Consider the following 71,133-nt stretch of genomic DNA (forward strand, 5'->3'; position numbering starts at 1 on the left):
GCCATCGTTGCCCAAACTGAAGATTTCATTTTCAATCCAATCCCTCAACAAAATTTCATCCCACCTTCCGGGTCCTCTTCCTGGAGGTTTTGTCACCTCCAGGTGACAAAAAGGAGGAGTAGCACATCGGACTTGTTTACTAAATCTGATATCTCCCATTTTTCTCATCTCTGCAAATGGTCTGCCATCCACCCAAATGCCCGAGCCAAAGATGTAGGAGTCGTCCTCACCGTTTCTCAGATTCTCTCCTTCCACACCCAATCCATCCATCCCCTGCAGACTTCTCAGTATTAAATTCCTTGCAAATTTTACTAATTTAACCTCACTGACAACACTGTGATCCAGAAAATGTTGTCTCTCACCTGGATTCCTTAACCAGCTTCCAGTTTGCTACCTGCCCCCACCCACAAACCACTCCGGAGCTTAAAACCCATCAGTGTTTCTCATTAACTTAGCTAAAGTCTCGAGTTTGTGGTACTTCACATGCCTCCCAACACCCTCCAAGATGCAGTCTTTGCACCTGTCTACCTTCCTAACGGGAGTGTCCTCTTTCCTTCAGTTACCACAACTGCTTTCCATTCTAGCAGACAGAGTCCACCTCCCTCAGGTCCCCAAATATAATCTACAATGACGCACTCCTGGGTCTTCACCAATGATGTTTACTCTCCCTAGAGCACTCTTCCTCTCCCTCTCTAGCCGGATCCCTAACTGATGATTTCTCCGCATACCAATTCAGAAGTCACTTCCTCCACGAAGATTTCCTCGAACCCCTGACTGGGATAGTTCTTCTGCTATGTGCTCTTAAGACAGCCTGAGCTTCTGTCCTCAGGGACACTTGATTGTTTGCTATTTAAAATTTATGTGAATAAATGTTGAAGTTAATGAGAGCAGGGACCGTGCCTATACTGGTTACTTTTTTTAATCTCCATATTTACCAGAGTGCTTGAAGAGAGTCGTGTTAAGTGAATGAAGGAATCAGTCTTCTCTTAGATCAGCTTCACAATACCCCTCCTACTAGTGCAGGGTCTAAGCTCCCTGCAAAGTCCTCTCCCACACATACTCTGGGGGGATGCCAGGGGTTTTCACATGGGTATGTAAACAAGATAAATCATGTACTCTAGCAGAGTTTTATTCTTCCTCTACTCCAGCCCCTGTTTACTCTGTGCTATATGTCCTCCTGACAAGGATGTCGCCTCTCTCAGGTACCACTGTATCCATGGGATTCTTTTCTTTTTCTGCTGGGCCCTAAAATACCTGCCAGCCATGGCAGAAGCTTCTACTCTGTACCATTCCAGCTGCCAAGCTATGCAATGCAGCAGACCCTCTTATTGCTCCCAGTGTGTCCCGTCATCACTCCCAGGTATAGTTCCCTGCAGAGTGGCGCCTCTATCGATGAAGTACAAGAGGAAGGCTCAACCTTTTCCTTGCTGGTGTTAGAGGGGCAAGACTGCAGGTCTGTGTCTTGACCCCCAATGACTTACTGAGATTTTAGCGTAAAGGTTCATTCAATTACATACATTCCTTACCAACCGCTAATATAGTAATTATAACCTGGAACAAGGGAATGCAGAGGACCTCATCCAAGACACAAATTCTGGCAATAAAAACCCAGCTGAGCTTAGAATCTGCTCATCTTTCCAAGAACTACGGTTGTATGACTGGGTCAGTCTACCCTGCCACGCCCCCATCCCCACCCTTACTTCAAGGTGAGCTCTCTCCTGGGAGCATCGCATGCTGTCATACACAGAGACTTCCAGGGGACCATCCTCTCCTTTTTGAAATACTTACCCAGACATTTCTGAACTACAAAAGTTGCTGCTCCTTAGGTCCAAGCTGGGTTTCCATTATACCTTTTATCATATTCTCAATATAAATAGAATTATACTAATTCAATCAAATATGTCAGTGGAGGTTATAAGACCAAGACTGTTCCCTGTGAAACAGAGTCTACATCCAATAACTTATTCTTAGTTCCTGGAAGTCATCACAGGTGACTCCCATCCCATGAAAGCCTCTGAGACGATGATGCCGACAGACTCCTTCATACTTATGAAGAATCCACAAACCTAGTTCCCTCCGTTATTTCAGAGCTTAGAGCTGGGATGCCCTTTTTCTTGACTTAGACCTGCCCTAGGCACCAGGTTACTCTGCTCTTTGTTTCCTAGGACCAGGAGAGTTCTGGTTTTAAATTGCTCTCTATAAGAGGAATCCAGTCTCAGTCTACTTTATGGAATCTTTTTCCAGTGCCTAACTTCTACCTCAGTCAATTTCACACATGCTAAAGAAATATCTACAAAATTTGGTGAATTTTTAGAGTTAAAACATGCTATGGCCTGGATATTTATGCCCCCCACCACCAACAAATTTATGCTGAAATTCTAATTGCAGATGTGATGATATTAGGAGGTTGGGCCTTTGGGTGATGATTAGGTTATAAGGGTGGAGCTCTCATGAATGGAATTAGTGCCCTTATAAAAGAGACCCCAGTGAGCTCCATAGCCCCTTCCACCACGTGAGGTTACAACAAGAAGTCTACAACCAGAAAAGAGCCCCCACCAATAATGCAGGCACCCTGATCTCAGACTTCCAACATCCAGAACTGTGGGAAATAGTTTCTGTTGTTTATAAGCTACCCAGTCTGTAGTATTTTGTTATAGCAGCCAAACAGACTAAGAACACTATTCATGATTTGTTTCCATCTTAATTTTTGGTTCACTCATTGTCAATGTCCTTGGTAGACAACCATTTCTATATTCTTCCATTAAAAATGGTTTTCTCCAGTATTCCATCCTTTTCCCTCTTCTTATTACTTTATACACTTTCCCTGAGCAACATCATTCAAGTTCATCACTTTAATGAAACTCTCTGTTCTAATAACATCAAATTCAGTATTCTAGTCAGATATCTAATCTGAGCTTCAGCCCAATTTATGCAACTTTCTACATGGTAATGTCACTTGAAATCTCCACTGGTACTTCACACTCAATTCACCACATTCTACAAATTTAATCCCTGTGCCAGTCTTGATGAAAACCAATTCATCCAGTTTTTCATGTGACTAACCAAGGAGTTTTGAAGAACAGTCAGGGAGCACAGTTTCACAGCAATCCTTAAAAACTGGTTCCTGTATATAACTGAGTTTTAATGTACTTCATATTTGAGAAAAAAAGCAAAATGATTAAAACTAAATATACCCAAATTGCATGCAAAAATAAAAAATAAATTAAAAAGAGGAATATACGCATACATAGAATGACACACAGTTACATGGACACACACACACATATGAAATGTTAGGTTTTCCCTAGACATCCAGAATCCAGGTCTCTCTACTCTCAGATGGAAAAGCCACAGTTTTCTCCCAGTTTCTTTGTCTGGGATTACCAAAAAGTTCCTCAAGTGCAGGAAATGGACATGAGATATGTTCTTAGAAACATGTAGAAAAAGTGAAAGGAAATTTATAAGAGTAAAAGATGAAAATATTAAACAGAAAGCATATTATAGACCTGGGTTAAGCTGGGGGAACAAAGGCATCTCAGTGTTTGGACTAAATAAAAGGATGGTAAAAAGAGAGCACAAATGGTGCACAGCAAAATGCATGAGCAGAATGGTGGTGTGGATCTGAAGAAAGAAAGAGAAAAGGGGTGTGGACTTTACAGTCATTTCCCTTCTTCTACATCATAGTCCTAATAATTGACCTAATTATCGAACTGCAGAGGGACAGGTACCCCAGTGTGCGCTCAGGGTGAGGGGAACTTTGGCAAGCCCCTCACTAAGGGGAAATCATTGAAGATGGAAATCTTTGTAACAGGAGAGTCAGTGGGATGAAAGTAAACTTGCACATTTGGGTAAATTGGTAAAAGCAATTTTGAGGAGGAGTTTAGGGAGACAGTAGGGATGATGAAGAACCATCCTAAGGATCCAGACTATGGAAATAATTAGAAAATTCAGCCACCATACATTAATGAAAATTTGTGATGCTGAAATAATAATGTGTGTAGAGATTTAAGAAAAGATGAAAGATAAGAATACACCACTATGAACCTGCGCAGACAGAGGCCACCAGCTTCTTTTCAATCCAAGTTGACCAGTTGTACGTGAAAATCTCATTCAGTGTGATGGAGAACATGGGCATGCCTTCTGGTCTTCAGAAGGGGCAACTGGCAGACAAGACATCACCGACTGACTCCCTAGTACCCAGGTCTTTTTTCACTAATGCCAGAGCTAACACGGACACCCCACCATGAACTCCCCTTCCATGAGCACTGGGCCTTCTCTGCAGTGTAGCTCTTTGTCTCCCTGGAATAGGTGGTTCATGGGCACAGGTAGAATGTCCTTGAGCTTGGTTTGCCAGACCCTTACATTAAGCCTGTCTCTGGTGTTGTACATCAGCTCTCTCCTGAGCTCTCTCTCCAGGTACCATCTTTCTTTATCCACAATGTCCATGAATGCTGATGCCAGGAAAATCCCAGCTTATCAGGTTTCAGGGTCAGGAAAGAAGGTGATGGTGGTGTGACACAAATATGTACTGTGACTTATATGTAATGATCCAGATGAGAGCCAGGAATGGGGCTACAACTCATCTATTGCTCACTTGGTGCAAGGAGTACCAACAATGGGAGTCTCTAAGAGATAGGTGTCTTTTAAAATAAGGCTGAGCATTTCTCCCAACCTGAAGACGTCCAGCCCTTCTCAGACACTTCTGCCAGCGGTTAACCCACAACCCTGCACAGCCGCTTCCTCTCTGCACAGAAAGGTTGTCACAGCAGGAAGGTGGCTCGGCTTTCCTGGGCCTTGCCCCTACCAGGGGAAGCTACCGCCTGCAGGAGCTCGCAGAAGCCTTTCTCCACCCCCACCGGGGAGACATTTCGAGCTCCAGGGCCCCAGTCAGTAGGAGTCCATCCGCAAGTTACACAAAGGACAGCACCTGTGGGTGAGCTGTCACCATCCTCTTTTCCTTTCTTCTCTTCTGCTGTTTCAATAGGCTCCCTCCACCCAGGCCCTTTACAGAAGTCACCTGACATCAATCCAGCTCCCCTCACACCACCTGCTGCAGAGCGCATCTTTCTAGCTGACACACTTGGTCTTCAAGAACTCTCCCCAGGGCCGCCCAGGCTGTCCAGCCCATTGCATTTCCCTGTTCCCCTCTCCCCACCCTCTTCCAAAACAGCATTTGAGTGTCCTGTTCTACTCCATTTCCAAACAAACTGCCTTTCCAACTTCAGGTCTTGGCCCTTGGATTTCACTTCTTCAGAACTCAACACCTTATACGGGGTTATTTGATAAGTGCATTTCATCACCTGTCTACCAAGGTAACTTCCAATTGCCCATCACGTTTCCTCCACTAGGTCAACCTGCAAACTCATGCTCTTCTCTGGATCTCATGACCGCTTCCCAGGTTCCCCAGGAGGTCTCTGGTCATTTCCAACACAACACGCCTTTTACGCATCGTAGTTTTGCAATAGTCTTAGTGAAGTAAGTTCTTGTTTGACGTATATCTCCCCATTGTGTGTGATATAAGGGTTGATGAATTGAATGGAAGCTCTGTGAGGCGTGGACCTCTGTGCCTCTGTGGTCCATAGCTGTACTCCCAGTGCCTGGCCTATAGCCAGAGTTCAATAAGTATCGATGCAAGGACTCTATGATGCCTTCCAGAATTCTAATCAGAAGATGTCCTCCTTATCTCTCTTTCCAGCCAAGAGCCCTTTATAGAAGCAGCTTAGATAACAAGGCCGATGAGTAAAGTCTCTAAGAGATAAGCTTTTCATGCTGCCCATTTCTTCTCTAGACTTACCGATTTCAGTGAAAGCCTCACCATCCCAGGCTCAGGCATAGAATTTTCTAGTCTTCGAATCCAGTCATCTCCAGCCCCAGAGAGGAGGCGTGGTGACCAGGGGTAGGAGGGGAGTTCTCCTGGAGAGAGGCCCTTCACATGAGCTGCTGGGGTCACTGGGCTTAGCGCAGGCACGTTGACCCTCTGCCACCAAACTGCTGCCGTGAAGACAAGAAAGAGCTTGTGACAAAGGGACGCTGTGAAGGTAACCTCTTCCTGAGTATCTTTCAGTTTGGAATTTCTCTCCTTCATAACAAGTAAGAGAAAGGCCCAGAATTCTTTCCCTCCTGCCATGGCGTTATCTAGTCTATTTGTCTGCCAGAGCAAATAATATTTTAGCATCACCCTCCCCCCTCCCCTATACGACAATGTTATTTTCATTAACAGTCATGTAATAATCACTAAAAATCAGCATATTCTTGATTTGTTCTTTAGATTTAAAAAAATCAACAATTACAAAATAAGAATGTATTAATGCATTTCAATGTTAAAAATCTTACTCAGATTCAATGAAATAGCCCATGTATGAACCCAAACTTGTATTTATCAAACAAAAATCTTACACTTCACAATAAATATTGTCTCACTGTTTAAAATTTTAAACATAATCTTAAATTGCGCATAGAGTATGATAGAAGTGACAAGTTTGTTTCTTCATCTTGACAAAAATTAGGCATATTTTAATTTAATGTTTAAATAAAAAAATTTAAACATTAAATTTTTTGTTTAAAAAAATTTGTTTAAAACATTTTTTTGTTTGTTTTTTGTTTGTTTAAAAAACAAAACAAAATTTTGTTTTGTTTGTTTAAAAAATTTTTGTTTTAAAAAGTTTTTGTTTAAAAAAATTTTGTTTGTTTCTTCATCTTGACAAAAATTAGGCATATTTTAATTTAATGTTTAAATAGAGAAATATATAGTACTGAGGGGCTGGGGCAGAACCTGTGCCTGAAAGGAGCATGAATGATCCCAAACTTCAAGGACCTTAACTCTTGAAACAGCCAGGGTGTGACTGGGGAAGCTGCGTAACTAGGAATTCTCCAAATCAACTTCTGTGGAGAAACAGTGCTTGTTAAGAGAGAAATTATATGCGTGTGCACACACACATATACATATGTGTGTGTTTATACAAAACATACATATATAAACATGGAAATCGTTTCTCGCTTAGACCAATGAAAGATTTTTATGGAAGGAGTTTTTTTTCTTTTTTAATGAAGAAAAATTCTTATTTTATCTCTATGCGCCAGGGAAGAATTTTAATCTTAGCCTAATGCCTTTCATTTAAACATGTTGATTACATTGCATATTTACAGATTTCACTATCTTGTAAAAAAATAAAAAGGAAAACACATTCTAATAGAAATAAGAATGATGTATTGAGTTGAAACCCTTTGTATAAGTAAATAATGCAGTAAAACATGTTCAAAGGGTTTCTGTGTTGAGTAACTGGGTCAATATTCTTGTTTATAGCAGGGTTTTGGCTGTTGGATTAGGTATCAGATCTTTACAGTAGTGTCAAATGTAAGGAATTTAATCTGAATCTTTATGATTGTATGATTTTATATAATTGCAAAAAACCGTAGAAGTCGGGCTTCCCTGGTGGCACAGTGGTTGAGAGTCCGCCTGCCGTGCCAATGCAGGGGACACGGGTTCGTGCCCCGGTCCGGGAAGATCCCACGTGCCGCGGAGCGGCTGGGCCCGTGAGCCATGGCCGCTGAGCCTGCGCGTCCGGAGCCTGTGCTCCGCGACGGGAGAGGCCACAACAGTGAGAGGCCCGCGTACCGGAAAAAAAAAAAAAATGTAGAAGCCATTGTATGATTATAATTGATTTGTGTTGTACACAGGCAATTTTTCAACAATTTATATGCCATTAGAAAATTTTAATAGATGAGGGAAGAGGAGTAACTACAAATAAAACTTTGGGACATACAATCCTCATAGTGGCGTCCGCATCTGACCCTTTTGTCATGATGAGTGTGTTCTGAACATGCACCAGAATCACCTGGTGAGTTGTTTTTTGTTGTTACTATTATTTGGGTTGGGTTTTTTTTTTGGTTTTTTTTGGTGATGACACTTAACATGAGATCTCTTTTAACAAATTTTTATGTGTACGATTTGGTATTGTTGACTACAGGCACAATGTTGTACAGCAGATTTCTAGCACTTAATTCTCTTGCACAACTGAAAAGGTACACCTGTAGAACAGCACCTCCCCATTCCCTGCTCGCCGCAGCCCCTGTAAAGATTCGTCTTTCTGCTGCTCAGGGTCTGACATACTAAGTGAAAAAAACCAGTCACAGAAGGACAAAGCACGTAAGGGGTCATTTATCACCAAAGTTGTTTAGAATTTCTGGCACATGGTGATAATAAAAGCAGAACAACTTGTAATTGATTATTTCTTTATGTCAGTATGTTTTACTTTATTTATATTTGGCAATTGTCCAAATAATGTCCTTTATAGCAAAAAGGGGGAAAGATTCTGGTCCATGGTCCAATCCAAAATTACGTCTTGTGCTTAGTTTTTATGTCCCTTTACTCTTTAATCTGGAATGCTCCCCAGTCTGTCCTGTCTTTTGTAATCTTGACATTTTGACATTAATATGTTAATGTTGTGGTAAAGCATTGCATAAAAATAATTTGTACTTTCCATGTTTCTCTTGGTATAATATTTTCAAGGTTTTTATTAGGAAAATTTCTATCGCAAAAGCAGAGAGAATAATAAAATGAGTCCTAGTACCCAGATTCAATAATGAACATTTTGCCACCCTTCCTTCTTCCATTCCCGGCATTTTTAGTTGATGTATTTTGGTGCAATTTCCAGACCTCGTAATATTTTACTGCAGATTTTAGTAAGCTCTAAAAAAATGACATTTTCTTATCTTACCATAATATTACCTTACCTAACAAAATTATTTCTAATTCCTTAATACTACCAAAATTATATACACATTTCTCCTATCGTTACTGAGTCCAAGCTCGCACTGCTCACCAAACGACAGGCCAATAAATCAGGAGAAAAAGTGTTGGGGCAAAGAATAGTGACTTTATTTGGAAAGCCAGCAGACCAAGAAGATGGGAGGAACCGTCTTACCCAAGTTAAAACTCAGGCTTCTTTTACTAAACGGGGAGGGGGAGGGGATATTGCTCGTTGTTGCAGACTTCTTGATGCTGGCCAGGCCCCAGCAGGGATGCCATAATCCTTTGCTCTTGCTGTTGTCCAACTCAGTGGGGTCACAGTGTTCCTGTAAACCTCCAACAAGATAAATGTTATTCTCTGTTCTGCGACTTTGTATCTCTATGTGAATGAAAACTGTTATACCTTTAAAGGTCAAGCCTGGGAGGCAGAGCCTTGAGAATGGGCTATCATGTATATTTCAGGTTATAGGCAACATTCTCTACAAAGGTGCAGAGTCAGCGTGACTAAGCACAGGCAACAGAGCACAAAGGCTAGCGCTAAAGGAATAGATCCAATATGGAGTCAGGTTTGTTCTTCTCTGTTACAATACTCTGCAATGCAAGATGCCAACCTGGATGCACAGATGTCCTGCGGATAGCTGGGAGCTATTAGCAGCCTGATAAAAATCCCCTAAATGCTAAAACCAATCATTTCAAAAGCAAAGAGCAGCCTAACAGGAAGATAGAACTTGAATCAGAACACAAAGTCAGACATACTTCTTCTGACCACTTCTGGTTAAGGGATTTCATCAGGAATTCAGGGGAAAGAAATTGATGGTTAGTGTTAGAATTTCCCTGGAGTTTGTAGTTTTTCCTTCCTAGCAGGTAAGCAGAGCCTGATGCATTTGTGTAAGGTGACTGTTACAAAAGTATCATGCAGCTTAGAGAAAAAAAATCAATAGAGATGATGTAGGATATCTGGTAATGAATGAAAGTTTAACATCCATGGAGGCTAAAGAAGGCATATTAAGTGTAGTTTTAGTTTTATAGATTAGATTTCATTGAAAACAATTCCTGCAGAAATATTTTGGAAGGTCAATCTAAACAGACAAAGACTTACATAAGGCTGCTGAGTAAAAGAAATCCTTTATCAGTGAAGAATTTTAATGTAGTGTCTGAGACAAAATTAGTTTTCAGCAGATAATGGTAGTAGGGATAACAGTCAATGCTTTTAATGGCTACATTCATTGAGACATGCATGGTTATAACCAATTTCTATGTATCAACTTGTTGCTTTCTTACCATAACCCTGGGAGGTTGGTATTTTTATTAGTCCCATTTTACATATAAGGATGCCGAGGCCCAGAATTTGCCTGCAGCTACAAATAAGTCAAAGAACCAGGTTTGAAACCCAGGCAGTCTAGGTCCAAAATCTGAAACCAATACACTCCTTATAATAATTACTGTTATTAAATAATATTGTATGAAAAACTAAACGTGCTGTGAAGGAAATATATGTTGAGAGAGAGAAACAGTAAAGTATTCCTAATCAGGAAAAAAAAAAATCCCCACTTTGGAGATTCACCTTCAGAGACTCACAAGAGGACACATGGGACTCAGCATATGGTTGTGCTCATGGCTAAGATTATTACACAGACCTTGTAAGGATACTCAGCTAGAGCATAAGAGGAAGAAGACACAGGCGGGACTTCCCTGGTGGCGCAGTGGTTAAGAATCCGCCTGGCAATGCAGGGGACATGGGTTCGAGCCCTGGTCTAGGAAGATCCCACATGCCACGGAGCGACTAAGCCTGTGCACCACAACTACTGAGCCCACGCGCCTAGAGCCCATGCTCTGCAACAAGAGAAGCCACCACAATGAGAAGCCTGCGCACCGCAAAGAAGAGTAGCCCCCGCTCGCCGCAACTAGAGAAAGCCCGCGCACAGCAATGAAGACCCAAGGCAGCCAAAAATTAACTAATTAATTTAAAGAAAAAAAGAAAAAGAAGACACAGGCAGAGTTTGGAGGAATCCATGTGAGACATCCATATGCCCTCTGCATCCCAGGAAGCTGCACACTTTCATCCCAGCAATGAAAATACAGCAACCCGTGTGCAATGTTTCTGTCCAGAGAAGCCTGTTAGAGACTCAGCATCCCAGATATTTTGGGAGGCTGGTATTATAGACTGAATTGTGTCTCCTGAAAATTCCTATGATGAAGTCCTAGCCCTCAGTACCTCAGAATGTGACTATATTTGGAGATAAGGTCTTTAAAGTGGTAATTCACGTTAAATGAGCTCATTGGGATGGGCCCTTTCCCAATACGACTGGTGTCCTTATAAGAAGAGAAAATTAGGACACAGACACACGCACAGAGGGAAGACAATGTGAAGACAGGGGGGAGAAGACAGTCACCTCTCTCATCCAAAGAGAGAGGCCTCATTAGAAACTAACCCTGCCAACACCTTGAACTTCTAGCTTCTAGAATAATGAGAAAATAAATTTCTGTTGTTTAAGTCACCCATTCTATGGGACATGATTACGGCAGCCCTAGCAAACTAATAACAGCTCATCACATAGGCACTGCCTGCCTGGCGCATACCAAATGCCAGACTCAAAGCAGTGTTCAGCATCAGCTACATTGTTTGTGCAAGCACTCTAGGTGAAATGAACCACACCCACCAGTTACCAAATGGTGCAACACTCCCGAAATCCAAGTTCCCAGATTAAGGCAAGGGCCTACCTTGTAAGCAGGTCCTTCTACAGATCAGACAGACTATGTTAACTTTTTTCTACACACACACACACACACACACACACACACACACACACACACACACACACACACACAAACACTCCCATGAAGAAAAGCGCTGGCTTTCACTTTAACACTTCCAAACTCTCTAGACTCTACAGGGTGGCTGAGGGATCATGAGTGTGGGCGGGACAGTGACATCATAGCCAATCTGCCTATAGCCTGGGCCTGAGAGAGGACCCATTCTTGCTTTGAACCTGCCATGGGAATCAGGCTCCTCCGTGCATTTTGCTTCCTGGGAGTAGCTGAGTCCAGAGAGTTGGTGGCAAACCCCTGTCCTCTTATTTCTAGACCCTGGATATAAGGTTTCCCCCTCATCAGGCTTCCTGGTGGCCTCTTTTTTCACCTCCTCCATCCCTCTTTCACGGGCCTCATGCATGCAAAAGTAACCCAGACTCCAAGCTAGCTGGTCAAAAGAATGGGAGAGAAAGTGGTGATAGAATGGATACAGAATATGGATCACGAGAGAATGTTCTGGTATCGACAAGACCCAGTTCTGGGGCTGCAGCTGCTCCATTTCTCATTTAGTGTTGACAGTGTTGAGAAAGGAGATGTGCCCGATGGGTCGAGTGTCTCCAGGAAAAAGAAGGAGGGTATCCCTCTGACCCTGGAGTCGGCCAGCGCCAGCCAGATGTCTGTGCACCTCTGCGCTAGCAGTGAATCCACAGCACGGCACGGCCACACCCTCTGTGCACAAAAAGGGCAGATGCAAGAGGGGGTGACCCTAAGTCAGGGCACAGCACAGCACGGCCACATCCTCTGTGCACAAAAAGGGCAGATGCAAGAGGGGGTGACCCTAAGTCAGGGCTGAGCTGTGCTGCTCTTACAGCACGTGTGCCCATTAGAAGAAAGGTGGACAGTTAGGAAGAACTGAGCCCATAGCCGCACGTCTTGGCCAGGACAGCACGGGGTATATTTTAAGCCCCACTCACCACTCCTTTCCAAGTCAGGGGCCATTCTGAAGTGAACCTGACCAATCTTACATGTTGTTTCCAACCTAAATTCATGAGACTCCAGCCGGGAGGAGGAGTCCTCTCTCAGAATCACGCTGAGGAAGCCCTGCCCTATTTTTTTTTTTTTTTTTTTTTTGCGGTGTGTGGGCCTCTCACTGTTGCGGCCTCTCCCGTTGCGGAGCGCAGGCTCCGGACGCGCAGCCTCAGCGGCCATGGCTCACGGGCCCAGCCGCTCCGCGGCATGTGGGATCTTCCCGGACCGGGGCACGAACCCGTGTCGCCTGCATCGGCAGGCGGACTCTCCACCACTGCGCCACCAGGGAAGCCCTCCCCTAACATTTTAAAATCAACCTTTCCTTTCCTCTCCTCCCCTCCCCTCCCCTCTCCTCTCCTTTCCTTTCCATCTTTTTCCCTCTTACTATACATTTGCTACTCGCTCAGTATCTTTGCTCTTTTTTAAAAATTAATTTTTATTGGAGTATAGTTGCTTTACAATGTTGTGTTAGTTTCTACTGTACAGCAAAGTGAATCAGCTATACGTATACCTATATCCCCTCTTTTTTGTATTTCCTTCCCATTTAGGTCACCACAGAGCACTGAGTAGAGTTCCCTGTGCTATACAGTAGGTTCTCATTAGTTATCTATTTTATACATAGTATCAATAGTGTATATATATATATCAATCCCAATCTCCCAATTCATCCCACCAGGCCCCTTCCCCCTTGGTATCTATACGTTTGATCTCTACGTCTTTGCTCTTGATTGAGGGCACTCACACATTCTAAACCCTTTGTTGAGGTAAATGTTATTGTCCATGTGCTGATTCCAGAGAAAGTTTGTGGGATTTGAATTCTGTTCATTCAATCTATAAAGAGGAAAACTCTGATAAAAATACATCTTTCTCCAGGTTCTCTGAATGGTCAGTAATGTTTTATTGAAAAATTCTGATCAGGGAAGGAATAAACTGTGATGCAGGAGATGGTAAGAATTAGGCTATATCTGAAGTTGCAGTGGGGCTTCCTTGCTTTCGTCCTCACCTGCAGGGAGAAAAAGGGAGTTACTCCCAAAAGCTGTCTGTCCTGGAAGAATGAGAAAAACTTTCCCCAAAGACCCTGCAACCTCTCATAGCATCTCATTGACCTGAATTATGTCTCATGTTCCTTCCTGAACCAATTACAACCAGGTTAAGATGATTTTGATGGACTTAAGTGCATCCAGGTCTATTCCTAGAACAGGAAATAGAGTCAGATTTGCCTAACTTAATGGGCAGCATGGGAGAGAGATAGATAACTAATCAAAGATATCAGCATCGTCCTAGGAAGAAGACTGAGGAGATGTATATTGTATGAGTGACTTTAATAATCATTAATGCTGTTCACCAAGTATTTCTGGGGCCCACCTTCCTGGCACACGATGGAATTGTACCCCTGGTTCCTGGAGGTTGGGCAGGGGGTGGGGCATGAGACGTTGCAGTGAGTGATTAGTAAGCAGAAGTGACATGTGTCACTGCCAGGCCAGAAACTTTAACAGCCTATGTGAGGCCTCCAGACCTATCTTCAGTTCTGCTTGGGAGGCGAGTGAGTGCTTGAGATGGTGACTTCTGCTTCAGCCTACGTTCCTGAATGAGGAGACCTAGGGCAGAGCCCCCAGACAACCCGTGGTGGAGATGAACAAGAAATAAACCTTTGTTTTTAACTCCCCCCACCAAAAAGAATTAGGTTATATCCCTACTCACAATCAACTGGAGAAAATATCTGTTTATTTTGAAGAATGAAGCATCTACTATCCTTCTCGCAGCAAACATTGTCCAGACTCAGAAAATCAACTGCAAGAGAACAGAACAGGTATGAGCCTGTGAGTCTGTTTCCAGAGCTACCTGGGTCCTTCCCCATTACAGCTGCCATCACCTCAACTGAGCCTCTGGTAGAGAGAGCGCTATTCCCAGACCCAGTTCCTCTCCACATCTGTGCTGATCTGCAGTGCGCCTGCTTCTTCCAACATCTCTCCCTTCACTTGGTTTTGGTTACGAAGCTAAACATACACCTACCTGCAGGTCCACAGCCAGCGCACTGCTGTCTTTGAAGGGAGCTGTATTCAAGGACTCAGACCCCCGGGCTTGTCATTTTTTCATAACATTTGCGTTCCTAGCCCTGAAACTGCATTCCTAGGTCTCTTTATCTGAGGCCTTGGGCTTTGGGTAGAGGGCTTTCTCAGGCCCCTTTGTCACGGCCTCCTCGTGGGAGGAGGTGGGGGAACCCTGGGACACTTCCCCATTCTGACTCAGCGCCCAGTACTTCTCCACTCCTCGCTCCCCCTTCACACCCTTCTCCCACACCCCAGGGTCCGAAAACCTGCTGGCTTTTGTTCAGGGCTCTTTCAACAGTGAGAAGACCGCCCACGTCTGTGCTGATCCCCGGACCCTGAGCAGAATGCCATTACCTCAGGGAAATGGCACAGGGAGTCTGTGCTTTCTTCGGTCTTAGACTCTTGCTTATGCCATCACAGTAAGTAATTAGGCAATTTTCAGAAGCATTTAGGATTGCTAAAATAGAAAAAGATTTGGGTTTATTTTGGAAGAAAGTTTGGTGTATTTGACCAAGAGATTTTAATGTACTTAATGTTTCATGTCAAGAAAAATTGGATTATTCTATACTTTTTACCAGGATACTACTTTGTAAGGTTTATTTTGTTTTTTGGGTTTTTTTTTTTAACAACTTTATTGGAGTATAATTGCTTTACAAGGGTGTGTTAGTTTCTGCTGTATAACAAAGTGAATCAGCTATACGTATGCGTATATCCCCATATCCCCTCCCTCTTGCGTCTCCCTCCCACCCTCCCTATCCCACCCCTCTAGGTGGACACAAAGCACCGAGCTGATCTCCCTGTGCTAGGCAGCAGCTTCCCACTAGTTATCTATTTTACATTTGGTAGCGTATATATGTCCATGCCACTCTCTCACTTGGTCCCAGCTTACCCTTTCCCCTCCCCGTGTCCTCAAGTCCATTCTCTACATCTGCGTCTTTATTCCTATGTAGGGTTTATTTTGAACCACTGTCTCTAGCATCTCCCATAGATGTAGGGGCTATACACACACACCATAGAAAAGGGTTACTGGAATATTGTTATCCCTAATATACCACATTTCCTCTATTATAAGGTAAATTGTTTTTCACAATTTTATTTTTCTAAAATATTGGCAAATCCTATATTCAATGTTCATTGCTAATGCAATAGAATTAACAACCACTTAAAAATAACAATTATGTTTTTAACAGTACATCTTTTAATAGATGGCATCTCAGAATCAAAGAGATAAGTTAGTTTTGCAAACATTTCTTTCTAGAGGTTCCTCGCTTCCTTTAGGGTATTTAGGCCTATGGCTCTCAGTCATCCACCGGCTTCTGCTCTACTAAGGCACAAGCAACGGCAAACGTGAGGCAATCCCTAATAGCACCCTTGTTAGCTTCTGAGCTTTGGTGTCACATAGACATGGATTTGAGTCGGGCCTCTGTCGCTTACTCTCAGATTGTGTGAACTTGTTTAGGTTATATAAAGTCTTCGTGTCTAATCTGTAAACTTTCTTAATCTGTAAAAATGCCTAAGTCGCCTAATTCACAGACTGAAATAACTCCTATAAAGCACGGAGTAAGTGCTCAAAAACATTAGCTCAGTTTTTATGCAAGTGTTAAACTGCTTCAGGAAGCTACGTGACGGAGGAAATCAACTGGATGATGAAAAAGGACCATAGCACTGTTGTCAGATTTTACAGAGGGGTGGTCTGTCCCACAGTCCATAATGAGCTGAATTAGAATAGAAGAAACTGTATTACAAATAACCATTGATGACCAAAATGAGGCGGAGATATGACAGACAAATAGAGATACCACGCATATGAGTTGTGAATTAATTGTGAGAGACCTGAGAACAAAAGAGGCAATAAAGATGAATTTCTGGGGACTTCCCTGGTGGCACAGTGGTGAAGAATCCACCTGCCAGTGCAGGGGGTACGGGTTCGAGCCCTGGTCCGGGAAGATCCCACATGCCGTGGAGCAATGAAACCCATGCTCCACAACTACTGAGCCGGCGCTCTAGAGCCCGCGAACCACAACTACTGAGCCCGCATGCCACAACTACTGAAGCCCGTGTATCTAGAGCCCGTGCTCCGCAACAAGAGAAGCCACTGCAATGAGAAGACCGCGCACCACAACGAAGAGTAGCCCCCGCTCGCCACAACTAGAGAAAGTCTGCGTGCCCTGCAACGAAGACCCAATGCAGCCAAAAATAAATTTAAAATTTAAAAAAAAAGATGAATTTCTGAGCCTAGAAAACAAGATGAGTGGGGATACCATTTATTTTTTAACTAATTTTTATTGGAGTATAGTTGCTTTACAATGTTATGTTAGTTTCTGCTGTGCAGCAAAGCAAATCAGTTATGTGTATAAATATATCCCCTCTTTTTTGGACTCCCATTTAGGTCACCACAGAACATTGAGTAGAGTTCCTCTGTGCTATACAGTAGGTTCTCAGTAGTCATCTATTTTATACATAGTAGTGTGTGTATGTCAGTCCCAGTCTCCCAGTTCATCCCACCCCGCCTCCCCCCCTTGGTGTTTGTTCTCTACATCTGTGTCTCTATTTCTGCTTTGCAAATAAGTTCATCTGTATCATTTTTCTAGATTCCACATATAAGCGATATTATACGATATTTGTTTTTCTCTTTCTGACTTACTTCACTCTGTATGACAGTCTCTAGGTCCATCCATGTCTCTGCAAATGGCACTATTTCGTTCCTTTTTATGACTAATATTCCATGTATATACATGTACCACTTATTAAGAGGAATGTATTCAGCAGTACGAGCCAGTTTACTGGAGTATGTATCAGGGAAGGAAGAATGCGTTCAATTTGGGACAACCAAAATAAAGACTCAGCAGCCAGTCGATATTCTGAATTATGTTTCCCTAATATTCTAAAATTTTACCTTTAGTTATCTAAGGTCCATATTGCATACCTAGTCTTGCTTTACACCCAAGGAGTAGCACATACGTGGTGCTCAGTAGTGATGGATGGGGAGGTGGTGGACGCGTGGTGGATAGACTGCAATTGCAGGCTGAGAGACTTGTGAATGAAGATCCAAACCAAGTGAAGAGCCACACATCTCCACTAGGGGGCAGACAAGTCTCCATATTCTGCAGAAACTCGACTGCCTATGCCAAGAAGGGAAGAGAGAGCCAGTAGGGATGAGCTACACAGTGGTGACAGAAGATGAACTTGAATTTGATGTCTTAGTGCCTTTTCTCTGGGAAGAGGCGAGGCCATCACTTAAAGATGTTGACTCTTCTGCCACTTCTCCTGGGATTAGGTATGACCTTATACTGGGGGGAAGTTTGGGGTAAATGTGGATGTTGGGGAGAGGAGTAGGGTGTCCGAGGCCACCAGTCAGAGGATGCGGGAGATGTTGGATTAGAGGATCCTGACATAATAACAGTTGGCAGAACAAAACCGAAGTGCAGGCAGTGCTACAGGTTTCTTTGGGGGCCAAGGTGGTATTGGAGCAAATAGTAAAAGACCGTCCTGCCTGGGGACAGGCTTGTCAGCCCTCGTGGGTTTTTCTATCTCTGTGGAACTAGGCTCTGTGTTTGGTGCTCTCCTATCTCAAAAGCCAAGCAGGGACACCTGTGAATGCGGGACCTCCGTGATGATCCAGTGTTATAGGTCGATGGCCAGCTCACCTTCAGGTACTGGTACCGTCAAATTTCCAGGACAGAGCTTGGTGCTGATGGCAACTGTGAATCAGGGCTCTGAGGCCACTTATGAGAGTGGGCTCACCAAGGACAAGTTTCCCATTCGCCGCCCAAACCTGCCGTTCTCAACTCTGACTGTGAGCAGTGTGAGCCCCGAGGATAGCAGCTCTTTACTTCTGCAGCGCTGGAGACACGTGCTGGGCACAGGTCAAAGGTCCCAGCAAGAACCCCTGCAACCTCCTACCCGGCTCCATCCAGGTGAGCCTGAGAACCCTGGGAAGCAGGCTGGAGGGGGGAAACCGCAGCTCTTGGGCAGATGCAGCTGCCTGTGTACTGGTGGGTGGGGATGGGTGTGAATGGGTAGGCTGGGATGGGGAGAGAACTGGTAGGATCCGCCGGAGGGCCCCATCCACAGACAGGAAGAGTAGCTACTGGAGGGTGAGGATAAAATTTCTTGCAGAGGAATGTTTAGAAATATTCAGTAAAGACAATCAGATACAATTTGCCTTCAAGTGGCACACTCAGAAGTACCCTTTAAGTATTTTATCTCAAGTCTATATTTAGCCTGTTCTCTAACGATATAGTTTAGAAGGCCCTTAGCCATCTTGATATCCTACTGGTCCAGTACACTGATGGCATTATGCCGATTGTTCTTGGTGAATGGAAATTGTAAAGCATTCTAGATACCTTGGTACGACATGTGCATGCCAGACCAATGTAGATCTGCAAAAATTCAGGGACCTGCCGATTTGGTGAGCTTCTGAGGAGTCCAGAGGTGTGAGATATGTTGGAATGTCCTCCAAAGCGAGGGGTGAGCTGCTGCATCTTACGTCATCTGCCGTGGAGAAAGAGGTGCAATGCTTCATGGGACTTTCTGGATTTCGGAGTTAACATATACTACAGTTGGGTGTGCTACTCTGGTCCATTTACTGTGTCATCTGTAAGGCTGGGCCAGTGCAAGACAGAGTTCTGTAGCAGAATGAGGCGATGATGTAAGCTTCCCAGCCACCCGGGCCATAGACCGAGTAGCTCAGTTATTCTTGAAGTGCCCATGGCAGATGGGCTGCTCTGTAGAGCTCGTGGCATTCCCCAGTAAGAGAATCACAGGCAGATGCAAAGAGTTTTGGTGTAAAGCCATCCTGTCTGTCTTCTACCGGCAACAACTATTCTTCCTTTGAAAAGCTGCTCCTGGCTGTTTGCTAAATGCCTTATCACGGCATTCAGCACTGGGTGTTAGCTGATTTGCAAAACTGTGAAGTTGAACAGCACAGAGTATTCTGTTACTCAGTGGAAAATGTGTAATTAAGACAAGATTCAAGCACAGCTGGAAGGAGGCACAATTTGATTTCAAGAGCAAGTCCCAGTTTCATGGTCCACACTCCTATTCCACACCCACCTTACCCTCAATCCGTACGCAAGGTTTTGTGGGAATTCCCTATCTGCAGCTGAAAAACTATGGGGCTGTTTTCTGGGTAGGGTTGCATTTTATTCTGGAATGATCATTACAGTTTAACATAAGTATGGTTCTGAAAGGTAGTGGTAAAGGAAAATCTTCGCAAGGGCCAGAACCTCAGTCCTGAAGAATAGATCTAGCCTGTGTTCAACTTTCCCAGTATCATCTAGATTCTAGCCATGCATTCACATTTTCCCTCTTTTTGCTTCCCTGTGCTGTGTTAGGGGTAATTCCTTTAGACTCTCTGTCCTATTTACTAATTCACACCTCAACTCCATTAAGCCATTTCACCTTTCAACTGACTTTTTTTTTTTCAATTGACTTTTTAATTTAAAATATATTTTCATTTCCAGGAAATCTACTTGGGTCTTTCTACAAATATAAGCAGTCATTTCTGAAAAATCTTACTCGTCCTGTATTTTTCAGTTATTTTATTTCTTTAAGGCTATCAAACTTATATTTGGAATTACCTGTTCGTGCCAACATCTGATGACTTTATGCACCTGGTTTTCTTGTGGTTTCTGTGCCTCTCACTCAGGGTGACTTATTTCCTTGTGCATTGTGTAATTTGATATTATAAAATATATCTTTGGGAATCCCCTAAATCCTGGCGTAAAGGTGGGCTTTCCAGGAAATATTTATTTTTGCCTCTGTCAAGCAATTGGGGTGCAACAGACCTGATGTTTTCTTTTATAATTCTCAGCGTCCATCTTCTTGGCCATACAGTGTCTGTGCCAAACCCCAAAGGGCTGACCTCTCAGTGACCATGAATATTCAGAGGAAGCTGTTTTTTTTTTTTTTTTTTTTGCGTACGCGGGCCTCTCACTGCTGTGGCCTCTCCCGTTGCAGAGCACAGGCTCTGGACGCGCAGGCTCCGTGGCCATGGCTCACGGGCCCAGCCGCTCCGCGGCATGTGGGATCTTCCCGGACCGGGGCACGAACCCACATCCCCTGCATCGGCAGGCAGACTCTCAACCACTGCACCACCGGGGAAGCCTGAGGAAGCTGTTTTTAATCCTCCACCCAAAGCCAAGACCAAGAAAAATAATAGTCCTTGTCAGCTGCCTGGGGGGTTATTTTCTTTAGTTCGCCCTTTCACTATGTGTAGCTTTTCCAGTAGCCTGGCTTTATGAAGAAGCGATTCCCTTCACGGTCCTGTACAAGTTCCCGTGGGTCTTACCCGGTTTCTACACATGCTGATTCTCCTGGTCACAGGGATCCACATGTGCACCCATTTGATCAGATGGATCAAAAGTGCTGGTTTACCTTCCTGTCCCCTGCTCCCTAGGAAATGGGCAAATTCACCTACAAATAAGCCTTGGGCTGTGAGCATCTTCCTGTACAATGGCAGACTTTTCTCCTAAGGAGCAGTAAAACGCTGTGGTTAGGGGCTTGATTTCTGTTCCCAGGCAGACCTGAGCTTAAAACTTGACTCCACTGCTTTATCACCAGGTGTAACCTTGACAGGTTACACAATTTCATATGCATATATATAATATTGTTATATATAAAATAAGGATAATAATGATGCCAAAAAAGAAAGGCGTGAGGATTTTTATAAGAATGAGATGAAGTCTTCCATGTAAACCACATCACACTGTGCCTGGTAGAGACAAAACACACAATTTAGTTACTAGTTAAATGTATTTCTCACTGTAATACATGAAATTTTACCATTAACAATTCCATCCTCAAGGTCAGGTATTGCCCTCTCTGGGAAAATTTTATTTATTATTATAATGGTTTCTCTTTATTTTAGCTATTTTAATAACAAAATTAATGCATTTTTTTGTGAAATACACAGTTTATTAAACTGAGGAAAATTAAAATCACCCATTTAAATAAAATTAGATCGTATGTATTTGATCATTTATTCTCTTAAGCCAACAATATTTCATGTCAAAAAATATACTTGACATTAACTTATAAGAATATTTCGGTGTATTGATCCTTTAAATTGATCCTTTAAACCATGCTTTAAATGTCAGTTTTTACAATTAAAATTAATAGCAAGGTAACTATCTACATGCTAGATGATAGGGTAATTTAATTTAAAAAGCAGTGGTTGTGTCAATTTATTTCTGTTATAGACTCAGCAGGGAAAGATGAAAGCCCTGCTTACCCCACCTTCACAGGGCTGGCATCTTCTTATTCAGGTTCTATCTATACTATCTATACTATCTCCCCAAAGACAGCATTCCCGACCTTCTTACCTAATATAGCACTTGTGGACCCAGCCACCAGTTACTCACATTTATTATCACTTTATCCTATTTTAATAACATCTAATCACCATAGTCTGATATAAATATACAGTTGATCCTTGAACAAGGTGCGGATTAAGGGCACTAACTCTGCACAGTTGAAAATCCATGTATAACTTTACAGGTGGCCCTCTGTATCCGAAGTTCCACACCTGTGCATTCAACCAACCTCAGATCATGTAATATTATAGTATTTATTGTAAAAAAAATCCATGTATAAGCAGACCAGTGCATTTCAAACCCCATGTTGTTCAAAGGTCAACTGTAGGCGTTATACACACATTTTATATGTATATATACATATATATGTATATATATACATTTTTAATTTACTGTCTGCCTCTCATAGCTATACCTCCTTACATATGTGTGGACACGAACACACATAAATACACATAGATGCCATGAAAGCAAGGACCTTTTGTGTCTTCTTCATTGCTGTTTCCATAACGCTTAAAGAAATTACAGGAACATCACAGGAATTCAGTAAATATTTACTTAGTGTTATGGACTGAACTGTGTTCCTCCAAAATTCATATGCTGCAGTCCTATCCCCCAGTCCCTCAGAATGTAACTGTATTTGGAGATAGTATCTTTAAAGAAATAATTTAAGTGAGGCCATTAGAGTGGACCTTAATCCAATCTGGCTGGTGTCCTTATCAGAAAAGATTAGGTCATAAAAGGAGAGACACCAGGGACGTGCCCACAGAGGGAAGGCTACATGAGAACACAGAAGAAGGTCATCTGCAAGCCAAGGAAAGAGAAGCCTGAGTAGAAAACAACCCTGTTGACACTGTCGATGAAAATAATCCATAAACAATCTGTAATAGGAATAGAAACAAGTTTTATTTGAGCCAAACTGAGAACTATAGCCCAGAAGACAGCCTCTCAAATAACTCTGAGGAACTGCTCCAGAGAAGCATGGTTTTCAACCCAGTTTTATATCTTGTCAGAACAAAGAACATTAAACAAGTCAGGGATACATTCCTTCAAGGTTTAAAACAAAACAGATCAACACGTACAGTGAGTCAGTATGTCCTTGGTCCCTGAGAAGGAGTCTTATCATCGAAGAAGTATCAGCACTGGTGTCCCAGGAAAAGAGGCATTTTATGTTTTAACAGAGACGTTTTTACTTCCAGTCAATGTGCCCTTTTCTTTAATAAGTAAAGCAGATGTACAGTATATGTCTGATGGGCAACAAACAGGCTGTTTTAGTTAGCATAAAATTCAAATTAACTCATGTATAAGCCAGAATGACTTCTCCATACCTCAGTATGTGAAAGTTTCTTTTATGAACACCTTGATCGTGGACTTCTAGCTCCCAGAACTGTGAGAAAATAGATTTCTGTGGTATTTTGTTATGGCAGCCCTAGCAAACTAATACATTGAGTAAATAAATATGATTCAGCAGAAAAGAGAAAAATTTGCCAAGCCATGTGGATTTCCCTGGAGAAACACTGTACAAAAATCATTTGAGTTCAGGCAATGTAAGGCCATTAAAAATGAACTAGATTGTTCTAACAGGGATGGGACAGAGGCTTTTCACCTTTCTGCTTGAGGAGAATAGTGGCCCCAAAACGTGTGCCAGCTCCCTCTGCTCCACCACCCCACCCCGCCCAGGCTGGGAAAGGGAACAGATATGGTGGGTTCTAGAGAGGCAAGCCCAGAACCTGCTCAAACACAGTGGCCCTGAACTTGGACAGTCCTCAGTTTGGAGCTGTGTTGGTTCCTGTGTGGACTGAGCACCCAGTTCTGAGACTTGGGAGCCTTTTGAAGATCCTCCTGGACAGGTCGGCCTATAGGAAGTGGGCTGACCAGTTGGCTGCCTTCCAAATGGACAACAGTCTAGAGTTTTTAAAAGCTAAATGAGTGGAGGGAGCTCAGTTGACTGGGCTTACCACTGAACTTGACTTGTGGGGCTCAGTCTGGATCTAATATGATTTAGAAAAGTAAATACACCTGTCATTTATTAAACTCTGCGTATCATGGTACAAGTCATGGCTGCTACAATAACAGCCACGTGGGTATTCCTCCCAGACTCCTTACTGGCTCTCCTCTGAGTACTCTTCAGTAGACTCTGGAGTCACTTAAGCAGCATTAATAAGACCAGGGATGAGACAAGGAATGACTGCAATGTGGACAAAAAGACCATTATAGTATAGGAACCAATCTATCTTCAGATAAAAAGCTTCAATTGCTAGAGACTCCCCCATTCACCCCTCTGTATCAGCCTGAAAACTAGACAAAATGTGCAAGTAGGCGTACCCATCTTCCTTGCTTCAAGGTGGGAAGCAGGAGAGGGCTGGGGAGGAGAAGCAGACGACTCCATTCAGCCAACCAGCCTATGCCCAGTGTGTGCCTCTAGCCTCTGTCTCACCCTTCAGTGTGTTTGGATCACACAGACCACCCCTTCACTACCCAGATTCAGTGATTCCCAGGCTGCGCCATTCCAGAAGATAGTTCTTAGTGGATAAAGAGAAATTGCACAATGGGCAAAATACGTAGTTTAGAAAAAATAATGGAGGCGGGAAGGAGTTGGGAGTTTGGAGGAAAGACAGCAGAGAATTTGACAATCTGATTGGAGCTGGTAAAGGACCCTGGGGGCCAAGGAGGAGTTGACTAAGAGCTGAGGAGAAATACCTGAGCTGGGGGCTGGGGGAGGGACGTATTTTTTAATGAGAAACTAACGATTTGGAATCTGACAAAAATCTACTTTTCAGACCAATAGGAGATCTGAAAGACTCCACTATGTAGCAACATGGTGGGAATGAACTTAGCTTCCATAGGGAAAGGTTCTGCTGTCATTCATGGATTCCTTAGCTGGGTGACCCTGGAGAAGTCACTTAACCGCTTAGCTTTAGAGTTTTCATTGGTAAAAAGGAGAAAATGGTATCTGTTGCCCAACTCGTGAGGCTGTGTGAGGATCAAATAAAGGGAAGGGGAGCCAAACGTTCTGTGGTACAGTTTACAGGCTCTGGGGTTGGCCTGCCATGCTTAAATCCCATCTCTACAGCTTACTGGCTGTGTGACCTTGAGAAGGTTACTTCACCTCTATAAAGCTCATCTTGTCATCTATAAAATGGCAACCCCATAGGTGGTTGTGACAATAAAGTGAAAAAGGTCCGTGAAAGACTCACACCCATTTGGTATAGTGAAGTGCACAGAAACCATCCAGCATTATCATAATGAAAAGCCAGTGGCTTGATGTGCCAAGAGCTAAAAATCAACCAAGAGAATGTCTTTTTTTTTAATTAATTAATTTATTTATTTTTGGCTGCGTTGGGTCTTCGTTGCTGCGCCCGGGCTTTCTCTGGTTGCGGCGAGCAAGGGCTACTCTTCGTTGCGGTGGGCGGGCTTCTCATTGCGGTGGCTTCTCTTGCTGTGGAGCGTGGGCTCTAGGTGCGTGGGCTTCAGTAGTTGTGGCTCGCGGGCTCTAGAGCGCAGGCTCAGTAGTTGTGGCGCACGGGCTTAGTTGCCCTGAGGCATGTAGGATCTTCCCGGACCAGGGCTCGGACCCGTGTCCCCTGCATTGGCAGGTGGATTCTTAACCACTGCGCCACCAGGTAAGTCCTAGGAGAACGTCTTAGAGAAATAGACAAAGGAATCCAAAATTCAGAATGAAGAGTGCCAAGTGCTGCAGAGTCTTATTCAAATTGAATTTGGGCAAATGTGGACTGGAATCCAACCTATACATCTGAGCCTAGAGTATGAGGTAATGGTTTCCACCTATATCTATTTTCTCTGCCTGTAAGGTGACTCCTGATACTTTGACCAAAACTCACCTCCTACTGCATTGCGGGTGTGATAGTTGATTCTAAGGGGGAGCGCAAAGCATCAGGAGAAGGCTAGTCTTAAGGCTTTAGACACAGAAAAGCCCAAGCAGTTGGGGGTTCCCTTTCAGACAGAGTCAGAGCCACAAAGCACCAAGCAGGACTCCAGGAAAAGGAAAGCTGCAGGTGTGTTTGTACGGGGCTGGGGGGTGGTGACCCTCCACCCTCACCTACACACGCCCTCCCTCTCCTCGGGAGGTATAAAGGCTCTCCGTCAGCCACTCAACTACACTGCTCCACCACGAATCCACTGCTGATCGTTGCCTTTGTGGGAGCTGCTGGTGAGTCCCATGCGTTGCTTTGCGCCCCATCCGCCCCTGTCCTGGCAGAGATACATGCTCCACCATTCCTGCTACCTTTCCTGTTCTACCTGTGCGCTGAGATCCTACCTTCCCTGTCCAGCACCCCTCCTTCCCACGCTGGGGGTCTCTTTAAGCCTCATTCTCTCACCTGCTGCCGGACTCCACTCCCACCCCCCTCATCCACCAGTTTCGGGGCTTTGCTGGGAGAGGCGCGAAAGGGAGACCAGGTGGGGACAGTTTGTGAAATGAGCCAGGACTTGAGGCTCTAGGATAGCTCCACGGCAGCTGTTCCGAACCTCGGACGCACCTGGGGAGGTGGAACGATGACTCATTCCAGTCCTATTAATTGGCCTGGGGTGTGGCCCATGCACTGACCTTTTAAGCCTCCCAGGTAGTTTTCAGATGCCCGGATGTAAAGCCACAGCTGCAAATCACTGTTCTATTGGCCAATAACCGTAACTACCTTTGTCCTGCGCAGTGGGTCCCCGGCCTCACTGCGCAGATGTGAGCTACGGGAGGAGCTGGCTACAGCCAGGGCTTCGCGGTCAGATCTTCCTACTTAGGCCGTCCCATCATGACAAGCCGGGGCTGAAATTGCAGTGGAGAGTAGACTGGTGATGAGTAAGAGAGAGAAAGAAGCATTCGGTGGGTGAGAGGACCCCATTCAGACCCTATCGCACTGAATGCACTGTGAGGGGGGTTTCTTGTCCTTGGCCCCAGGGGAGGTCTGGGCCCAAGCCCCTGCAGGGTCCCTAGCTCTGTGCCCTGCAGGCACACAGAGCAACTCGGGAGAACTACCTCTGTGAGACAAGCCGGGGAAGCTCCCCCGTGGCCTCCCTCTCACCACTGTGCTCCTTCAGGAATCCTAATTAGCAAGGTCCAGCCGCGGGGCTCTGGGCTCCAACCCCAACCCTCCTGTTGAATTGGCTTCTCCCTTCCTGTCTCAAGTTGCTTTTCCCACGGACGATGATGACGAGATCATGGGGGGCTACACCTGTGCAGCGCATTCTATCCCCTACCAGGTGTCCCTGAACTCCGGCTACCACTTCTGCGGGGGCTCCCTCATCAGTGACCAGTGGGTGGTGTCCGCGGCTCACTGCTACAAGTCGTAAGTGCTGGGCCCCTGGCTACAAAGCCCGCCGCCCAGGGCCCTCTGGAGGAGCTGGGGTCTGTGTAGGGGTTGCTGAAGTTGGGAACGATGATGGGGAAGAGAAGAAGTTGACGATGGCAGCTGACTCGCAGGAGCTGCGGGTAAAATGGGGCCCCTGATAGGAAGCCGCTGACACCCCAAATCAATAGCTCAAACAGCAAGGGCTGCGGGTCATAAAAGCAGGGACGGGCCATTTTGCGGTAGGAGTGGCCAGCTTGAAAAGCAGGCAAGGACCTCACACCGAGTAACCTTTGCCAGTTGGCTACAGGTTAAAACCACCTGAGATATGTTAAAAAAAAACAAAAACAATAAAAACAGTTGCCTAGTTCCTATTTGACTCAGAATTTTTAGGAAGAGAGTCTGAGTATTGGTGAGTTTATAACTGCCTCTGGCAGATCTACTCTCTGGGCAGAGCTGAGAATCACTGTCAAGACCAAGGGCTTTCAAACCTGAGTGCGCCCGGAGGGCCTGTTAAAACACAGATTGCTGGCCCCCCCCCCCCAGGGTTTCTGATGCAGTAGGTCTGGGGTGGGAACTGAGAATGAGTTCCCAGCTGAGGCTGATGCTGCAGTCCCGGGGCTGCACTTTGAGAAGCGCTGGATTAGCTCATACGGGACGAGGGTACTTAGCAGAGCGAGAACGGAGGGAGTAGAAGTCACCGCGTGTAGTTCGCAAGGTTGCAGAGGATGAAGGATGCCCGGGGAACTCGAAGTGGCTCGGTGGCACCCACGGCACTGAATGCATGAGAGGCATGGGGGAGGCGGCTGGAAAAGCAAATGGAGGAGCATCCCCACCGGGACACCTTCACGGCCTCCCTGCCCCACTGCCCCTCTACTGCCCTGTGCATTCCCACACCACCACCTGCAAGCAGGGAAAACGCTGGGGGACGCAGGGATGTGGGCAAAAGGCCTCTACTGCGCTTCGCCCGCAATGGCCGCCTCCAGGCGAGGCTGGGAGAGCGCAACATCGACGTCCTGGAGGGCCGTGAGCAGCTCGTCGACGCGGCCAAGATCCTCCGCCACCCCAGCTCCAGCAGCTGGACTCTGAACAGTGACATCTTGCTGATCAAACTCTCCTCGCCTGCGGTCATCGATGCCCGGGTGCCCACCTTAGCTCTGCCCAGCGCCCGTGCGCCCGCTGGCACCCAGTGCCTCATCTCCGGCTGGGGCAACACCCTGAGCTCTGGAGGTGAGTGGGACCCTCACGACTTCACCCTCCAACCTACCCACATTGCCCAGAACTGAGCATCCCCTGAGCTGGGACCACTTTGCTTCCAGTCTGCAAATTCACGTCAAGTGCCTACTACACAAAGGACTCTCTGCTGGGTACCAGAGAGATGCAAAATGTCAAGGAGTTGAACCCGAGAATCAAAAGACAGGACAGATGTAGCCCTTGCTATTAGCACCTCTAGGGAGGGGTCTGCAGTGAGCTTTCTGGGAGTTGAAACCCATCACTCCTTGGAGGCCTCTCCTGGCCGCCCTCAGGGTTCAGCACTGGATTGCCATCCCGTCCTGGCCTGACCCACATTTTCCTTTCCTTGATCTCTTCCTGCCCCTCAAAGTCAACTACCCCGAGCTGCTGCAGTGCCTGGACACCCCACTGCTGAGTCAGGCCGAGTGTGAAGCCTCGTACCCTGGACAGATCACTGACAACATGGTCTGCGCCGGCTTCCTCGAGGGAGGCAATGATTCGTGCCAGGTGACTTGACCCTACCACTCTGAGACCCCTGCCCAGACACACAGGCCCCCTGGGAACGGGATTTGATTGCCCGGGGCTGTGGGGCTGGTAGAGGAGGTCCCTGGGCAGTGGTCCCGTGGAGAAACAAGGGAGGCTAGTGTGCGTGGCATCTCTTCACACTGTGGAGAGATGTGGAACCACAGAGCCGACAGGAACGGGGTCTTGTAAGGTTCAGACTGTGTGTGGCTCTGGGTCCCTTCTTCTCTCTTTATAAACCTTGTCCCACCGCTTCCTCCCCAGGGTGACTCTGGCGGCCCTGTGGCCTGCAACGGAGAGCTCCAGGGCATTGTTTCCTGGGGCTCTGGCTGTGCCCAGAAGGGCAAGCCTGGGGTCTACACCAAGGTCTGCAACTATGTGGACTGGATTCAGCAGACCATCGCTGCCAACAGCTAAAGCCCCCGCCCCTCTGCCATCATTATGCTAATAAAGTGACTCTTCTCTAACTGCCCAGGTCTGTACCTGCTCCCTCCGGCCCCTTCACTCCAGGAAACATCTCCTCCCATCTGAGGTCAGACAGGGCTGTACCCCTTACAGATGAGCAGAGCGCCCCACTTCCCAAACTGTCTTCCATGGCACACTGGTATAGCAGCATGTAAAGAGAAGGAATCCAGAAAATCACAATCAGGGGGAGGTTTTCTAGAGGAAAATCCATTTCGGAAAGGCTGCATCGGCCTTCGTGCTTCTCTGGGTCTTGAGTGCAGTGCTGATATGTGCACACGTAGGCATGGTCTGTAAGATCCCATACTTCGTCTCACCGCTACCCACACCTAGGGAAGCACCTGTGCCAATCACCTTGGCCTCTTCTGAGTCCCCTCCAAGCCCCAGCTTATGTTCTCTCCTGGCAGCAGGTGACCCCATTGGCCCCTATTTCCCAACGACCATCTCATGTGTCTGAGGAAGACAAGAGCTCCCTGGTCTCCATCCCTCAGGCTCCTGAGAAGTCTGCCTTTTGTTCTCCCCATGTGGTGGTACTGACATGCATATGCCATACTGAGTACTTTATGGGCACTTTCAGATTTAGTTCCCTCTCCCCTCTGGGGTGGTTATTATTCCAGCAGTACAGACAAGGAAACAGAGGTTCAGAGAAGGTTATTAATTTACCCACATCCCTCATCCAGCAAGTGGCAGATCTGGAGGGTTTTTTTTTTCTAATTTTAATTATGCTTTAGTATTTGACCTACATGCTATTTATGATTGTATTGATTAATTTTTAATTCTTTTTTTTTAAACCCCACATGTGTTTATTTATTTACTTTTTTGGCTGTGTTAGGTCTTCGTTTCTGTGCGAGGGCTTTCTCTAGTTGTGGCAAGCGGGGGCCACTCTTCATCGCGGTGCGCGGGACTCTCACTGTCGCGGCCTCAACCGTTGCGGAGCACAGGCTCCGGACGCGCAGGCTCAGTACTTGTGGCTCACGGGCCCAGTCACTCCGCGGCATGTGGGATCTTCCCAGACCAGGGCTCGAACCCGTGTCCCCTGCATTAGCAGGCAGATTCTCAACCACTGCACTACCAGGGAAGCCCAGATCTGGAGTTTTGAGTCCCTATTTGCCTGGTCCCAAAGCCCAGCCCCTGCTTCCCCTACCCCATCTCATGGACTCTCCAGCTGCAACTATGGTCCATCAGCTCTGCTGTTCACCGTCTCTCCAGCTCATCCCCTGCCTCACAGCACTTCCTGAGGGATGCTGGTCTCCTGCCCGCCTTCTAACCCTGTGCTTAGAGAGGTCCGGCCCGTTATCTGATTCCTGGTTAATACCTTTCCTGATCTCTCACATTTTCAAAGTAGAAGGCAAGTTCCTCATCGTGGAGATGTAGGGTTCTTCCTGCTCTGCCCCTGCCTATGTTTCCAGCCTTGGTCTCCTCACCCCTCCCCTCCCCTGCTGTGCTCCAATGCTCAGAAGTCCTGGGGGTTTCCTCCAACAAGCATGGACCTCTGACCTCTAGCTCTAGACACTACTGGTCCATCTGGTTTGATGCCCTTCCCACCCACCCCCTCACCCTCTTCAGAAAAGTCTTTGACCCTCTGTGGACCCTCTGGTCTGAGTAAAGATTTTTCCTTCTCTTCCATGCTTTCTTCTATCACAGTTCTTCTCATGCTGCTGAACGTATATGGATATATCTACCTTGGCCTTCAACCATGAGCTTCTTCCGGAAGAAATCTCGCCTTACTCGTCCTGGGAATCCTACTGATTAAACAACAGCTGGACTAAGGTAGGCACCCCACGATCGGATGAATGAATGAACGATGAGCTAGGAGTGGAGGCAAATGTACTGAAGAAAGGAAGAGCCTTCCAGAAGACTGGTTCTCAGAGTGTGCTCCCTCGACCAGCAGCACCAGAATCGCGTGGGCATTTAGGAGAAATGCACATTGTTAGGCCCGACCCCTGACCTACTGAGTCAGAAATTCTAAGATGGAGCCCAGCAGCTTGCTTTTAACAAGACTTCCAAGTCATCCTGAGGGATGCCAGAGCTTGGGAACCAGTATGGTAGAGAGACCCCTAGACCAGTACTCTCTGTGAAAACACCAGTCATGGACGTCTCCACTAACTATAGGCAGGCATCGTGATAAAACTTTACGTGTATTATTTATGTCTCACAAGAGCTCCATAAGGGAGATGTTATTTTATTTATCATCATCATCATTCCCACTTTACAGATAAGGAGACTGGAGTTTAAAAAGCTTCAGTAACTTGCCCAAGGTCCACAGATGTAAGGAGAGGGTGTGGGTGGGAGCCCCGCAGTCTGGCTACAGGAGATGAGCTTGCCGGAGGAGCGGGGCCTCAGCGGCTCAGGTACAGTGCCCAGCGGAGCCCCCGGAACTTAAGTGAGGCAGCCTGGGTGCTGGTCCCAGCCCTGTCTCCTCACATCCCGCACCCTTTAGCCTCTTCAGATTTCAGTTTCATCTGGGGAAATTAGGAGACAAAGTTTGGGTTCAAATGGGTCAATTAACGTACTTGAAAGTTTTCAAAAATTACACATAGGTGTTCTTTGCGTATCTCCTCCCTACATCCCAACACACAGCTTGAGAAAGGCACACAGGTAACTAACCAGCTTCCCCTCGGATCCCCTGATCACTACCCACATTCTTCTCGCCCCCTCAGGTGGCCACGCTGACAGTGCAGCCGCTTGAGTCTAACAAAAAATAAGGAAAGACTTCCCCCTGCTGCCCGAGATGATGAATGACCTCACTTGGCACCTGCCTGACCGGTCTAAACTCCTTTCACCCCACCCCACCCCCCAAATAAAAGCTTCGCGGGCACTTGGGCTACTAACAGTGTGTGACACAGTGGCAAAGATCTGGGACAAACCCCATCAGGATAAAAAGTAGTTGTGAAACCAAGACAGGGTGGTATTCTCTGTAAGTCCAAGTCGGGTTGAGAGTCCCCAGCTAGATGGTCAAAAGGAAACTCTTACTTAGGGGGTAAATTAGTGACAGGCAAAAAGGGTTAATAAGGAAACTACTATATGGAACTAGATCAAAGTAAATCAGTACATTGATGAAAGTTCCTCCATGTGGAAAGGGAACAAGGAAGAGGCCTTGCCACCTTCCGACTGATAAAAGCAATTGATGACCTTGTATTGGGCTACTGTGAGACCTGTCACTATTCCTGAGTTAAATAAACAGGCTGTCTCCCCTTTTTCCCTAAATTCTAAGAGCCCTGCCAGTTGCGGCCAGCTCTCGCACCACCAGACAGCGCTCTGCTGTGCTTCCAGCTGACAGCTGCCCTTCTCAAGGACCAGCAGTGGATCCCAGGACTGGTGCAGAAGTGGAAACACCCAGGGTCATTTTGCGCTTAATTGTTTATTTAAATGCAAATTAATAAACCTAGAGATTTTGAGCTCAGAGTATCCTGGGGACTACTCAGAAATATGTATTTTTCACGAGCCCCCTCGGTGATTGGAGACTCACTGAGCAAATTGAAGACAGTACAACAGCTTCTTGTATAAACTGGTCTTCTTTGGAAGAAACGAGTTTGTAAATAAAACAAGTAGCTTTTTTCTCTAGTGGCAGATTTTAAAATATCGCTTAAAGCAGTATTTTGCTGTTGTTTTTCTTTTTAAATTTTATTAAGTTTTACTTTAAAAGAAAATAGATAATAGCTATGTTATCTATTTAAAATAAAATAGCTATGTATGGCTCAACACAAAGGTGACACTGAGAAATGTTAATTTTCCTTATACTCTGTGTCCTCCACTCATTCTTTTTTTTTTGTCTTAACGTCTTCATTGGAGTATAATTGCTTTACAATGGTGTGTTAGTTTCTGCTTTATAACAAAGTGAATCAGCGATCCACTCATTCTTAACAGGTAATCATTTTATCCATCGCTTTTGTATCCTTCCATTGTTTCTTCACGCAGCATCAAACAAACAGAAGTATAATTCGTATTTTAATAATAAGTATTATTCTTTGTTAGACAAAGGTAGCATACAGGAGCCTTATTCTACAGCTTGTTTTTATCCAGTTAACATTATATCTTAGAACGCTTTCCACGGCAGTATGAAACATTTTCATTCTTTTTTAGCATTGAATAATATTCTGTGTGAATGTTTCACAGTTTATTTACCCAATCCCTTACTAATGGGCACTTGAATTTTTTCCCAGTCTCTTTGCTATTCCAAATAATGCAAATACTTTACACACTTTTTTTTATTTGTATGCAAGAGTAATTACAGGATAAACTGTCAACGGTGGGATTTCTAGGTGAAAAGGTAAGCACATTTGTAATTTTTATAGATATTTCCAAATTGCTCCCATGAAGAGTTGTATTATTTCGCACCCACCGGCAATCAATGTGTAAAAGTGTATATTTCACCAGAAACTAGCCAATAGAATGGTCTTCCATAATTCAACTTGTCAATCATTGGTGAAAAGTGACATTTCAATGCAGTTTTACTTTGTATTTATCATTGCAAGTTTTCTTTTTCCTATGGTTAAGCACCATTTGGATCTTTTTTTTCCGGAACCTCTGTTCTTTGCCATTTTTATTGGGCTCTGGGTTATTTTCTAATTGATTTCTAGGAGTTCATCGTCCTGGGGAGATCAGCCCTCATGACGAGAATCACTAATGCTTTCCCCATACTGTCATTTATCTTTTGATTCTGCGTCTGTTTCGCCCTGTAAGCGTGCTATCATTATGTGATCGAGTGTCCTTTTTTCTTCTAGATGTTGTCATAGTTAAAAAGGCAACGAAAGGAAGCACCATGTAGTGAGATGAGATGCAGACCACTCAGCTGGAGGTTCAATTTCAAGGTCATCTCGTGCAGGGAGAATAAAATATCTACCAAAAACTTAAAATGTTTCTGCCCTTCAGGGGAAAGAGGGAGAAGACCTTGACCGTGATCACTTGGCCGTGTGATTGTATTTGAACGTCCCTGAGGCTGTATTCATTCAGTTCTCCACACCTGGTTCCCCCAGTGCCCTCCACTGAACTCGAATGTCTAAAGTCCACAGTGAGAAGTGCAGCAGCTGATGACACACGTGGTCCCCCCTCACCTCACACTGGTTAGAAATACAGCTCTCAGCTATCACTTTATCTACCCCTGGGAAAGCCCTACCTCTATGTAGCTTGTGGCCAATTCTCCTTCAGACCACCCTGGAGGTTCAGAATTGGGCCAACGGGGCAGAGTCTGGGTACTGAGTGCTGAAAGGTGTGGCCTCCGGTGTGGCCAGCATCGGAGCAGTCCCGAGATAGAAAGGGGCTGCTACTATGACGCCAGCTTGCAGAGGGGCAGATACCAGGGAAAGCAGCCCCTGATGCAAAGACACACGGCTCTGAGGGGCTAAGAAGGTCCTGAAGAAAGGGCATGAGCACAAGGAGGGAGCCCCCTGGCCTGGTCCGTCCTCCCCACCACTTGCACCTGGGGCGGTGATGTCACCGCCTCGCCCTCCAGTGCCCTCACAGGGGCAGCTGCTCTGGTGGTTTCTCCCAGACTCCGACTTGGAGGGGCAGACGCATGGGAGGAGCCGTTTTTGTATAAAGCTGTAACGTTGTGAGGACAGGGGGGCCACAGTGATTCAACTCTACGGGAATCCTTTACAAAAACCTTTCTGCCTGTCCCAATTCCCACCGTCCTTCCATTCTTCTCCCGGGTCACAGGCCCAAGGGTGGTTTGGGTCAGAATGTCTCCACCTTCCTCCCGTCCACCTGTCAAGCCCAGGCCATGGAGAAGCACAGGCCTGGATCAGAGCTGAAGCTTGCAGGCAGAAAGGCCAGACATAAGAAGATGCCTCTGTGGCCTCATGGGTGAAGGCCTCAGAGAGACCCCTTTATCCCACCCTCCTCCTCCCCCCACCCAAGGACAAGGTCAATGGGAAGGTACATGGGAGGTGACCGTTCTATGAAGGAAGAAGCCAGCACTACCCAGCCCTCCGGGGACAGTCACGGGTCTCTGGGACCCTGCCCTCCTCGCCAGGCCCACATCCTTCTGATGGACCCTCAGGAAGAATCAAAAACCAGGGCACAGGGCTCTCTGGATGGACTCTGCCCATGCTCCGTGGCCCCAAGAGTCAAAAGTCGAAAACATTCTTCTGTACGATATCTGTAGAGCACAGGAGGGGATTCCTAGTCCCAGAGTCCACCAGGCACCGACCAAAATCCCCTCCTCTCTGCACTCCTCGCGTTTGTTTTCCTCCTTACTCCGCGTCACTGTGCAAACACTGAAGTCTTCTTCGGAGAAGGCACCAGGCTCACGGTCGTAGGTAAGACATAATCCAGGCCTTTCCTGGCCCCTTGTAGGGGAAGGCGGGTCCTAAGTGTGCATTGTAAGGCGGCTGTATTCTGATGTGCTATGACTATACCTTCGGCCCAGGGACCAAGCTGACTGTTGTAGGTAAGGCCAGGGTGTCCAGGTGGGTACCACGAGGGAGCACTCTCTCGGGGAATGTGGGAAGGAAGGGATGACCCAGCTCCTGGGTCTTGGGGCCCTGGAAAGTTCTGGAATGGTATACAGAGTGTTTGAAGGGGGCTGGTGGCTCTGGGAGGGAAGGGAGCCATGAACACCCTAACCTCTCCCAGAATCCCAGCAGACAAGGAGAGGTTTTGAAGTGAATCTGGGAGGCTGTGCTTTGCAGACACCTACTATTTTGGGGAAGGAAGCCGGCTCACTGTCATAGGTAAGCTAGTCAGGGCTGGAGGGCTGGGAACCTACAGGGAGGGGCAGGGTCCAGGTGGAGCCTCCGATAGGGGTGCCTAGGTTAAAGCGTGTTTTTATCAGAAAAATCTGAATTCTCGTCTTGATGAATTCTTATCTTGATGAGATGGACAGCCTCCATCTCCAATAGTTTCATAGGCTCGCTGTGCCAAGCCTGGGTCTCCCTACCGAGAGGCAAGGAGTCTCAGCTGGAAAGGGGTCTCCGTGTCCATCTTCCGTCTCCTTGGAGGGTGCCCATCATGGCCACGGTAGATGGGAGGGCGTCTGGCCTTGGATCCGTCAGTCCTGCCGTTTCTCTCCCTCGCGTAGAAAGGAGACGGACACAGGAGAGGGGGGTGAGAAGTCTCACAGGGGGCCAAACTGGTCCTCTGACCGCAGCTTTTCGGGTTGTACAGTTGTCACCAGTTCCACCTCCGGGGGTTAAAATTCCGCCAAGGAAGGGGACAGGAGAGCTGCAGGTGGACCGGCAGAGGAGTGGGGAAAGAGTGGGAGGCGCAGGCACCGTTTCCCTACCGGGCTTTCGTGTTCTGTGACTAATGAAAGCCTGTATTTCGGCAGCGGAACGAAGCTTTCTGGGCTGGGTAGGTAAAGGTCTTCCCTGGGAATGATGTATTGTAAGGCTGGAGTTCTAGAAGTTCCCTTTAGAGAAGGCAGGGACTGAGAACACAGCAGAGAAAAGGCGGAGAGTGTGGGTGAGTGGAGAAGGTGCTAGGACCCCCAGAAGTTCTGGGGAGAAGCTCGTTTCTGGAAAGAAGGGCCCCATACCGGCCGCTCTGGGGTTTGCCACGCCCGTGTTATACTGTGGAGCAACCGGGGGCAGCACTTTGGAGGTGGGACTCGACTCCCTGTCCTGGGTAAGACATAAGAGCTGGGAGACGGGGGCCGCTGTCCCTTGGACCCGGGGTGTCTACCTCTCCGTCCAGCCCCGGTGGGACAGGGTTGAGTAAACCCTGGTCCCTGTGGGGCTTCCGGGGAGCTGGGTCTGCCATCGCTTTAGATGACGCTTGGTCGATTCCTGTTTGTCCTCTAAGTCTTCGGCCCATAAACTGCTTCCTTACTCTTCTGTCGGTGGTCCATTCCTCCTTCTTCTGTGCGTGGATCGGCCCCTCCTAAGTCTCTTCCTCTTTCCCCTCTTTCCCCTCTTTCCCCAGAGTGTGCTTAGGCCTTTCTCCTAGTGGCATCCCTTTGGTCCTGAGCCGTGAATCCAGGCAGGGAAAGGTGGCCATCTCTGCCCTCAAGGAGCTAAGACTAGCGCTCTGGCTGGAGACCTCTGGGGGGTTTCCCTACAGCCTCCTGCAGCTGTGTTCCTATAATTCGCCCCTCCACTTTGGGACCGGCACCAGGCTCACCGTGACAGGTATCAGACAGGGAGGGAGGTGGAAGGCGGGGGCCAGAGCTGCCCTTTCCTTCCGGAGCACCTCCAGCTCGCTCCGCCGTGTCGGCCGAGGGCTCAGAGGAGCCGTGCTTCTGTGCTTCGCCTCCTGGCTTTGTGTTTTCTCGTTCTCCTTCTCGTCGTTCTCCAAGACTCCCCTCCTCTCTCCCGATTGAGCGGGCGTGCTGCTTTACCTTCCCCTTCTCATCTGGTCTTCTCCGTTTCCCCCCCTCCTTCTAACTCTCATCCTGCACTGGTGACCCCGTTTTGGGGAACAGCTCCGTCTTCTATGTTAAAATCCACCCCCAACACCTCCCTCCAGCTCAGAGCGCTGTCCCCGCCTTCCTTGAGTCCTTCTCTGTCTCCAAGATCCATGTGTGTCTTCCTGAGGTGGTTTGAGGACTCAGGAGGCCATAGGGGAGCAGCTTGGTGAGACTGAGAGGGCTTGAGGGGGACTCCTGAGCCCTGAAGGCTGAGGTCCGTGTCACGGCATCATGTGAGCTTGCAGGGGTGGCCCTGGGGAACATTGTGCTTGCTGGGGGTCAGAGGAGGTAGGTCAGAATAAGCTGTTACAACTGGAAACTTACACCATCTTAGCAACAGCCAAGGCAGAGAGAAGAGAAGCAGGTTGAGGCCCCGTGCTCTCAAACCTCAGGATCTGTGCTGAGCTCAGCGAGTCAGAGGCCCATCGTGAAACGCTAACACACCATCACCACCCTCTGGAGGAAGCAGGCAGGTGGGAGAAGCAGGGCGAGGGTGAGATGGGCCTGGGCTGGAGTTAGAGACACGGCCAGAGCAGCGGGCCACAGAGGTTCTACCAGACTGGTTGGCTGCGGCAGGCTTTGTCCTGCAGAGGGAAGCACGTGCCAGGGAGTGGCATGGAAATTGGAAAGTACAAATCACGGGGATTCAAAATGCCTGGGTTCTGGGGAAGGAGGGGCTCACGCAATTTGCAAAGTGACCTAAACTGTCTCAGGCCCTCTGAGATGTATAAAACAGAGATGACAATGGTAGTCTCTTGGGGTCCTGAAACTGTAAGGGACTAAATCACGTGGAAATCCTTTGTAAAGGGTTTACCCTCTTGTAGCCATCCTTTTCATTCTTGTTGTTTATCCTCACTGTGTCACAGGGTATGCCTTTTTCCAAACCCGTGTCTCAATTTTGCCATTAGAAACATTTCCCAAACTTGGATAAAGTGGAGACATCTGGGTTTGCCATACTTCTGCTCATTCCTAGAACAGAGCCAAACAGAGGGCACAGTACCTTCTGGCAACAAGGAGGGTGCTTGAAAGGTAGACGTGTTTTTTTCCCATTCCTCCATGTCTTCACGTGAGGGCCTGCCTTCCGACAATTCCAGAGATTCTCTCTCTTCTGTCAGGCATGTCAAAGGGCCTGGGACTTTATCATATGACCCCTCTGACGAACTGGCCCTCGGACTTTGGGATTTGTTCGTTTCCAAGCTTTTGCTGCCTTTATGAATATAAAACGTGGCTGGAGCTAGGATTCAAAAGCGGGGAGAGAGGTTTGCTCGGCACTGGAAATAAGAAAGGGTTCAACCCATGAACATTTCCTTTCATGGGATTCCAGCCATCCTCGACACCCGGAGCGCCCTGGTGTAGCAGTCAGTGTGGAACATCAGATAGGACAATAGCCAGAGGCACGGGGGCTCCACAAAGCAGGTTACATGAAAATCAAAACAAAAGGTGAGTTGGGTAGAGTATAGAGAAAAGAATATGTCAGATGCAATGGGAAAAGTATCTCTTCTGGGGAAGAATGTCTCATTCTAATTAATAGGTGCTGTCACTCAAACAGATAAGCACGTACACCCTGCAAAACACAGGAAAATGATCATTGGAAAAAGTCAGTTTAGTTCTCAGGATCATGCTGTTAGTAGGAATCCTCTGCCTCAAAATCCAGGCTTGGGGCTTCCCTGGTGGCGCAGTGGTTGGGAGTCCGCCAGCCGATGCAGGGGACACGGGTTCGCGCCCCGGTCCGGGAAGATCCCACATGCCGTGGAGCGGCTGGACCCGTGAGCCATGGCCGCTGAGCCTGTGCGTCCGGAGGCTGTGCTCCGCAACGGGAGAGGCCCGCGTACCGCAAAAAAAAAAAAAAAAAAAAAAAAAAAAAAAATCCAGGCTTATTTCAACTCTACTGTAATTGCTTCTAGGTCTGAAAAGTTATTCATGCACCAAAGAGGGATTTAAACTAGGAAGAAAATAGATATACTCATTCGATGGCTAATCCTACAGGGCCCCAAGTACAGGGCTTTTCAAACACGGCCAAGAAAATCAGGGTATAATGCCACCTTAGGGACTCGTGGGAGGCAGTCAGTAGCGAGTGCCCGTTGAGGGGAGAGAGAAGGGGCAAGGATGAGGGAGACTAACAGCAGGGAATGCAGATGGGGACGCCCAAACGAATCACCCCTGCCTCTCCCTGCTCCGCACTAAGCTTCCCAGGAACGTGGAGCATCAAAACGTTAAAGAGGGATAATCATAAAACTTCTCACAAAACTTGCCCTTTGACAAAGCACTTGCAGGTGTGTAATTTGTTAAGCACTCACAACAGCGCTGTGGGGAAGATATTACCCCATTTTTCGGTTGCAGAAACGAAGGCCAGGGAGGTTGCAGGTCACGGAAGTAGTAAGAGGCGGGGTCTAGCCTGGAACACTTCCCCATCCAGCAAAATCTCCATCACAAATACCCCTTCCAATTTCACAACCACTGTAAATCCCCAAGCCAAGCTCATTGTCTGCAAATGGGGGATGACCTCAGGCAGGGCCCAGATTTCTGTGTCCAGCTAGTTCTGAAGAGAGGTGGGAAGAGAGAAGCCAGGGAGAAGGAGGGTGGCCCCAGTCTGTGCCAGGGGAGGAGGGGAAGAGGGAGGAATTCTTGGTAGCCCCTTCCCACTGTGCTCCTACAGTGAGCAGTACTTCGGGCCAGGGACCAGGCTCACGGTGCTAAGTAAGGAGGTTGCTCCAGGGGGGAGGGAGGATGGGCTGCCCAGCCTGGATGACCTCCTGAATCCTGGCTTTTGGGGAGTGGACGCTGGACCCTCCTGGGCTGCTCTCAGGGAAGGCTAAGTTTGTGCCTGAGTTCCCAGGGCTGTGTGCACACCGAGCTGTATTCTGGGGATGGTTCCAAGCTGACTGTGCTGGGTCAGGAGGGCAGCTGGGGTCCCTGAGCGCTCGCTCGGGCGGGCTGGAGAGAGGTGGGCTGCTGCCCATCTCCATTTGGGGCTGTGCTCGGGGTCGGTGGGGACCTGGGCTGAGTCTGGGACATCAGGAGAGCGCAGCGGCGGTTTTTGTCCTGGGCCTCAGGGCTGTGAGCAACGACCCTCTGTTCTTCGGCGGGGGCACCCGGCTGACTGTGCTAGGTGAGCGGGGTGCCCTGGGGCGTTAGGAGCGGGGCGTTCAGGACGCCAGCAGGGCCGCGGGACCCTGAGCCCTGAAGCTGTGAGCACTGACACTCAGTACTTCGGGCCGGGCACCCGGCCGACTGTGCTAGGTGAGCGGGGTGCCCTGGGGCGTTAGGAGCGGGGCGTTCAGGACGCCAGCAGGGCCGCGGGACCCCTTTTTGTGCTGAGCTCTGAAGCTGTGAGCACTGACACTCAGTACTTCGGGCCGGGCACGCGGCTCCTGGTGCTAGGTGAGCGGGGACGCTGCCGCCGGGGACGCGGCGGGACGCGCGGCGGGTTTTTGCGCGGCGCTGGGGGGCCGTGACTCTCCCCCGGTTTTCGGGCCGGGCACGCGGCTCCTGGTGCTAGGTGAGCGCGGGCGGCGCGCCTCGGTTTCGGTGGGGAGCCCCGGGGCTGTGCTTTACAGGCGCCGCCCTGCCCTTCGGGGCCGGCAGCCGGCTGACCGTGGTGGGTGAGTGTCCGCGGGCCCGGCAGCGGCGGCGGGGCGGATTGGAAGGTCGGACCCGGGCACCTGGTCCCCTCCCTGCGCTGGAGCCGGGCGCTGGGACCCGGAGGGCGAGTGGCTGGGCGCTGAGGGGTTTGCGTGCTGGACTGGGACTCTGTGCTCCAATGAGCGGTATTTCGGCCCAGGCACCAGGCTCACGGTCACAGGTGAGATTTGGCTGTCTGCCTGCCTTCCATTCGCAGCCCACCGTGTCCCCGGGGATGGGTGGGGAGGGCTGCAGCTGGGCTGTGTTGCCAGTTGTCCGTCTGTGGGGTCAGTTCTGCAAGGGATGAGGGGCCTGGGATGGGGTACTCCTGGTTCTGGAACAGAAACAGAGGGCAAGGGTTGGGTGGGGGGGGTGCTTTGGTCTCTGTTTCTGAGATATTTAGGGACAGGGTGAGCATTGGAGAAAGAGAAGATTTATTGGGACTCTGAGAGCTGCTTGATTGGAGAAAAAGACCGAGGAGGGCAGTCTGGGCTGGGGGAAGGGCAGGAGGGGGTGTAGCTGATGCAAAGGGGAGAATGAGCCCGAGGGGCAGAAACAAACAGGGATGAGCGCAGGATGCGGCCCCCTGCACAGCCGGCTCCTGGGAGGTGCAGGTGGAGGCTTCCACTGAACACAGGAGAAAAAGGATGACAAACAAGAGTGTGGAACAGAGAGGTGAGAGAGAGAAACACGAGGCATGAGGGAGAGAATCAAAGTCAGCGGGGTTTGTTGATTTACTGTTTAGAAGTTTAGATTTGAAATTAGCTTTAAAACCTTTTCCTCTCTTCCTAAGCCCCAGACCCCTGAGGGCCAGGCTGTGTGTACAGCACACGGGGGCTAGATGGGAACCTGGGCCACTGGGTGGATTTACTCACCAAACGTACCCCCCTCATCCCCTAGCTGGAAATCTCCCTCCTCACACCATGTCTTCTAGGTTAAAAGCCAGGTGGGGCAGGACATACATTAAAATGCAGATACTTTGCTTGTGAGCTGAGGAACATTCCCTGGAGGATCTTAGGCTCTTTGTGCTGGAAAAGGACCTTAAAGGTCACCTGGTGATGGGAGCACTGAGGCTTCAGGGGGAAGAACCCTCAAAACTGGTATATTTACCGGCTTATTTGACAACAGCAAACGTGTTTGTAGTTAGGTTCATTAAGATGGAGCCAATGAGGCTCAGCTGAAGTCTTTGTTCCCGGAGGGGAAGCTGGGTTCCTGTGATCAGCCAGGGTGGAGAAAAGCAGGAGACCTTACAACCAGGTAAATCTAGGTCCCAAGCCCTGGCCCTTTAATGATCTGGTGACCTTGGTCAAGTGAATCTGTGGGAACATCCTCTCTTCTATACAAGGTCATCAACAATACCTACTGCTAAATCTGATGTGAGACTTACAGGAGTAGCTACATGGAGAGTATCCAGGAAACCTCTTGTAATCCAGTGGTCCCCTCCCTACCCTTCCGCTAGGTGGCCACTGGCAAGGGAGGGGAGCCCAGTGCCAAGGGAGGGGCAGGTTCGGCATGTGGCTAATGGGCAGGAAGGCTGGGAACAGGACCCATAAACTTCAGAATTCTGCCTGAGGCTAGTTCAGCCCACCTCCAAGCACACACAACAGAAGCTCACCAGGACACACACATGCACCTACGTGGGCAAGCCGACCCGCACCCCACAGGGACTCGCAAACACGGAGGGAGAACTGGCTTTGCCCTCATCATGGAGGAGGCATGTAGTCAGCGCTTCAGGGTGTAAGGACGGTCTGGCTTCCGATCGTTCTGTCCATCACGTCACCATCATGGGGACCATCGCATGTGGCTCAGAAGGCATCTTTACTTTTTCCAATAGGGGCTGAGAGTTTGCTGGGTGAGGAGATCAGAGGAGTAGATTCCATAGTGCCCTTGGAGGGCTGGTTGAACCCCAGGGTCAGGGGCTTTGAGGCGAGAGTGAATAACCAGGCTGGGGGCAGAAAGCCTGATAGAGCTGCACAGCAGAGAGAAGTTAGGAGATTACCTGGGCGGCCAGTAAAGACCTAGGGACAGAGGAGTGAATAATCAGCAAGGTGGGAAATGCAGGGCGGGGCAGCAGACCTCTTGGGCAGCAGAACCACTGCAAAGGAAACACCCAGGGCTTTTGCTAAAAATTACTTAGAATTTCAAAATGGTGACAGCAGCACATTAAGTCAACAAGGGGCCCTTCTAAGTGTGGGGTCCTCTGTGACTGCACAGGTCATACACCCAGGAAGCCAGCCCGCTAGTCAGGTCACATCCAGGGAAATGTGAAGAGTTGGTTAGAAGAACATTTTCTCCATCTTCCAGCCTAAACTAGATCTCTTTTAGAGTGAGATGTCTTCCTTTTAACAGAATTGCTCAGAAACAAACAAAACAATCGATAAAGAGCAGAATAACAGAGATGTAGGAGGGCCGAGAAGCAGTGAGCCAGCCAAGTGGAAAGGCCGCAGGGGCATTAACTGGACCGCCTTCACCTGGAGACCTCGAGGACGCCACGCACCAGGGGCTTAGTTGCAGCAAGACAGCTGAGAGCAGAAGTTGCTCTGATGATCTCATGCCTATTGAGGAAGCTTGCTGGTAGGGTGAAGTAGAACACGTGGAATCAAAGGGACAAAGAAGGTTGAAGATGCCTGCATTTGAAACACAGGGGGATGGCTATCTGCCTGAGCTGAGGAAACTCGGGGGTACCTGGAGGCAGAGGAATGGCTAGGATGACCTGCTGAAGCAGCAGAAAGAAAGAAAACCTCCCATTCTCATGAGCGCACCCTAATACAAAAGGCTGTCCTCACGTGGTGCCCCCCAATATGCCATCTGTATCCTGTCATCTGAAGAAAACCCCCACCCCCAAATGACCCCCTTAGCCCCAAATCCCCTTTACTCCTCGACCCCTGAGACTCACATACAAGTAACGCAGCTGAGGGCAGGGGCTTTCTGAACCCTTATATCATTTCATCTCCACCCCGGCGCTGCACAGTCGGTGTTGGGATTCTCCCTTCACAGGCAGGAAAAATGATGCAGAGACAATGAGAGACTGTCTAAAGTCATGTTGGTGGGCAGAGTCAGTTCCAAGCTTTGGATTCCGTTCTTCTGCCTCCAATCCACTGCTCTATTTAAATAACTACTACATATTATGGGGAGAAAAAGACAGGTAAGCTTTTCTTGATGGATAAGAAATCAAATAAGGGGAAAGAAGAGACATTACGCAGAATGTTGGGCAGTGCCATTTGTAAGGCCACCTTAGGGGCTGGGGACACAGGAGACAGGGCTGTCGTAGGGTCAATACAAAGGCCAGGCAGGCCGAGGGAGCACAGTCACAGAGGAGCGGGCGGTGACCCCCAAACAAACAACCAGGACCTACTACCACGTGATTTCCTTTTACGATGACCCCGTGGCCCCCTTCCCTGTGCCCCCAACTCACACGCACAGGCGGCCCTCCAGGCACCCGTACTCCCAACCCCTCTCCCTTCCAGACGACCTGAGCAAGGTGACCCCACCCAAGGTGGCTGTGTTCGAGCCGTCAGCAGCAGAGATCTCCCGGACCCAGAAGGCCACGCTCGTGTGCCTGGCCACGGGCTTCTACCCCGACCACGTGGAGCTGAGCTGGTGGGTGAACGGGAAGCAGGTCGAGACAGGGGTCAGCACGGACCCTCAGCCACACAAGGAGGACCCCAGCCGCAACGACTCCAGCTACTGTCTGAGCAGCCGGCTGAGGGTCTCCGCCAGCTTCTGGTACAACCCTCGCAACCTCTTCCGCTGCCAAGCCTGGTTCCACGGGGTCTCGGACGAGGACGAGTGGAAGCAGGACAGGCCCAAACCCGTCACCCAGAACATCAGTGCCGAGGTCCGGGGCCGAGCAGGTGAGCCGCTCTGGGAGGGTTCGGCAGGGAGGGAGGCAGAGCAGACAGAGGGGGAGGTCCAGGGAGGAGAGCAGAGAGACTAGATGCAGAATGAAGGGGAGGGTGTGGGAAGCCCCCCGTGAGGGAGGACAGGGCACCTCGGGCTACTTCCTCCCCCACATCCCAGATGGTCAGCCCAACTCAGCTGTGCTGAAAGGTCCCCCTCCCTACGCGCCTGCACAGCTCAGGGTCTGAGCAGTGGGTCCTCATCCCCTTCAGTGCTGCCATGTTCCATGACCTTCGAGGATGCTGTGGCCACATCGCCAAAACAGAAGGAAGGCGCTGCTGGGACTCTGACCAGAGGCTGCCCTGAGCCTGGGAGTCCGTGCTGACTACAAGTCTGGCTTAGTTTTTTGTTTTTCTTGGTTCTTTTGGAAGCAGCTCAAAATCCCACACATTTGTTATTGTAGAGTTTTGATGGGTCAGGAATGTGCGCATAACTGAGCTGGCTCGTCTTCCTCAGGAGGCTGCAATCGGGTGTCAGCCAAAGCTGGAGTCTTCTCTGAAGGCTCAACTGGGGAAGGCTCCACTTCCAAGCTCACGTGGTTGTTGGCAAGAGTTAGCACCTTGCCAGCTGTTGGGCTGAGGAACGCTGGCTTAGTTTTGAATCTGCTTTTGACGATGGACTCTCTCATCCATTTCCCTCCCCGTTTTTTCTTTCAGACTGTGGCCTCACCTCGGGTAAGTGGCCCCCTGCTCCTTTGTCTCCATCTCCCATGGTCTTTGCTCTGGAACCAGTGAATGCAAACCCCATGAACCCTGGTGGGGCATGGAAGGGTGGGTGGTGCGTGGGCAAGGAGACCAGAGATCCCTGCTCACAGGTAGCTACCTGCTCTCCCTTCCTGCCAACAGCGTCCTACCAGCAAGGGGTCCTGTCTGCCACCATCCTCTATGAGATCCTGCTGGGGAAGGCCACGCTCTATGCTGTGCTGGTCAGCGCCCTGGTGCTGATGGCCATGGTAAGGACGAGGGCAGGATGGGGCCGGCTGGTTGGAGGTGACACTTGAAACACAGTAACTGACACCCAAGAACACAGAGACCCTGCCGGGACCAGAATGGGCAGAGAGGAAAGGGGGGAGTCACCCACATGCCTCAGAAGACACTTATATCTGGGATCACAATGCAAGTACCATGCTGTGAAGGAGAAACTGGGGTCACCTGAAAACATGATGGATGTTAGGGGAACCCTGCTATTTGTCTTGTCAGTGGGAAACCCTACGTCCTCTCAGTCCCCAGCACTGCTGGCTCCTGGTAACCCCCAAACTTTCTCTTCTTCAGGTCAAGAGAAAGGATTGCTGAAGCCAGCTTAGAGGTGGAGCCAGGAGCTTCCAGCGTGTTATGGCCCTGATGTGAATTCTGCTTTTTCCATTCCTACCCAGTGCTTCAGAAGAGCTGCTCTCATCTCTCTACGCACCCCAGTATCTACCCCTGTGTGCATGCCCCCCAAACACTCATGACCAAAATCTCCCTAGCCCAAGGGGGACCCTGGCGGGCCTGAACGGATTCAACCAATAAAAATGGCCTGATCTGGCTTGAGTCTGCCTTGTGAGTGCCTAGATATCTCCTCCGTCCATCTCTGAAGTCCCATGTGACTCCAGCCAGGGTGGAAACAAGAGGCATTCAAGAAAGTGCAGGCCCCTCAGGTAGGAGGGTCAAGGGACCCAGCCTGTGGGTGGTACTACTCCACACTGCCGGCAAAAATCAAGTACACGTGAAAGGGTGTGATTGGTGAAGAGAGAGGCTTACTCTGGAACAACCTAGAAAAAGGTGTGATGCTGTCTATAGGAAATTTCTGTCCTACCTGGACAAAGGTGCTCTGAGGAAGAGCTGTGTCCACTTGCTGAGTGGTCATGTCCCCACGGCCACCAAAGCTGGGTGTCATGTGCGTCACCCACGCTCTCTCCACTGTCTCCCTGAGGGCGCTACTCAGCTTTCTCCATCACCAAGGAGTGATTCCAGGTGAGAAGAAGAGAAATTACTATCTATTCTCATTATCAGATGTACCTTCCAGTTTAAGTTACGAAGCTGGATATAAATTTCACTCTAGTGAATTAAATGTGTGTGAATATGGCCCTGATCAGTCCTGAGAGGATACAAAATCAGTTTCCCTAAAACCAAGGATCAGCCCTGTTGGTATTTCTAGAAATCCTTTCAAAGCTCTTTACTGTCTCATTGTCACCATGGTGATGTAACCCAAAGTCCGCAGGATGGCATAAAAGACCCACCTTTGTCCTCCACCACTTTATCCACACTCACCCTCACTCCCGTCACCCTGAACCCACGAGTCACTGGCGCTCAGGCCATCTTGCACTCCTCTACCTGGAATGACTCATGTGCGCTCCCACCCATCCTTGCGGATTCAACGGTGACGTCTTCCCCAGCAAGTAGCCGCCTCTGGAGGATCTTTGCCCCTTACTCCATGCAAATGGATGAAATTCTCCCTGCATTTTGCTATCACAGTACCCTGTGTGCATCTCCTTCCTGCCACTGACCACAGTTGATGGAAACTACCTCTTTCCTTGTCTGGCACCCCCACTAGAAGGTCAGCTCCTTGAGGACCAGGTTGTGTGGTATTACAGTATCCTTGCGATGTGGCACAGTACCTTGGTTCAGTGTACTAACCCAATAAATTCTCTTTAAAGAAATGAATGAATCAATGAGTTTGCCCAAAGTGACCCAATGCAGGAGCAGATACCACCCTAAGGGCTGCCTGGAACAGCCATCTGTACCCCCCACACAGGCCTGCAGCACACAGCCTCCTCCCACTACTGGAACTCTGCGTGCATTCTAACATGGGTGTCTGCACCTATACCAACACACATGCACAAACACATATGTCTACATGTATGCATGAGCAGAGGCACCTACTCGTTAAGCACATATCATTGCAACATTTGCTAGTAACCTTCAAGAAAACAAAGATATCCAGGTCACAGTCCCCAAGAAGCTTCCCTGCTCATAGGGGGATAATTCATGAATAGAAAGTTAACACACACGGTGATGCTTGCAATAGCAAGGTGATCTGTCTCCGACAATGCAGGCAGAGGCTAGCAAGAGGTTTCTGACGGGGACCATCAGGGGAGAGTCTGAGACGGTGGCAGTTCTTCAAAGGAAGAACCGGTCTCAGTTAGCCATGTGGGAGAGAGGTCATGATAGTCGGATGTATGAACAGGATATAAAACTACAGGGTCAGGTACTTCTGCTCAGCGGGTCTGCGAGGTCCAAGATGGAAGTCGTAAGGCTGAAAAGGCAGGTTGGGGCTTCCCGCTTTGAGAGTGGACTCTGTCCTTGCAACCAGCGTGAGGCCTGGCATATAGTAGATGTGCATTGCGTGTCTGTGGACTAATGAAGGGGAAGGAGCTCGGACCCTATTCAGGAAGCAATGAGGAATCGCAGAGCTTTCCAGGCTGTGTGTCCTCCTGCCCTGAGTTGCCATCCCCTGCTCTAGGGATGCTCCTCCCACGTGCCTCACTATAAATGCCAGTCTGTGCAGGTGGGCACAGTGAGTCCCAGAGGGGAGCCCTGATGACATAGGAGATCTCCTCAGGGTGGCGTAGGTTCCAGGAGGGGCCTCTCTGTCCCCTTCCCCCTCCACTAGCACCCTAACATTCCCCAAGCCCCTCCCCACCTTCGATTACTCTGAGGTTTTTTTCCCACCCCACTCAATCAGACCAAGCTCTGCCATCTGCACTTCCTGCCTCCACACAGTCGTTAGAGGAGGGGGACAATACGAGAGGACATTTTTGTATCACAGTGTAACATTGTGGGGACTGGGGGGGGGCACGATGATTCAGTTAGAGGAAGGGCTTTTACAAAAAGCCCAGCCTCAGAAAATAGCTCCACCTGCCCGGGTGGGGCTCCTGCATGGGGAGAGTAGCTGGGAGAGATCTCCTGAGCGGGTCCCTGATGTGATCTCGCAGGGATCCAGACTCCGTGATCACCTCTGCCCCTCCCTGCTCCACACTCAGCTTCCAGGAAAGTGAAAAATCAAGCCACAAAGTGGAGTCATGATTCTGTGCTTTTCACAAACCTTGTCTTTTGACAAAGTACTTGCAGGTGTGTAATTTGTTAAGCACTCGCAACAACGCTGTGGGGAAGATATGACCCCATTTTTCAGTTGCAGAAACGAAGGCCAGGGAGGTTGCAGGTCACGGAAGTAGTAAGAGGCGGGGTCTAGCCTGGAACACTTCCCAGTCCAGCAAAATCTCCATCACAAATACCCCTTCCAATTTCACAACCACTGTAAATCCCCAAGCCAAGCTCATTGTCTGCAAATGGGGGATGACCTCAGGCAGGGCCCAGATTTCTGTGTCCAGCTAGTTCTGAAGAGAGGTGGGAAGAGAGAAGCCAGGGAGAAGGAGGGTGGCCCCAGTCTGTGCCAGGGGAGGAGGGGAAGAGGGAGGAATTCTTGGTAGCCCCTTCCCACTGTGCTCCTACAGTGAGCAGTACTTCGGGCCAGGGACCAGGCTCACGGTGCTAAGTAAGGAGGTTGCTCCAGGGGGGAGGGAGGATGGGCTGCCCAGCCTGGATGACCTCCTGAATCCTGGCTTTTGGGGAGTGGACGCTGGACCCTCCTGGGCTGCTCTCAGGGAAGGCTAAGTTTGTGCCTGAGTTCCCAGGGCTGTGTGCACACCGAGCTGTATTCTGGGGATGGTTCCAAGCTGACTGTGCTGGGTCAGGAGGGCAGCTGGGGTCCCTGAGCGCTCGCTCGGGCGGGCTGGAGAGAGGTGGGCTGCTGCCCATCTCCATTTGGGGCTGTGCTCGGGGTCGGTGGGGACCTGGGCTGAGTCTGGGACATCAGGAGAGCGCAGCGGCGGTTTTTGTCCTGGGCCTCAGGGCTGTGAGCAACGACCCTCTGTTCTTCGGCGGGGGCACCCGGCTGACTGTGCTAGGTGAGCGGGGTGCCCTGGGGCGTTAGGAGCGGGGCGTTCAGGACGCCAGCAGGGCCGCGGGACCCTGAGCCCTGAAGCTGTGAGCACTGACACTCAGTACTTCGGGCCGGGCACCCGGCTGACTGTGCTAGGTGAGCGGGGTGCCCTGGGGCGTTAGGAGCGGGGCGTTCAGGACGCCAGCAGGGCCGCGGGACCCCTTTTTGTGCTGAGCCCTGAAGCTGTGAGCACTGACACTCAGTACTTCGGGCCGGGCACGCGGCTCCTGGTGCTAGGTGAGCGGGGACGCTGCCGCCGGGGACGCGGCGGGACGCGCGGCGGGTTTTTGCGCGGCGCTGGGGGGCCGTTACTCTCCCCCGGTTTTCGGGCCGGGCACCCGGCTGTCGGTGCTAGGTGAGCGGGGACGCTGCCGCCGGGGACGCGGCGGGACGCGCGGCGGGTTTTTGCGCGGCGCTGGGGGGCCGTGACTCAGCCCCTGTACTTCGGGCCGGGCACGCGGCTCCTGGTGCTAGGTGAGCGCGGGCGGCGCGCCTCGGTTTCGGTGGGGAGCCCCGGGGCTGTGCTTTACAGGCGCCGCCCTGCCCTTCGGGGCCGGCAGCCGGCTGACCGTGGTGGGTGAGTGTCCGCGGGCCCGGCAGCGACGGCGGGGCGGAATGGAAGGCGGCGAGCGCGTGGCGGGGCGGCCGCGGGCACCTGGTCCCCTCGCAGCACTGAAGCGGGGCGCTGGGACCCGGGAGCGGCCTGGAGCTGCGGGGGTTTGAGTGCGGGGCTTCTCACTGTGCTCCTATGAGCAGTATTTTGGCCCAGGCACCAGGCTCACGGTCATAGGTAAGATTTGGATGCCTCCCCTCCTTCCAGCCCGGCTCCTGGGGGGTCCCCAGAGATGGGTGCTGCGGGCTGGAGCTGGGGCGCGTGTCCATTTGTCCATCTGGGGGTCAACTCTGCAAGGGAGGTGGGGAATATTGGGTGGGGAGGGTTTGGAGTAGGGATAATCCCGGGACGGGAATTTGTACAGAGGGAAAGGGGGGCTTTGGTCTCTTTGTTTCTGAGATATTTAGGGACAGGGTGAGCATTGGAGAAAGAGGATTTACTGGGACTCTGAGAGCTGCTTGATTGAGAAAAAGACCGAGGAGGGCAATCTGGGCTGGGGGAAGGGCAGGAGGGTGTAGCTGATGCAAAGGGGAGAATGAGCCCGAGGGGCAGGAACGAGCAGGAATGAGCGCAGGATGCGGCCCCCTGCACAGCCGGCTCCTGGGAGGTGCAGATGGAGGCTTCCACTGTGAACACAGGAGAAAAAGGATGACAAACAAGAGTGTGGAACAGAGAGTGAGAGAGAGAAACACGAGGCATGAGGGAGAGAAAATCAGCGGGGTTTGTTGATTTACTGTTTAGAAGTTTGGATTTGAAATTAGCTTTAAAACCTCTTCCTCTCTTCCTAAGCCCCAGACCCCTGAGGGCCAGGCTGTGTGTACAGCACACGGGGGCTAGATGGGAACCTGGGCCACTGGGTGGATTTACTCACCAAACGTACCCCCCTCATCCCCTAGCTGGAAATCTCCCTCCTCACACCATGTCTTCTAAGTTAAACAGCCAGGTGGGGCAGGACATACATTAAAATGCAGATCCTTTGCTTGTGAGCTGAGGAACATTCCCTGGAGGATCTTAGGCTCTTTGTGCTGGAAAAGGACCTTAAAGGTCACCTGCTGTGGGAGTATTGAGCTTCCAGAGGGGAAGAAACCCTCAATACCAGTATATTTACCTGGATGATTTGACAACAGCAAGGGTGCTTGCAGTTAGGCGAATTAAGATGGAGCCAATGAGGATCAGCTGAAGTGTTTGTTCCCAGAGGAAAGCTGGGTTTCTGTAATCAGCCAGGGTGGAGAAAAGCAGGAGACCTCAGAACCAGGTAAATGTGGGTCCCAAGCCCTGGCCCCTTAATGATCCAGTACCTCGGAAAAATGAATCTGTGTGCACAGGTCACACACCCAAGAAGCCAGCCCGCTAGTCAGGTCACATCCAGGGAAATGTGAAGAGTCCGTTAGAAGAACATTTTCTCCATCTTCCAGCCTAAACTAGATCTCTTTAGAGTGAGTTGTCTTCCTTTTAACAGAATTGCTCAGAAACAAACAAAACAATCGATAAACAGCAAAGAGCAGAATAACATGATTGTAGGAGGGCCGAGAAGCAGTGAGCCAGCCAAGTGGAAAGGCCGCAGGGGCATTAACTGGACCGCCTTCACCTGGAGCCCTCGAGGACGCCACGCACCAGGGGCTTAGTTGTAGCAAGACAGCTGAGAGCAGAAGTTGCTCTGATGATCTCATGCCTATTGAGGAAGCTTGCTGGTAGGGTGAAGTAGAATACGTGGCATCAAAGGGACAAAGAAGGTTGAAGATGCCTGCATTTGAAACACAGGCTATCTGCCTGAGCTGAGGAAACTCAGGGGTACCTGGAGGCAGAGGAATGGCTAGGATGACCCGCTGAAGCAGCAGAAAGAAAGAAAACCTCCCATTCTCATGAGCGCACCCTAATACAAAAGGCTGTCCTCACGTGGTGCCCCCCAATATACCATCTGTATCCTGTCATCTGAAGAAAACCCCACCCCCAAATGACCCCCTTAGCCCCAAATCCCCTTTACTCCTCGACCCCTGAGACTCACATACAAGTCACCCAGCTGGGCAGGGGCTTTCTGAACCCTTATATCATTTCATCTCCACCCCCGCGCTGCACAGTCGGTGGTGTTGGGATTCTCCCTTCACAAGCAGGAAAAATGATGCAGAGACAATGAGAGACTGTCTAAAGTCATGTTGGTGGGCAGAGTCAGTTCCAAGCTTTGAATTCCGTTCTTCTGCCTCCAATCCACTGCTCTATTTAAATAACGACTACATATTATGGGGAGAAAAAGACAGGTAAGCTTTTCTTGATGGATAAGAAATCAAATAAGGGGAAAGAAGAGACATTACGCAGAATGTTGGGCAGTGCCATTTGTAAGGCCACCTTAGGGGCTGGGGACACAGGAGACAGGGCTGTCGTAGGGTCAATACAAAGGCCAGGCAGGCCGAGGGAGCACAGTCACAGAGGAGCGGGTGGTGACCCCCAAACAAACAACCAGGACCTACTACCACGTGATTTCCTTTTACGATGACCCCGTGGCCCCCTTCCCTGTGCCCCCAACTCACACGCACAGGCGGCCCTCCAGGCACCCGTACTCCCAACCCCTCTCCCTTCCAGACGACCTGAGCAAGGTGACCCCACCCAAGGTGGCTGTGTTCGAGCCGTCAGCAGCAGAGATCTCCCGGACCCAGAAGGCCACGCTCGTGTGCCTGGCCACGGGCTTCTACCCCGACCACGTGGAGCTGAGCTGGTGGGTGAACGGGAAGCAGGTCGAGACAGGGGTCAGCACGGACCCTCAGCCACACAAGGAGGACCCCAGCCGCAACGACTCCAGCTACTGTCTGAGCAGCCGGCTGAGGGTCTCCGCCAGCTTCTGGTACAACCCTCGCAACCTCTTCCGCTGCCAAGCCTGGTTCCACGGGGTCTCGGACGAGGACGAGTGGAAGCAGGACAGGCCCAAACCCGTCACCCAGAACATCAGTGCCGAGGTCCGAGGCCGAGCAGGTGAGCCGCTCTGGGAGGGTTCGGCAGGGAGGGAGGCAGAGCAGACAGAGGGGGAGGTCCAGGGAGGAGAGCAGAGAGACTAGATGCAGAATGAAGGGGAGGGTGTGGGAAGCCCCCCGTGAGGGAGGACAGGGCACCTCGGGCTACTTCCTCCCCCACATCCCAGATGGTCAGCCCAACTCAGCTGTGCTGAAAGGTCCCCCTCCCTACGCGCCTGCACAGCTCAGGGTCTGAGCAGTGGGTCCTCATCCCCTTCAGTGCTGCCATGTTCCATGACCTTCGAGGATGCTGTGGCCACATCGCCAAAACAGAAGGAAGGCGCTGCTGGGACTCTGACCAGAGGCTGCCCTGAGCCTGGGAGTCCGTGCTGACTACAAGTCTGGCTTAGTTTTTTGTTTTTCTTGGTTCTTTTGGAAGCAGCTCAAAATCCCACACATTTGTTATTGTAGAGTTTTGATGGGTCAGGAATGTGCGCATAACTGAGCTGGCTCGTCTTCCTCAGGAGGCTGCAATCGGGTGTCAGCCAAAGCTGGAGTCTTCTCTGAAGGCTCAACTGGGGAAGGCTCCACTTCCAAGCTCACGTGGTTGTTGGCAAGAGTTAGCACCTTGCCAGCTGTTGGGCTGAGGAACGCTGGCTTAGTTTTGAATCTGCTTTTGACGATGGACTCTCTCATCCATTTCCCTCCCCGTTTTTTCTTTCAGACTGTGGCCTCACCTCGGGTAAGTGGCCCCCTGCTCCTTTGTCTCCATCTCCCATGGTCTTTGCTCTGGAACCAGTGAATGCAAACCCCATGAACCCTGGTGGGGCATGGAAGGGTGGGTGGTGCGTGGGCAAGGAGACCAGAGATCCCTGCTCACAGGTAGCTACCTGCTCTCCCTTCCTGCCAACAGCGTCCTACCAGCAAGGGGTCCTGTCTGCCACCATCCTCTATGAGATCCTGCTGGGGAAGGCCACGCTCTATGCTGTGCTGGTCAGCGCCCTGGTGCTGATGGCCATGGTAAGGACGAGGGCAGGATGGGGCCGGCTGGTTGGAGGTGACACTTGAAACACAGTAACTGACACCCAAGAACACAGAGACCCTGCCGGGACCAGAATGGGCAGAGAGGAAAGGGGGGAGTCACCCACATGCCTCAGAAGACACTTATATCTGGGATCACAATGCAAGTACCATGCTGTGAAGGAGAAACTGGGGTCACCTGAAAACATGATGGATGTTAGGGGAACCCTGCTATTTGTCTTGTCAGTGGGAAACCCTACGTCCTCTCAGTCCCCAGCACTGCTGGCTCCTGGTAACCCCCAAACTTTCTCTTCTTCAGGTCAAGAGAAAGGATTGCTGAAGCCAGCTTAGAGGTGGAGCCAGGAGCTTCCAGCGTGTTATGGCCCTGATGTGAATTCTGCTTTTTCCATTCCTACCCAGTGCTTCAGAAGAGCTGCTCTCATCTCTCTACGCACCCCAGTATCTACCCCTGTGTGCATGCCCCCCAAACACTCATGACCAAAATCTCCCTAGCCCAAGGGGGACCCTGGCGGGCCTGAACGGATTCAACCAATAAAAATGGCCTGATCTGGCTTGAGTCTGCCTTGTGAGTGCCTAGATATCTCCTCCGTCCATCTCTGAAGTCCCATGTGACTCCAGCCAGGGTGGAAACAAGAGGCATTCAAGAAAGTGCAGGCCCCTCAGGTAGGAGGGTCAAGGGACCCAGCCTGTGGGTGGTACTACTCCACACTGCCGGCAAAAATCAAGTACACGTGAAAGGGTGTGATTGGTGAAGAGAGAGGCTTACTCTGGAACAACCTAGAAAAAGGTGTGATGCTGTCTATAGGAAATTTCTGTCCTACCTGGACAAAGGTGCTCTGAGGAAGAGCTGTGTCCACTTGCTGAGTGGTCATGTCCCCACGGCCACCAAAGCTGGGTGTCATGTGCGTCACCCACGCTCTCTCCACTGTCTCCCTGAGGGCGCTACTCAGCTTTCTCCATCACCAAGGAGTGATTCCAGGTGAGAAGAAGAGAAATTACTATCTATTCTCATTATCAGATGTACCTTCCAGTTTAAGTTACGAAGCTGGATATAAATTTCACTCTAGTGAATTAAATGTGTGTGAATATGGCCCTGATCAGTCCTGAGAGGATACAAAATCAGTTTCCCTAAAACCAAGGATCAGCCCTGTTGGTATTTCTAGAAATCCTTTCAAAGCTCTTTACTGTCTCATTGTCACCATGGTGATGTAACCCAAAGTCCGCAGGATGGCATAAAAGACCCACCTTTGTCCTCCACCACTTTATCCACACTCACCCTCACTCCCGTCACCCTGAACCCACGAGTCACTGGCGCTCAGGCCATCTTGCACTCCTCTACCTGGAATGACTCATGTGCGCTCCCACCCATCCTTGCGGATTCAACGGTGACGTCTTCCCCAGCAAGTAGCCGCCTCTGGAGGATCTTTGCCCCTTACTCCATGCAAATGGATGAAATTCTCCCTGCATTTTGCTATCACAGTACCCTGTGTGCATCTCCTTCCTGCCACTGACCACAGTTGATGGAAACTACCTCTTTCCTTGTCTGGCACCCCCACTAGAAGGTCAGCTCCTTGAGGACCAGGTTGTGTGGTATTACAGTATCCTTGCGATGTGGCACAGTACCTTGGTTCAGTGTACTAACCCAATAAATTCTCTTTAAAGAAATGAATGAATCAATGAGTTTGCCCAAAGTGACCCAATGCAGGAGCAGATACCACCCTAAGGGCTGCCTGGAACAGCCATCTGTACCCCCCACACAGGCCTGCAGCACACAGCCTCCTCCCACTACTGGAACTCTGCGTGCATTCTAACATGGGTGTCTGCACCTATACCAACACACATGCACAAACACATATGTCTACATGTATGCATGAGCAGAGGCACCTACTCGTTAAGCACATATCATTGCAACATTTGCTAGTAACCTTCAAGAAAACAAAGATATCCAGGTCACAGTCCCCAAGAAGCTTCCCTGCTCATAGGGGGATAATTCATGAATAGAAAGTTAACACACACGGTGATGCTTGCAATAGCAAGGTGATCTGTCTCCGACAATGCAGGCAGAGGCTAGCAAGAGGTTTCTGACGGGGACCATCAGGGGAGAGTCTGAGACGGTGGCAGTTCTTCAAAGGAAGAACCGGTCTCAGTTAGCCATGTGGGAGAGAGGTCATGATAGTCGGATGTATGAACAGGATATAAAACTACAGGGTCAGGTACTTCTGCTCAGCGGGTCTGCGAGGTCCAAGATGGAAGTCGTAAGGCTGAAAAGGCAGGTTGGGGCTTCCCGCTTTGAGAGTGGACTCTGTCCTTGCAACCAGCGTGAGGCCTGGCATATAGTAGATGTGCATTGCGTGTCTGTGGACTAATGAAGGGGAAGGAGCTCGGACCCTATTCAGGAAGCAATGAGGAATCGCAGAGCTTTCCAGGCTGTGTGTCCTCCTGCCCTGAGTTGCCATCCCCTGCTCTAGGGATGCTCCTCCCACGTGCCTCACTATAAATGCCAGTCTGTGCAGGTGGGCACAGTGAGTCCCAGAGGGGAGCCCTGATGACATAGGAGATCTCCTCAGGGTGGCGTAGGTTCCAGGAGGGGCCTCTCTGTCCCCTTCCCCCTCCACTAGCACCCTAACATTCCCCAAGCCCCTCCCCACCTTCGATTACTCTGAGGTTTTTTTCCCACCCCACTCAATCAGACCAAGCTCTGCCATCTGCACTTCCTGCCTCCACACAGTCGTTAGAGGAGGGGGACAATACGAGAGGACATTTTTGTATCACAGTGTAACATTGTGGGGACTGGGGGGGGGCACGATGATTCAGTTAGAGGAAGGGCTTTTACAAAAAGCCCAGCCTCAGAAAATAGCTCCACCTGCCCGGGTGGGGCTCCTGCATGGGGAGAGTAGCTGGGAGAGATCTCCTGAGCGGGTCCCTGATGTGATCTCGCAGGGATCCAGACTCCGTGATCACCTCTGCCCCTCCCTGCTCCACACTCAGCTTCCAGGAAAGTGAAAAATCAAGCCACAAAGTGGAGTCATGATTCTGTGCTTTTCACAAACCTTGTCTTTTGACAAAGTACTTGCAGGTGTGTAATTTGTTAAGCACTCGCAACAACGCTGTGGGGAAGATATGACCCCATTTTTCAGTTGCAGAAACGAAGGCCAGGGAGGTTGCAGGTCACGGAAGTAGTAAGAGGCGGGGTCTAGCCTGGAACACTTCCCAGTCCAGCAAAATCTCCATCACAAATACCCCTTCCAATTTCACAACCACTGTAAATCCCCAAGCCAAGCTCATTGTCTGCAAATGGGGGATGACCTCAGGCAGGGCCCAGATTTCTGTGTCCAGCTAGTTCTGAAGAGAGGTGGGAAGAGAGAAGCCAGGGAGAAGGAGGGTGGCCCCAGTCTGTGCCAGGGGAGGAGGGGAAGAGGGAGGAATTCTTGGTAGCCCCTTCCCACTGTGCTCCTACAGTGAGCAGTACTTCGGGCCAGGGACCAGGCTCACGGTGCTAAGTAAGGAGGTTGCTCCAGGGGGGAGGGAGGATGGGCTGCCCAGCCTGGATGACCTCCTGAATCCTGGCTTTTGGGGAGTGGACGCTGGACCCTCCTGGGCTGCTCTCAGGGAAGGCTAAGTTTGTGCCTGAGTTCCCAGGGCTGTGTGCACACCGAGCTGTATTCTGGGGATGGTTCCAAGCTGACTGTGCTGGGTCAGGAGGGCAGCTGGGGTCCCTGAGCGCTCGCTCGGGCGGGCTGGAGAGAGGTGGGCTGCTGCCCATCTCCATTTGGGGCTGTGCTCGGGGTCGGTGGGGACCTGGGCTGAGTCTGGGACATCAGGAGAGCGCAGCGGCGGTTTTTGTCCTGGGCCTCAGGGCTGTGAGCAACGACCCTCTGTTCTTCGGCGGGGGCACCCGGCTGACTGTGCTAGGTGAGCGGGGTGCCCTGGGGCGTTAGGAGCGGGGCGTTCAGGACGCCAGCAGGGCCGCGGGACCCTGAGCCCTGAAGCTGTGAGCACTGACACTCAGTACTTCGGGCCGGGCACCCGGCTGACTGTGCTAGGTGAGCGGGGTGCCCTGGGGCGTTAGGAGCGGGGCGTTCAGGACGCCAGCAGGGCCGCGGGACCCCTTTTTGTGCTGAGCCCTGAAGCTGTGAGCACTGACACTCAGTACTTCGGGCCGGGCACGCGGCTCCTGGTGCTAGGTGAGCGGGGACGCTGCCGCCGGGGACGCGGCGGGACGCGCGGCGGGTTTTTGCGCGGCGCTGGGGGGCCGTTACTCTCCCCCGGTTTTCGGGCCGGGCACCCGGCTGTCGGTGCTAGGTGAGCGGGGACGCTGCCGCCGGGGACGCGGCGGGACGCGCGGCGGGTTTTTGCGCGGCGCTGGGGGGCCGTGACTCAGCCCCTGTACTTCGGGCCGGGCACGCGGCTCCTGGTGCTAGGTGAGCGCGGGCGGCGCGCCTCGGTTTCGGTGGGGAGCCCCGGGGCTGTGCTTTACAGGCGCCGCCCTGCCCTTCGGGGCCGGCAGCCGGCTGACCGTGGTGGGTGAGTGTCCGCGGGCCCGGCAGCGACGGCGGGGCGGAATGGAAGGCGGCGAGCGCGTGGCGGGGCGGCCGCGGGCACCTGGTCCCCTCGCAGCACTGAAGCGGGGCGCTGGGACCCGGGAGCGGCCTGGAGCTGCGGGGGTTTGAGTGCGGGGCTTCTCACTGTGCTCCTATGAGCAGTATTTTGGCCCAGGCACCAGGCTCACGGTCATAGGTAAGATTTGGATGCCTCCCCTCCTTCCAGCCCGGCTCCTGGGGGGTCCCCAGAGATGGGTGCTGCGGGCTGGAGCTGGGGCGCGTGTCCATTTGTCCATCTGGGGGTCAACTCTGCAAGGGAGGTGGGGAATATTGGGTGGGGAGGGTTTGGAGTAGGGATAATCCCGGGACGGGAATTTGTACAGAGGGAAAGGGGGGCTTTGGTCTCTTTGTTTCTGAGATATTTAGGGACAGGGTGAGCATTGGAGAAAGAGGATTTACTGGGACTCTGAGAGCTGCTTGATTGAGAAAAAGACCGAGGAGGGCAATCTGGGCTGGGGGAAGGGCAGGAGGGTGTAGCTGATGCAAAGGGGAGAATGAGCCCGAGGGGCAGGAACGAGCAGGAATGAGCGCAGGATGCGGCCCCCTGCACAGCCGGCTCCTGGGAGGTGCAGATGGAGGCTTCCACTGAACACAGGAGAAAAAGGATGACAAACAAGAGTGTGGAACAGAGAGGTGAGAGAGAGAAACACGAGGCATGAGGGAGAGAATCAAAGTCAGCGGGGTTTGTTGATTTACTGTTTAGAAGTTTAGATTTGAAATTAGCTTTAAAACCTTTTCCTCTCTTCCTAAGCCCCAGACCCCTGAGGGCCAGGCTGTGTGTACAGCACACGGGGGCTAGATGGGAACCTGGGCCACTGGGTGGATTTACTCACCAAACGTACCCCCCTCATCCCCTAGCTGGAAATCTCCCTCCTCACACCATGTCTTCTAGGTTAAAAGCCAGGTGGGGCAGGACATACATTAAAATGCAGATACTTTGCTTGTGAGCTGAGGAACATTCCCTGGAGGATCTTAGGCTCTTTGTGCTGGAAAAGGACCTTAAAGGTCACCTGGTGATGGGAGCACTGAGGCTTCAGGGGGAAGAACCCTCAAAACTGGTATATTTACCGGCTTATTTGACAACAGCAAACGTGTTTGTAGTTAGGTTCATTAAGATGGAGCCAATGAGGCTCAGCTGAAGTCTTTGTTCCCGGAGGGGAAGCTGGGTTCCTGTGATCAGCCAGGGTGGAGAAAAGCAGGAGACCTTACAACCAGGTAAATCTAGGTCCCAAGCCCTGGCCCTTTAATGATCTGGTGACCTTGGTCAAGTGAATCTGTGGGAACATCCTCTCTTCTATACAAGGTCATCAACAATACCTACTGCTAAATCTGATGTGAGACTTACAGGAGTAGCTACATGGAGAGTATCCAGGAAACCTCTTGTAATCCAGTGGTCCCCTCCCTACCCTTCCGCTAGGTGGCCACTGGCAAGGGAGGGGAGCCCAGTGCCAAGGGAGGGGCAGGTTCGGCATGTGGCTAATGGGCAGGAAGGCTGGGAACAGGACCCATAAACTTCAGAATTCTGCCTGAGGCTAGTTCAGCCCACCTCCAAGCACACACAACAGAAGCTCACCAGGACACACACATGCACCTACGTGGGCAAGCCGACCCGCACCCCACAGGGACTCGCAAACACGGAGGGAGAACTGGCTTTGCCCTCATCATGGAGGAGGCATGTAGTCAGCGCTTCAGGGTGTAAGGACGGTCTGGCTTCCGATCGTTCTGTCCATCACGTCACCATCATGGGGACCATCGCATGTGGCTCAGAAGGCATCTTTACTTTTTCCAATAGGGGCTGAGAGTTTGCTGGGTGAGGAGATCAGAGGAGTAGATTCCATAGTGCCCTTGGAGGGCTGGTTGAACCCCAGGGTCAGGGGCTTTGAGGCGAGAGTGAATAACCAGGCTGGGGGCAGAAAGCCTGATAGAGCTGCACAGCAGAGAGAAGTTAGGAGATTACCTGGGCGGCCAGTAAAGACCTAGGGACAGAGGAGTGAATAATCAGCAAGGTGGGAAATGCAGGGCGGGGCAGCAGACCTCTTGGGCAGCAGAACCACTGCAAAGGAAACACCCAGGGCTTTTGCTAAAAATTACTTAGAATTTCAAAATGGTGACAGCAGCACATTAAGTCAACAAGGGGCCCTTCTAAGTGTGGGGTCCTCTGTGACTGCACAGGTCATACACCCAGGAAGCCAGCCCGCTAGTCAGGTCACATCCAGGGAAATGTGAAGAGTTGGTTAGAAGAACATTTTCTCCATCTTCCAGCCTAAACTAGATCTCTTTTAGAGTGAGATGTCTTCCTTTTAACAGAATTGCTCAGAAACAAACAAAACAATCGATAAAGAGCAGAATAACAGAGATGTAGGAGGGCCGAGAAGCAGTGAGCCAGCCAAGTGGAAAGGCCGCAGGGGCATTAACTGGACCGCCTTCACCTGGAGACCTCGAGGACGCCACGCACCAGGGGCTTAGTTGCAGCAAGACAGCTGAGAGCAGAAGTTGCTCTGATGATCTCATGCCTATTGAGGAAGCTTGCTGGTAGGGTGAAGTAGAACACGTGGAATCAAAGGGACAAAGAAGGTTGAAGATGCCTGCATTTGAAACACAGGGGGATGGCTATCTGCCTGAGCTGAGGAAACTCGGGGGTACCTGGAGGCAGAGGAATGGCTAGGATGACCTGCTGAAGCAGCAGAAAGAAAGAAAACCTCCCATTCTCATGAGCGCACCCTAATACAAAAGGCTGTCCTCACGTGGTGCCCCCCAATATGCCATCTGTATCCTGTCATCTGAAGAAAACCCCCACCCCCAAATGACCCCCTTAGCCCCAAATCCCCTTTACTCCTCGACCCCTGAGACTCACATACAAGTAACGCAGCTGAGGGCAGGGGCTTTCTGAACCCTTATATCATTTCATCTCCACCCCGGCGCTGCACAGTCGGTGTTGGGATTCTCCCTTCACAGGCAGGAAAAATGATGCAGAGACAATGAGAGACTGTCTAAAGTCATGTTGGTGGGCAGAGTCAGTTCCAAGCTTTGGATTCCGTTCTTCTGCCTCCAATCCACTGCTCTATTTAAATAACTACTACATATTATGGGGAGAAAAAGACAGGTAAGCTTTTCTTGATGGATAAGAAATCAAATAAGGGGAAAGAAGAGACATTACGCAGAATGTTGGGCAGTGCCATTTGTAAGGCCACCTTAGGGGCTGGGGACACAGGAGACAGGGCTGTCGTAGGGTCAATACAAAGGCCAGGCAGGCCGAGGGAGCACAGTCACAGAGGAGCGGGCGGTGACCCCCAAACAAACAACCAGGACCTACTACCACGTGATTTCCTTTTACGATGACCCCGTGGCCCCCTTCCCTGTGCCCCCAACTCACACGCACAGGCGGCCCTCCAGGCACCCGTACTCCCAACCCCTCTCCCTTCCAGACGACCTGAGCAAGGTGACCCCACCCAAGGTGGCTGTGTTCGAGCCGTCAGCAGCAGAGATCTCCCGGACCCAGAAGGCCACGCTCGTGTGCCTGGCCACGGGCTTCTACCCCGACCACGTGGAGCTGAGCTGGTGGGTGAACGGGAAGCAGGTCGAGACAGGGGTCAGCACGGACCCTCAGCCACACAAGGAGGACCCCAGCCGCAACGACTCCAGCTACTGTCTGAGCAGCCGGCTGAGGGTCTCCGCCAGCTTCTGGTACAACCCTCGCAACCTCTTCCGCTGCCAAGCCTGGTTCCACGGGGTCTCGGACGAGGACGAGTGGAAGCAGGACAGGCCCAAACCCGTCACCCAGAACATCAGTGCCGAGGTCCGAGGCCGAGCAGGTGAGCCGCTCCGGGAGGGTTCGGCAGGGAGGGAGGCAGAGCAGACAGAGGGGGAGGTCCAGGGAGGAGAGCAGAGAGACTAGATGCAGAATGAAGGGGAGGGTGTGGGAAGCCCCCCGTGAGGGAGGACAGGGCACCTCGGGCTACTTCCTCCCCCACATCCCAGATGGTCAGCCCAACTCAGCTGTGCTGAAAGGTCCCCCTCCCTACGCGCCTGCACAGCTCAGGGTCTGAGCAGTGGGTCCTCATCCCCTTCAGTGCTGCCATGTTCCATGACCTTCGAGGATGCTGTGGCCACATCGCCAAAACAGAAGGAAGGCGCTGCTGGGACTCTGACCAGAGGCTGCCCTGAGCCTGGGAGTCCGTGCTGACTACAAGTCTGGCTTAGTTTTTTGTTTTTCTTGGTTCTTTTGGAAGCAGCTCAAAATCCCACACATTTGTTATTGTAGAGTTTTGATGGGTCAGGAATGTGCGCATAACTGAGCTGGCTCGTCTTCCTCAGGAGGCTGCAATCGGGTGTCAGCCAAAGCTGGAGTCTTCTCTGAAGGCTCAACTGGGGAAGGCTCCACTTCCAAGCTCACGTGGTTGTTGGCAAGAGTTAGCACCTTGCCAGCTGTTGGGCTGAGGAACGCTGGCTTAGTTTTGAATCTGCTTTTGACGATGGACTCTCTCATCCATTTCCCTCCCCGTTTTTTCTTTCAGACTGTGGCCTCACCTCGGGTAAGTGGCCCCCTGCTCCTTTGTCTCCATCTCCCATGGTCTTTGCTCTGGAACCAGTGAATGCAAACCCCATGAACCCTGGTGGGGCATGGAAGGGTGGGTGGTGCGTGGGCAAGGAGACCAGAGATCCCTGCTCACAGGTAGCTACCTGCTCTCCCTTCCTGCCAACAGCGTCCTACCAGCAAGGGGTCCTGTCTGCCACCATCCTCTATGAGATCCTGCTGGGGAAGGCCACGCTCTATGCTGTGCTGGTCAGCGCCCTGGTGCTGATGGCCATGGTAAGGACGAGGGCAGGATGGGGCCGGCTGGTTGGAGGTGACACTTGAAACACAGTAACTGACACCCAAGAACACAGAGACCCTGCCGGGACCAGAATGGGCAGAGAGGAAAGGGGGGAGTCACCCACATGCCTCAGAAGACACTTATATCTGGGATCACAATGCAAGTACCATGCTGTGAAGGAGAAACTGGGGTCACCTGAAAACATGATGGATGTTAGGGGAACCCTGCTATTTGTCTTGTCAGTGGGAAACCCTACGTCCTCTCAGTCCCCAGCACTGCTGGCTCCTGGTAACCCCCAAACTTTCTCTTCTTCAGGTCAAGAGAAAGGATTGCTGAAGCCAGCTTAGAGGTGGAGCCAGGAGCTTCCAGCGTGTTATGGCCCTGATGTGAATTCTGCTTTTTCCATTCCTACCCAGTGCTTCAGAAGAGCTGCTCTCATCTCTCTACGCACCCCAGTATCTACCCCTGTGTGCATGCCCCCCAAACACTCATGACCAAAATCTCCCTAGCCCAAGGGGGACCCTGGCGGGCCTGAACGGATTCAACCAATAAAAATGGCCTGATCTGGCTTGAGTCTGCCTTGTGAGTGCCTAGATATCTCCTCCGTCCATCTCTGAAGTCCCATGTGACTCCAGCCAGGGTGGAAACAAGAGGCATTCAAGAAAGTGCAGGCCCCTCAGGTAGGAGGGTCAAGGGACCCAGCCTGTGGGTGGTACTACTCCACACTGCCGGCAAAAATCAAGTACACGTGAAAGGGTGTGATTGGTGAAGAGAGAGGCTTACTCTGGAACAACCTAGAAAAAGGTGTGATGCTGTCTATAGGAAATTTCTGTCCTACCTGGACAAAGGTGCTCTGAGGAAGAGCTGTGTCCACTTGCTGAGTGGTCATGTCCCCACGGCCACCAAAGCTGGGTGTCATGTGCGTCACCCACGCTCTCTCCACTGTCTCCCTGAGGGCGCTACTCAGCTTTCTCCATCACCAAGGAGTGATTCCAGGTGAGAAGAAGAGAAATTACTATCTATTCTCATTATCAGATGTACCTTCCAGTTTAAGTTACGAAGCTGGATATAAATTTCACTCTAGTGAATTAAATGTGTGTGAATATGGCCCTGATCAGTCCTGAGAGGATACAAAATCAGTTTCCCTAAAACCAAGGATCAGCCCTGTTGGTATTTCTAGAAATCCTTTCAAAGCTCTTTACTGTCTCATTGTCACCATGGTGATGTAACCCAAAGTCCGCAGGATGGCATAAAAGACCCACCTTTGTCCTCCACCACTTTATCCACACTCACCCTCACTCCCGTCACCCTGAACCCACGAGTCACTGGCGCTCAGGCCATCTTGCACTCCTCTACCTGGAATGACTCATGTGCGCTCCCACCCATCCTTGCGGATTCAACGGTGACGTCTTCCCCAGCAAGTAGCTGCCTCTGGAGGATCTTTGCCCCTTACTCCATGCAAATGGATGAAATTCTCCCTGCATTTTGCTATCACAGTACCCTGTGTGCATCTCCTTCCTGCCACTGACCACAGTTGATGGAAACTACCTCTTTCCTTGTCTGGCACCCCCACTAGAAGGTCAGCTCCTTGAGGACCAGGTTGTGTGGTATTACAGTATCCTTGCGATGTGGCACAGTACCTTGGTTCAGTGTACTAACCCAATAAATTCTCTTTAAAGAAATGAATGAATCAATGAGTTTGCCCAAAGTGACCCAATGCAGGAGCAGATACCACCCTAAGGGCTGCCTGGAACAGCCATCTGTACCCCCCACACAGGCCTGCAGCACACAGCCTCCTCCCACTACTGGAACTCTGCGTGCATTCTAACATGGGTGTCTGCACCTATACCAACACACATGCACAAACACATATGTCTACATGTATGCATGAGCAGAGGCACCTACTCGTTAAGCACATATCATTGCAACATTTGCTAGTAACCTTCAAGAAAACAAAGATATCCAGGTCACAGTCCCCAAGAAGCTTCCCTGCTCATAGGGGGATAATTCATGAATAGAAAGTTAACACACACGGTGATGCTTGCAATAGCAAGGTGATCTGTCTCCGACAATGCAGGCAGAGGCTAGCAAGAGGTTTCTGACGGGGACCATCAGGGGAGAGTCTGAGACGGTGGCAGTTCTTCAAAGGAAGAACCGGTCTCAGTTAGCCATGTGGGAGAGAGGTCATGATAGTCGGATGTATGAACAGGATATAAAACTACAGGGTCAGGTACTTCTGCTCAGCGGGTCTGCGAGGTCCAAGATGGAAGTCGTAAGGCTGAAAAGGCAGGTTGGGGCTTCCCGCTTTGAGAGTGGACTCTGTCCTTGCAACCAGCGTGAGGCCTGGCATATAGTAGATGTGCATTGCGTGTCTGTGGACTAATGAAGGGGAAGGAGCTCGGACCCTATTCAGGAAGCAATGAGGAATCGCAGAGCTTTCCAGGCTGTGTGTCCTCCTGCCCTGAGTTGCCATCCCCTGCTCTAGGGATGCTCCTCCCACGTGCCTCACTATAAATGCCAGTCTGTGCAGGTGGGCACAGTGAGTCCCAGAGGGGAGCCCTGATGACATAGGAGATCTCCTCAGGGTGGCGTAGGTTCCAGGAGGGGCCTCTCTGTCCCCTTCCCCCTCCACTAGCACCCTAACATTCCCCAAGCCCCTCCCCACCTTCGATTACTCTGAGGTTTTTTTCCCACCCCACTCAATCAGACCAAGCTCTGCCATCTGCACTTCCTGCCTCCACACAGTCGTTAGAGGAGGGGGACAATACGAGAGGACATTTTTGTATCACAGTGTAACATTGTGGGGACTGGGGGGGGGCACGATGATTCAGTTAGAGGAAGGGCTTTTACAAAAAGCCCAGCCTCAGAAAATAGCTCCACCTGCCCGGGTGGGGCTCCTGCATGGGGAGAGTAGCTGGGAGAGATCTCCTGAGCGGGTCCCTGATGTGATCTCGCAGGGATCCAGACTCCGTGATCACCTCTGCCCCTCCCTGCTCCACACTCAGCTTCCAGGAAAGTGAAAAATCAAGCCACAAAGTGGAGTCATGATTCTGTGCTTTTCACAAACCTTGTCTTTTGACAAAGTACTTGCAGGTGTGTAATTTGTTAAGCACTCGCAACAACGCTGTGGGGAAGATATGACCCCATTTTTCAGTTGCAGAAACGAAGGCCAGGGAGGTTGCAGGTCACGGAAGTAGTAAGAGGCGGGGTCTAGCCTGGAACACTTCCCAGTCCAGCAAAATCTCCATCACAAATACCCCTTCCAATTTCACAACCACTGTAAATCCCCAAGCCAAGCTCATTGTCTGCAAATGGGGGATGACCTCAGGCAGGGCCCAGATTTCTGTGTCCAGCTAGTTCTGAAGAGAGGTGGGAAGAGAGAAGCCAGGGAGAAGGAGGGTGGCCCCAGTCTGTGCCAGGGGAGGAGGGGAAGAGGGAGGAATTCTTGGTAGCCCCTTCCCACTGTGCTCCTACAGTGAGCAGTACTTCGGGCCAGGGACCAGGCTCACGGTGCTAAGTAAGGAGGTTGCTCCAGGGGGGAGGGAGGATGGGCTGCCCAGCCTGGATGACCTCCTGAATCCTGGCTTTTGGGGAGTGGACGCTGGACCCTCCTGGGCTGCTCTCAGGGAAGGCTAAGTTTGTGCCTGAGTTCCCAGGGCTGTGTGCACACCGAGCTGTATTCTGGGGATGGTTCCAAGCTGACTGTGCTGGGTCAGGAGGGCAGCTGGGGTCCCTGAGCGCTCGCTCGGGCGGGCTGGAGAGAGGTGGGCTGCTGCCCATCTCCATTTGGGGCTGTGCTCGGGGTCGGTGGGGACCTGGGCTGAGTCTGGGACATCAGGAGAGCGCAGCGGCGGTTTTTGTCCTGGGCCTCAGGGCTGTGAGCAACGACCCTCTGTTCTTCGGCGGGGGCACCCGGCTGACTGTGCTAGGTGAGCGGGGTGCCCTGGGGCGTTAGGAGCGGGGCGTTCAGGACGCCAGCAGGGCCGCGGGACCCTGAGCCCTGAAGCTGTGAGCACTGACACTCAGTACTTCGGGCCGGGCACCCGGCTGACTGTGCTAGGTGAGCGGGGTGCCCTGGGGCGTTAGGAGCGGGGCGTTCAGGACGCCAGCAGGGCCGCGGGACCCCTTTTTGTGCTGAGCCCTGAAGCTGTGAGCACTGACACTCAGTACTTCGGGCCGGGCACGCGGCTCCTGGTGCTAGGTGAGCGGGGACGCTGCCGCCGGGGACGCGGCGGGACGCGCGGCGGGTTTTTGCGCGGCGCTGGGGGGCCGTGACTCAGCCCCTGTACTTCGGGCCGGGCACCCGGCTGTCGGTGCTAGGTGAGCGCGGGCGGCGCGCCTCGGTTTCGGTGGGGAGCCCCGGGGCTGTGCTTTACAGGCGCCGCCCTGCCCTTCGGGGCCGGCAGCCGGCTGACCGTGGTGGGTGAGTGTCCGCGGGCCCGGCAGCGACGGCGGGGCGGAATGGAAGGCGGCGAGCGCGTGGCGGGGCGGCCGCGGGCACCTGGTCCCCTCGCAGCACTGAAGCGGGGCGCTGGGACCCGGGAGCGGCCTGGAGCTGCGGGGGTTTGAGTGCGGGGCTTCTCACTGTGCTCCTATGAGCAGTATTTTGGCCCAGGCACCAGGCTCACGGTCATAGGTAAGATTTGGATGCCTCCCCTCCTTCCAGCCCGGCTCCTGGGGGGTCCCCAGAGATGGGTGCTGCGGGCTGGAGCTGGGGCGCGTGTCCATTTGTCCATCTGGGGGTCAACTCTGCAAGGGAGGTGGGGAATATTGGGTGGGGAGGGTTTGGAGTAGGGATAATCCCGGGACGGGAATTTGTACAGAGGGAAAGGGGGGCTTTGGTCTCTTTGTTTCTGAGATATTTAGGGACAGGGTGAGCATTGGAGAAAGAGGATTTACTGGGACTCTGAGAGCTGCTTGATTGAGAAAAAGACCGAGGAGGGCAATCTGGGCTGGGGGAAGGGCAGGAGGGTGTAGCTGATGCAAAGGGGAGAATGAGCCCGAGGGGCAGGAACGAGCAGGAATGAGCGCAGGATGCGGCCCCCTGCACAGCCGGCTCCTGGGAGGTGCAGATGGAGGCTTCCACTGTGAACACAGGAGAAAAAGGATGACAAACAAGAGTGTGGAACAGAGAGTGAGAGAGAGAAACACGAGGCATGAGGGAGAGAAAATCAGCGGGGTTTGTTGATTTACTGTTTAGAAGTTTGGATTTGAAATTAGCTTTAAAACCTCTTCCTCTCTTCCTAAGCCCCAGACCCCTGAGGGCCAGGCTGTGTGTACAGCACACGGGGGCTAGATGGGAACCTGGGCCACTGGGTGGATTTACTCACCAAACGTACCCCCCTCATCCCCTAGCTGGAAATCTCCCTCCTCACACCATGTCTTCTAAGTTAAACAGCCAGGTGGGGCAGGACATACATTAAAATGCAGATCCTTTGCTTGTGAGCTGAGGAACATTCCCTGGAGGATCTTAGGCTCTTTGTGCTGGAAAAGGACCTTAAAGGTCACCTGCTGTGGGAGTATTGAGCTTCCAGAGGGGAAGAAACCCTCAATACCAGTATATTTACCTGGATGATTTGACAACAGCAAGGGTGCTTGCAGTTAGGCGAATTAAGATGGAGCCAATGAGGATCAGCTGAAGTGTTTGTTCCCAGAGGAAAGCTGGGTTTCTGTAATCAGCCAGGGTGGAGAAAAGCAGGAGACCTCAGAACCAGGTAAATGTGGGTCCCAAGCCCTGGCCCCTTAATGATCCAGTACCTCGGAAAAATGAATCTGTGTGCACAGGTCACACACCCAAGAAGCCAGCCCGCTAGTCAGGTCACATCCAGGGAAATGTGAAGAGTCCGTTAGAAGAACATTTTCTCCATCTTCCAGCCTAAACTAGATCTCTTTAGAGTGAGTTGTCTTCCTTTTAACAGAATTGCTCAGAAACAAACAAAACAATCGATAAACAGCAAAGAGCAGAATAACATGATTGTAGGAGGGCCGAGAAGCAGTGAGCCAGCCAAGTGGAAAGGCCGCAGGGGCATTAACTGGACCGCCTTCACCTGGAGCCCTCGAGGACGCCACGCACCAGGGGCTTAGTTGTAGCAAGACAGCTGAGAGCAGAAGTTGCTCTGATGATCTCATGCCTATTGAGGAAGCTTGCTGGTAGGGTGAAGTAGAATACGTGGCATCAAAGGGACAAAGAAGGTTGAAGATGCCTGCATTTGAAACACAGGCTATCTGCCTGAGCTGAGGAAACTCAGGGGTACCTGGAGGCAGAGGAATGGCTAGGATGACCCGCTGAAGCAGCAGAAAGAAAGAAAACCTCCCATTCTCATGAGCGCACCCTAATACAAAAGGCTGTCCTCACGTGGTGCCCCCCAATATACCATCTGTATCCTGTCATCTGAAGAAAACCCCACCCCCAAATGACCCCCTTAGCCCCAAATCCCCTTTACTCCTCGACCCCTGAGACTCACATACAAGTCACCCAGCTGGGCAGGGGCTTTCTGAACCCTTATATCATTTCATCTCCACCCCCGCGCTGCACAGTCGGTGGTGTTGGGATTCTCCCTTCACAAGCAGGAAAAATGATGCAGAGACAATGAGAGACTGTCTAAAGTCATGTTGGTGGGCAGAGTCAGTTCCAAGCTTTGAATTCCGTTCTTCTGCCTCCAATCCACTGCTCTATTTAAATAACGACTACATATTATGGGGAGAAAAAGACAGGTAAGCTTTTCTTGATGGATAAGAAATCAAATAAGGGGAAAGAAGAGACATTACGCAGAATGTTGGGCAGTGCCATTTGTAAGGCCACCTTAGGGGCTGGGGACACAGGAGACAGGGCTGTCGTAGGGTCAATACAAAGGCCAGGCAGGCCGAGGGAGCACAGTCACAGAGGAGCGGGTGGTGACCCCCAAACAAACAACCAGGACC

General features: G+C 50.5%; 1 protein-coding gene and 1 gene segment (V, D, J or C); both read left to right on the forward strand.

The window, feature by feature from the left end:
- Nucleotides 1-18,214: 18,214 nt before the first annotated feature.
- Nucleotides 18,215-29,368, forward strand: LOC309966654 (anionic trypsin-like; the record flags this gene model as incomplete). Its single annotated transcript, XM_082846862.1, is given in 7 exon segments — nucleotides 18,215-18,376; nucleotides 25,858-25,953; nucleotides 25,956-26,067; nucleotides 27,037-27,196; nucleotides 28,110-28,426; nucleotides 28,800-28,936; nucleotides 29,216-29,368. Coding segments are annotated over 7 exon segments (1,137 nt in total).
- A 2,359-nt stretch (nucleotides 29,369-31,727) lies between these two features.
- Nucleotides 31,728-46,713, forward strand: LOC309966655 (T cell receptor beta constant 1-like). The segment is given in 8 exons: nucleotides 31,728-31,764; nucleotides 40,896-41,000; nucleotides 41,088-41,141; nucleotides 41,318-41,362; nucleotides 44,849-45,235; nucleotides 45,938-45,955; nucleotides 46,127-46,233; nucleotides 46,553-46,713.
- Nucleotides 46,714-71,133: the final 24,420 nt, after the last annotated feature.

Source organism: Leucopleurus acutus (assembly GCF_964270905.1).
Source record: "Leucopleurus acutus genome assembly, chromosome: 9".
NCBI lineage: Eukaryota > Metazoa > Chordata > Mammalia > Artiodactyla > Delphinidae > Leucopleurus > Leucopleurus acutus.